At 31.3% G+C, this 55,974-nt stretch overlaps 1 long non-coding RNA gene across 1 annotated transcript; it reads right to left on the bottom strand.

The window, feature by feature from the left end:
* Positions 1-2,519: 2,519 nt before the first annotated feature.
* On the bottom strand, positions 2,520-40,559 carry LOC143059818 (uncharacterized). The gene is made up of 5 exons (XR_012973620.1): positions 40,419-40,559; positions 9,077-10,058; positions 7,459-7,585; positions 4,068-4,160; positions 2,520-2,579 (listed from the first exon to the last, which is right to left on the bottom strand). It is a non-coding gene; the product is annotated as an uncharacterized LOC143059818 (long non-coding RNA).
* Positions 40,560-55,974: the final 15,415 nt, after the last annotated feature.

Below are 55,974 nucleotides of genomic sequence, written 5' to 3' on the forward strand. Positions count from 1 at the left end.
AATGGAATATGGATATTTTTGTCAAGGCAAACATCTTCCAGCAAAATAAAATTGAATTTAAAATGTTCCCTTTTTCTATTCAATCTAATGCATAACACACATACTCTATTGGTATAGTATGTCATTCGTTCTTATCTTGTAAAGAATAAGTAATAAACAAAACAAACTTTATTGTCGGTGATCATTTTATATTTATTAGTTTGGGTTGAATTGTAATTTAAAAAGGTACAGAACATCTATGGTTATTTAATTATTCAAAAACTAACTGAAACTTTTTATCATACTATTAGTGAAGAGAGCTCGATTTAAAGCGTCTCAGAGACCAACATTATTGTTTCATTGTCAAACTGCTATATATCTAATGAAATTATCCATGATTAGTGTGTGGTTCTGATTTGATAAGATTTCGAAGTATTTGTCAACATTTTAAAGTAAATATTTGGTAAAAATTTTATGAAAATTATACCAACCAAATCTATTTTAGAACTTATGTTAGTAATTTCGGAATTTACCTTGATCAGAGTTTTCATCTCCACTACCTGCAAGAAAATAAATGTCGATATTTATTTTTTACATACTAAGGAGCTGATAATCTACAAACGTTAATCCAATTTAACCATCATTAAGTTTGCTATATCAAGTATTTTCAAGAATTTTGCTCTCCTATGAAGGTAAATCGTCAAAATTAAAGGGACACTAGCTACGTGATATATAAAAAATATAATATATCATTTTTTTTGCTCAATCATTAATAAAATACAAATAGTGAAATAAGTATTCGCTTAAAGCAGCCAGTATGTTTCAATTTTGTCAAATAAGCTACAAAACATTGATCTTGAATTATTCACTTGCAAGTGAATAATTCAACCTTATTGAGTCCGTATTTATGTGAACTTCAATTAAACCCCTTAGCTTGAGATGTATTGTATGTGTAAAGTTATTTAAAGGAAAAAATGTCAACATTGAAAGTGAAACAAAGGTAAATAATCTGATTGACTGATTAGATCCACCAAAATATCATTCTTAGACAGATAAAAACGATGATTAATATTTATTTTTCATATATAATATATAATATGAAATTAAATAGACCTAGAATAATCAAACAGCACGAGTTTGCTTAATCTTTTTATATCTACATTTCCCAATCCTAGCCTTTCCTTTTTTAAATGAAACCTTGTGGTACAATGTCAGAGAGATATATACAGTTACACTAAAGTTATTGTCCAGACACTACAAAAAGCTTGTTTTTGGCCCCTTTTTGCCCTTAATTCCTAGACTATTTGCCCCATATCCCTTAAAACAAAGTTCAACCTTCTACTTATGGTACTAAACATTATGGAAAAATTGCAGAGCAATTGAAATACTTATACACAACATATTGTCCTGAAACTAGATAAATGCTCGTTTTTTGTACCCCTTTGGATCCCTAGTTCTCCAACCTTTGGGACCATAACCCCCAAAAATCAATCCTAAGCTTCCTTTAGTGGTAATGCGCATTGTGTTAAAATTTTATTGATTCCTATTCATTATACTAAAGTTAATATCCGGAAACCATCTGTCTTTGGACGACGTTCACGACGACGCCGACGACGACGACGACATGATACCAATATACGACAAAAAAAACCTAAAAAAATCCGGTCGTGTAAAAACAAATATGATTTAACTGAAAATGTTATTAACATGGAAGAAATATTTCAGATCAAATCTAGCTGTATGATTGGAATTGTTTCATACATGTCTTCTTCTGTTAAATTGTTGGACTTTGTTTCAGTGACTATGAAAAATCGGAAAAATCATAATCATAATGACATTTGTCATATGTCTTACTAGCCTGGCCTTTGTAAGTCGTGTATGATTTTTAATTTTTGTTCATTTATATGTTTTTATGGTTTAGTATGACGTCCATTTTAACTGAACTAATACTCAAATTTGTTAAGGGGCCAGCTGACGACCGCCTCCAGATGCGGGATTTTTTCGTTGTGTTGAAGACCATATGGTGGTCTGCGGCTGTTTCTGCTCTTTGGTCGGGTTGTTGTTTCTTTGACACCTTCATCCTTTCTATTCTCAATTTCATCATTACGCTGTCTATGCTATACTAGAGCATGATGCATCATACTTTTGTTTTATTTTTAAGTGCAGTAAAAAGAATAGAGCAGGTTAAAAAAAAAAAACCGAAAATTAAAATGCATAATGTTGCTTGAAAATGGTATTACAATGTTTAATATGTCCTTACGTATGCGTGTACCGAGTCAGGAGTATGACAGTTGCTTTCCATTAAAAGTTGGATGTGTTTAAGTTTTAAATTTGGATTAGGAACATTCCATTTTGAATATTATTAGTTCGGTATTTTTTTAATTTTTTTTATGATAGAATAATTCAATAAGATCATATGCTTTGAAGTTCAAATATACAACCACAAATTCATATAATGATAATGCTAGCATTAAACAAATAATCAATACTACAAAAGGCAAAACATTAAAGCAAAAAGTGCCGTTTTGTATTGAAGTCCTTACCCTGAGATGTTTGGATTGGTGTCGGATTAACTTGCATTTTTAACTCGAAACTGACTTCTGTAAAATGAATAATAAGAACAATTAGATTGTAAAAGCCGATGTGTTATTCGGGAAATAACAGGAAAACATTTGAAATATTAACGATTTGACAACTTCGTACATGTTTGTCTATTTCTTCATTTCGTCTCTAGAAGATGGAATGTCAGAAAAAACATATGCACTGCATTTTGTTTCAAATGCTGATCATATGGCCATAGTCAAAATACAACGCGTTGAACAAGTGTTGCTTAAATAAAGCTACATAAAAAATTGAAAATGTTCTCAAAGGTACCAGACTAATTTTTCATTTTTTCATGGCTTGTGATTCAGCCTTAGCTGTACAACATTTTTGTGAGCGTAAATAATGTGTTCGTGAACCTTAGAATTGCTTTATCCGAAGGAATATATTTGGTGTTGACCACCCCTCCTCAATTATTATAATATGTTACAAATTACTGAATCTTACTGATAATCCTTAATGTAAGACCTTACGGCTTGATACTTTATGGAATTTTCACCTGGTATGTTTGAATTTGGAATTTTATTGAAAACGGCTGTCGTTACTCTGTTATTTAAGGGCGAGGTTTTTGTTGAATATACTAAAACATCAGTGTCATTTTTTTCCTAGACACATACCATGACGAAAGAGTATTATGGGTAGCTACATGCCACGCCTTTCATGCAGCACTTTGACTTGGGGAAAGTTTTAACTGTTGAGGTTTCAATGTACACTGCTAAACTGTACTTTCTATTTAAATACTTCAAATCTAATGGAATTTTAAAAGTTATTAACTGGTATATAAAGAATTGAAATTGACTTTGCACTTCCAAAATGGCACCGAACCATTGAAACGACCAAACTGCGAAAAGCATAAAATTTTGGGTCTAAACTTTATTAATCCTTAAAGTTGTGACCTATAATTCGAAGATGATTTATCCGAATTTGTAATTTTCAAAAAAGAGTTATGTTACCATTGATAACGCCTTTTTGTGATAATCATTACACATGCTTACTTGTACTTGTTTATATTTTCTCTTTTGTGAATTTGAACTTTCTGGCATAGCTTACAATACTCAAATTTACTTTTTCAACAATGTCAGAGTCACCGTTGGTCACACGCTAAATCGAATTAAGATATACCTCGACAAAAACGAGATCTTGCATTAAGATTTATTTTATTTGAAACTCCATTATTTTGCAGATCTGGTAGTTGTTCCTTTTGACTTGTCCACACGCTCGTGTTCAACGGTAATGTAACAAACAACACTTCACAAATCGCTCAGAAGTAGTATGTGAAAGGTATGCTGGAATACGCATGAGATCGAGGCTTTTATGGAAAAAAAGATTTTGTACCGAAACATGATGTTCATTCTGTGTTAGGGTATAGAGAGGTATTTTGTTTTTAAAATATGAACGCACATTGAAGTTTTGTTTTATATCATGATTAATATTGAAATATAATCATTATCATTATTATTATCATTATTAACTTTATGAATATATACCTCGGAAATTGTCCAGATCGCTTTCTGGTGAATTCTCCTCACAAAGACCTATCGCCATATCTCGTAAACTATTTACAATGCTCAGACCAGAACCTTGAAATAAAAAACGAAGACGAATGTGTAAGCAGAATAATAACACACAAGGATACAAAATAACAGTATTTATCTGAAACCTACAATGGCAAATCAAGAAAAAATATTTAATCTTTTTTCAAATTTATGTTCAGGAAAATTCAATTTGATATTACATGGAAACAAAATAATTTTGAAAGAAACATGAATTAGCAAGATAATAATAAGAAAACCGAAATCGACATATGCACCTAAAATTATAATTTATAAAATAATCAAATCTTATTGAAGTAAATGCTTTATTTGAAATTAATTCTGATGGGCATCATCTGTTTGCAAGATCTCAAGTAGGAAAATATCGTAATTTGCATTAAAAAGTGAATGACTAAATATGATTTCTTTTTCAGCTTATCCAGTAATCAAAAACGACGAGAAAGACTCAATACATGTCGAATGTCATCCAAAGACACAAATTATGTTGTCTCACAGAAATTCGTGCTTTAAACAGCTAATGCTTTTGATTAATCCCTTGAATATAAAGAGATAAAATAATTCAAAATTGTTTATGTTTCTTTTACGAATTAATCAACTCAAGAGCGATTAGATCACGGCCGTCACTCGGCAAACCGAGAGATTGGTCGGTTAATCTATATTGAGTATGCGGTTATATGGGCGGTTGGTCTGTTAATCGGGTCGGTTATACGTCTGTTAGGAGTGAAACGTACAATTTAATGTTAAACTCTGTTAGACATACAGATGTTTGTCATATTATAAGAACCAAATCAAAGTGTCTGACATAACGATATCATTCTATAACAGAACATTTTCCATCTGTAAAAAAAATCATAGCTTGCACAGTTTTCAGTAAAACTAAAAGGCGTCGCGGAAGTATGTGGTATTAATGCTTAAACGCATAGAACTGTTTTGGGTAAAAGGCGAACATTTTATTACTTAATTATCATTTGGGGTTCGTGTTGTTTGTGCTTTAGTTTTCTATGTTGTGTCATGTGTACTATTGTTTGTCTTTTTTCATTTTTAGCAATGGCGTTGTCAGTTTATTTTCGATTTATTAGTTTGACTGTCCCACTGGTATCGTTCGTCCCTCTTATAAAAGAGGGACGAAAGATGCCAAAGGGACAGTCAATAATTTATAAAGGACACAAAATAGTACATTGGTTCTGAAAGATAAATTTGCTGCGTAAAGCAACCAACAATCAAACAATCTAAAAGATACATTGACATTAGAAAATAATTCAAAATTGTAATTTAACTTGAGTAATACCACACTTTAGTGAATATTTCGGGAATAAAGTCTGTTAATGGTATGGACCATTTGAATTGTGTCAGTAATTTAGCCACGACAATAGTTTTGCTACCTTTAAAATTTCCCATTGAAAAAGTAAAATATAAGATCTTGTGTAGAAAAACTGACAATACGGTGTAACAGTATCCTCTCGTAAGAGCATTTTTATTTTGACCATTTTTGCATTTTATTGAAGGGTGTGTCACTTCAATATAGAGTGATATGGATTGGCTGCAGGAATATGCATGAATTTATTATTTACGTTATCAATCAGTCTTAATTTTGGTGTCTGTTCAAAGTCTGCAACATCTGTGAATCTATCTCTTGTGTTGCAATGCAGCCAGTTAAATTTCATGCGTTTTCCGATATGCATTGTCTTTTCTACCTAGTCATCATTGTCATCACAAAAAATGCATAATATGAATCTTTTTTTCCAGTAATGATGTATTATCATTGTAAGTTTTTTAGCCGACTAGCAGTGTACAAACGTGTTTATATTTATATCGTATGACCTTGATTTATGTGACCATTTTTTGATAAAATTAACATTACTCTAATAATACACTTTTTGAAACTATTTTTTACCAATTTTCAATTTCCAGTCTAAATTTATGTTTTTAATTGTTCATTTGTTGTTTCCGTATATTTTAGTCTCTCATCTTGAGTCTATTCATTTGTTCCTATAACACTCCCACATAGCAATAAAATTATACTTTTATGGCTATTCATAACTCTTAACAGATATTCCCGTGCTTGCATTTCCTATCATGATTTTCTTGATAGAGGGTTACTGCTCACAAGGAAGCTATTAAACCAAGAGTTCCAAACGGTGAAGTTGAAATCATCCCTTCGTAAAGTTTACGGACGCCATAACGAGTTGTTTGACCGTTATGGAATAACCGTTTCACAAATGATATCGGATATGTTCATTACGTCGTAACCACAATCCCCTTCCCTTTCATGAATTTGACCTACCGAATTAGACTATTTACCGGATTTGTAATCACATAAGCAACACGACGGGTGCTGCATGTGGAGCAGGATCTGCTTACCCTTCCGGAGCACCTGAGATCACCCCTAGATTTTGGTGGGGTTCGTGTTGTTTATTCTTTAGTTTTCTATGTTGTGTCATGTGTACTATTGTTTTTCTGTTTGTCTTTTTCATTTTTAGCCATGGCGTTGTCAGTTTGTTTTAGATTTACGAGTTTGACTGTCCCTTTGGTATCTTTCGTCCTTCTTTTAACAGACCAATTAACAGATCGAGTTTTATACATCCGACCCATTAACAGAAAAAATCTATAAAAAAAAAGAAAAACATAATGCCTATCTTTTTTTCTATGTTCAAAATATTGCATGAAAGTAAATTCAACCAACTTGTCATGTTGTGTACATTTTGTGTGTATAAAATATGTATAAATTTATTGATGAGTAGTTCGCTTTAGTTTTTTAAGTTGTGTCTTGTGTTTGTTATTCTTTTTCTTTTGTAACCGTGGTGTTGTCAGTTTATTTTTGACATTACTTTGAATTTCTCTGTGTTATCTTTTGGATCTCTTTTATCATATATTAGGTCCGGGGAAACAGTTTTCGTAATTTTATTTTTGTTGTCTACTAGTCCTAGTGTGGATAGTGAATAACTTGCAAAATATTTTTCATGCAGCTTTTAAATTTATTTCTTGATATTTTATGCCAAAAAAGTAAAAAAGTGAAATTACATGTAAAATATTGAATTGTTTGGTGAATTAATGGTATTGTCAAGTTTGAAAAGGTATATGTAAAATAAGTATGTCTTAAATTATCAAACTAAAAGACAGACCCCTTTACATAAAATATCCATAAGAGCCAATAAACTTTCCGATAATTTTATTATAATTAGTAATACACTACTCTGTAAATAAACTTTTATGGATAGAGCACAGGCGATGTTTTTAATATGCCTTTTATGTATAAAAATAGTAAAACGAAATAAATGTGTTCTCGGGTCATATGATGCAAATTTATCTGCTTATATATGCTTACAATCACTGTTGTTCATGCTGTTACATTTTGCAATTTGAATGTCTTGGACTAGTGTATAAACCGCTTCGATTTTGTCCTCGATTGAATCCTCTTTACCTTCAATCTTTTTCAAAGTATTAACGGTTACCTGCAATATATAAGTATTAATATTACCTGCAATATATAAGTATAAATATTACCTGCAATATATAAGTATAAATATTACCTGCAATATATAAGTATAAATATTACCTGCAATAAATATTTAAAAAGGATAACTGTCAGAATGCATAAGGTATGTTCAGTAACCTGACATGTTGTTGTGTTGTCGTACATATGTTCAAACATTCTTTTGAATAAATGTTCATTTACAACTAATTGTATATCTGTTATTCATATCTATTTCAGGTTGTACTATATGATCAAATTCAAAATGAACTTGAAATTAATGAAAAGATTCAATGGAACCTATAAAATGTATGATCAAAAATATCTCTGATAGATAAAAAACTAAACCCAAACAAACAAAAGTTGCACATTGGCATTATATGGTATACAATTGAGAATGGAATGGGGAATGTGTCAAAGAGACAAAAAAACCGACCGTAGACAACAAAACAACAGCAGAAGGTCACCAACAGGTCTTCAATGTAGCGAGAAATTCCCGAACCCGGTGGCATCCTACAGCTGGCCCCTAAACAAATATATACTAGTTCAGTGATAATGAAGGCCATTCTAATTTCCAAATTGTACACAAGAAACTAAAATTTAAATAATACAAGACTAACAAAGGCCAGAGGCTCCTGACTTGGTGACGATTCTTTAACATCCATCATACATCAGGGAATTTAAGCGAAAAGGTAAACAAGACAGTGTGGATGAATTGTAATTTGTCAAATTCAAATAATTCAAATTTCTAAAGTAGCCTCCATTGACCATTGCAAATCTATTTCAACTCGACAACAATCAAGATATGAAACAGGTAAAAGAAAATTTTGCGAACGTTTCACTATAGCCGTATTTAATTTCACAAAATTGGAGATATTAGGTAATCACAAATCCGTCCCTTAATCCTTTGGTATACACGTATTAAAAAATTATGAAAATCGTCCGACTTTATACTGGATACCTAAAAAAGATGCTAAGAATATCAAAGTGATAAAAGAGATTTTTAAGTTTCAAACGAAACTTACGTATGTTAACGCATGTAACTTAGGCTTACAATTATACCGACTTATGAAACATAATATAAATTGTGGTTGTCTCCCTTTGCCGGTCTCTAGCATTTCAGATTTCAATAGGATATTTGTTTTAATTCTTAAATAACATTCATGTATCAAATAGTTACCAGGATTTTAATCAAGTACGCCAGACGTGCGTTTCGTCTACATAAGACTCATCAGTGACGCTCATATCAAAATAAATTAAACGTTTATCTCATGATTATATGACTTGAAACACAATAATTGTTAAATAGCTCAAACATAAACATTGAAAGCAAGAATGAGTACAAAAAGACAATTTTCGCAAAATGTATTAATATAAATTATATAAGTATGTACATAATGTTGTTTGAATTAAAATATTAAATTATGATTTACTTTTAATAGATTTTAGATAATAGATCAACTATACATACGTGTTCAGATGTTTTAAGCAAGTTCAATACCACGGTAACAAACAACACTTTATTCGTTGGTCCATCTATTAGTTCTTGTAAATCAATTGTATATTCGTTTTCTTTGTCTAGAGCTTTTGCTATTTCAAGAATGTTGGGTTGTGTTTTATTCCAAATTTCCCAAAACTTATCATTGTTGATGCTGCAGTCTGGATGATGTGCAATTTTGTTTCGATTTTCATAGATATTTTCCAGATATTTTCGAGAAGAACAAAATTGCTTTGTTAACTTTGTAGTCAAATCTGTATCTCGTTGTATCAATGAGGATAGAGTCAAATTACTTTGGATAGTGTACTGACAGGAGCAAAATTGATGATGACACGGTGAACTCCCTTGTTTACATATTATTTCAAATTGTTTTTGGTGAATACACTTGTCTGGAATATCTCGGTCAGCATTACACTTACAACAACAAATCTTATCCACAGATAAGTGATAAACCTTGTGGACATTTTCCACAAGGAAAGCTGAGAAAGACTTGTTGTCATGTTTTAAATGGCAATCCCAAAATACTTGATAACAAAATTGAACAAGAAAAAATCTAATAAGGGTGAAATCTAAATCTTTTAGCTCAACACTTTTATTTGCCTTTAAACAGCAAAGTCCTTCTTTGCTTTGATATTGATGGTTGTCAAGTCGATCAGAGTGGGAGTTTTCAAAAATAGCTAACATTTGTTTTTCGTTAATGACCTTAACAAATTTCCGCTTTGGCGATATAGATTTCGTTTTACATTGACAGCATTTATCATCGCAGAAGAAATGGTATATTTCATGTTGATGATCATTTATAAATTGTTCTAACGTTGTGTTTGTTGAATGAAGAAAACGGTGCAACAGATCACGGTTTACATTCGTCCCAAAGCAATATATTAATGTGATCAGCTTGAAGTAGTTCTCCTGTTCCATAGTGTACGGCATTTCCCCTGTGTTTATAACACTAGATCTGCAAAAGAAAATAAATAACATTTCATCACAGTTTGAAGGCTGCGAGATTGAAGCTGATAGCGACATGCAGTTCAATTATACTACTCTGAAATAATATCAAAAGTGTATTGCTAGACAAAATTGCTTAAAAAATATACAGGGGAGGTAATGACGTTGCTAACGTAAATTGTTATTTTCGCGACGTCAAACTATGTTAAATCGGGAAAAGATTCAGTTTTCGACTGATGTTGATCATACAAACCTATCTTTCTTGAAAACGAGTTCATGGACCCCTCTTTCTTAAAATTCCATTTGGTTTGATTTCGCCAGAAGATTATATGTGCCAATTTAAATGAAAACGTAAATAGCGCATTTTTTTTAATTTGATAAATATACAGCAAAAAATTATGTTTTTTTTACATTCATGAACATCTGATAAATATGATTTATTTTTGAATAAAAAATGTATAAATTTTTAAGATACTTATAAAATACGGAAAGTACAAATTATCTATCAAAAAAAAATTTGTGTTTATCTTTTAAAAAAAATATGTCTTTATTTCGTAAGGAAAATTACGGCCACAAATCCGAATTTTGAGCAAATATGCAAATTTCGACCTCAATTTACTCAAAAGTAGCACATGAAGGTATGTTTTTTTAAGAACATATTTGCTTTAATCAGGGAAACAATAGTCTTTATGGAATTGTTTATCAAAATGTAAATACGGGACCAAAACTGTATCGTATGTCCTTAAAGGCGTAAAGTTGTTCTTTTGAAATTGTTGAGTTTTTTTCTAGTTGTTAAGAAAAAGGGGTATTAAGTTGGACCATGATTGTTGTATGTTTACATTTTGTATTTTCTTAACCTCTGAAGAATTACGACATTAACCAGTGCGATAGTAAATTGCATTTTATGTTAAACTTTTTCCATATATACGTGTCGAAAATATGAATACATTAACTATGTTAGTAGAGTAAGGTTAATATTGACTCACATTTCATTTGATTCTATTGTCATGTCTTAAATTACAAAGTCCTAAGGAGTCAAATTAGCTTCTGCACAATATTTCACCTGTATAAGAATTACAATATAACAAAAAAGTATGTGATAATTCTTCAACTCTGAACCTGAAATTCCTGCTGTATTGCACCTAAAAGAAGAGATAAAACCAAGATATAAGAGTATACATATCTTTGATTAGATGTTATTTTTAATATCACTTTAAAATGTTAGAATGCGGTATTTTGCGTTTTAAACTTTTGAATATAATTAACGTAGAGGTTTTTCAAAAAGTATATTGACTGAAAACGAAGCCCGAGGTCGATATACTTCTTTGGGTCGATATATCCTGTATTGACCTCATACAAAGGCTATATTTGTTATATTATTAATTTCCGACCATATTTGTGACCAAATCGTCATTTGATTTTGTATGAATATAATAGATATCATATTTTCTCCTTGACAATAACAAAATATTAGTTGTTATTTCATGATTTTTTGTTTGTTTATTTGACATCTTATGTATTTGAAGATTTTTTTCGACAAATAATCGGTCACAGATACATGTATCGATGTTTCAATAAGGTTTAACAATATCCTGAAATTCACTACATAGCGGCACAAAATATATCGGTTTTTAGAAATTCTAAAAATAACCATGCATTATGATTTTTGCTGTGCAATATGCTTTTTGCTATCAGCCGTTTCACCTTTACCTTCCAAAATATAGTTTAACATGTGACTATCCCTAAACGAATCAAATTTATTAAAATAAACGAATTAATAATATTGAAAAATATGATATCAACATTCTTGTTCATCGTTTATTTGGTAAATCTGTTAAAATTAAATTCTTTAATTTATTGATGTATCCTTCTTAGTCAAACGTTTTTGTGAACTCTTAAAATGTCGTAAATTTAATTTAAATGGCCAGTCTTTAAATATACATTTTTTTGTACATGATAGTGGCTGTTATCAAGTACATAAAAAGTCTTTACTATATCATATATTTTACATTCACATTGCGATAAGACGTGTCACGGTACTTGTCTATCCCAAATTCATGTATTTGGTTTTGATGTTATATTTGTTATTCTCGTGGTATTTTGTCTGATGCTTGGTCCGTTTTTGTGTGTGTTACATTTTTGTGTTGTGTCGTTATTCTCCTCTTATATTTAATGCGTTTCCCTCGGTACCCGATTATGTTTTTGTCCATGGATTTATGAGTTTTGAACAGTGATATACTACTGTTGCCTTTATTTAGATGCTTACTTGTCAAAATTTGTTGTTTAATTTGCAGATGAAAAAAATAATATTTACGATTCTTTAATTGAACCTTAAACTGAATCATTATCTCTCAAAAAGAAAGTGTTTCAGTTTTATAATGTTGAGGAAATGTTTGAAAAAATATCAATTTTTATCGTGCCCTGCTGGATAATGTACAGTAACATGATTAGGTGGTTAAAGAAACTTTATACATAAGCAGTAATTTTTATGGTTTTCAGTGGATAATTTCGATTTTATTATAAGATTAACTTATCATAGATACCAGGACTAAATTTTGTATAAACGCCAGACGTGCATTTCGTCTACAAACGACTCATCAGTGACGCTCAAATTTAAAAAAAGGTTTAAAAAGCCAAATAAAGTACGAAGTTGAAGAGCCTTGAGGACCACAATTCCTAAAAGTTTTGCCAAATAAAGGTATTATATGCATGAGGTAGAGAAGCCTTTGTATTTCAAGAATACAAATGTTTGTAAACAGTTAATTCATAAATATAACCATATCAATGATGTCAGCAAAAAAATAGAAGAATTTGTACTGCCACTATTGAAAATTCTTCGTTTTCTCTAATGTCCATCGGAATATATCCGTGAGGATTCAGTGGAAAAAGAGTTTAAAAAATTATTGAAACAGTTTCCATCTGTAAAACTGGTAAAAACCTTGAGAAACTAGTCAATACTGATAACGCTACATTGGCCCCAAAATGTATACCAGCTTTTAACAAAAAGAAATATATTTGAATTTATAGCTTGATGACATTAATTGTCGCAAAACCGTTTTACATTGTTAGTTTTTCTATCAATTGACATTTTGTGTATATAATACCAGCAGTCAACAGGTACGAGAGGGCGTTACTATATGTTATCCCATTTTAATTTTCTAGTTTATGATTAAAAGTACTAAAGTTTTGGTGCAGGTTCACTGATTCCTCTACGCAGTTTTTAACAATCAAGCTAGACAAACAATCTTCAATTTCATTCGTAAAAGACGTACCTGGTTAATATATCTGCTATTTCCAAAAATATGTACAAACTTCAAATTCTTTATCCGCCATGTTTGTTGAGTGATTTCAGATTTTTGTACAAACATGGCAGCCCGACTGTAATACAATTACGTTGATGAACTCCTCGTAAATCATTTCTATCTAAACATATCTTTTTATCTTTATAAACTATTATTACCTTTGTTAAGAGTACAATATCAAACAAACATTTCTATACGTCATGACGACTGGTCCCCCGTCGATATATTAGTTAGGTATAACATTGAGAGTCAGAATAATTCATTGATAGAAAAAAATGGCAAAAGTTCCGTAACTCCTGTTGAAAAAAGTCAATAGAAGAATAAAGGTAAAATATGGATAACAACATATGATGGAAACTGAATCAAACCTTAGTAAAGAAAGAATGTTTTCTGTTAAATTATGTCCGAAGTATAAGCAATCAGGACTTGTTATTGAGGTAAAACAAAAGGAAGAAAACAGTCATACAACCTTTAAAATAGCAAATCAAAATGAGGTACAATAAAGTTCAAAAACCAATGATGGCATCTAAGTCGACTAAATAGTGCAGGTTGCTGTCCAACAGACTGAGAGGGTTTACATTATTTAAAACCTGGCCCAATAACTCCCAGAAAAATGTTGATATAAAATACAAGAATAAAATGGTAGAAATACAAATTGGTAGACAATCCTACATATTATGAGAAATTCCTGTAAATGGTTTCAGGGGAGATGCGTTCAATTTTGTGGCACTATAACATTATAATTCAAGTAAAAAGGTAAAATACACATCATGGAAAACACTACGACGAAGTACGAAAACTTTTTGTTATAGTTGTCAGAAGAGATGTTTTCAAAGTCCCATTACAAAAATGGTCAGATCATAATAGCTATTGTCATTTCTTAAATAATAAAGTTTTAAGGGGTAACTGTCTTGAACCAGAACCTGACGTTCAGTATTTTTCTATTGACAATATTGACAAAGATGATATCACTACCATAGTCCATCGTTTATTTAATTTGTTAAATCTGTTAAAATTACATTATTTAATTTATTGATGTATCCTTCTTCGTTCAAACGCTTTTGTGAACTGTTTAATTGTCGTAAAACTGATTTAAATGGCAAGTCTTTAAATATACATTTTTGTACATGACAGCAGCAGTTATCAAGTAAAAATAGTCTTTACTATATCATATCTCTTAGATGCTTACTTTTTGTCCAAATTGTAAAATAGACAGGCTTTCTTTGATTATAGTCTTAAAAATTCACCAGGCGAATTTAGATAACTGCTATTAAAATCCCAAAAAAAAATGCACAAAGCTTCAAACCTTCAACCGCCATTCGTCTTGTGCTGTATCCGGTTTGTTATACAAAACAACTAGACCGTGGAAAACACACGATCAAGTAAATACTTAAAGATTGTGAACTCATTTCGTATCTCATTTCTCTTAAAAAAAATAATATAACTAGTTAGTATTTAAACTGATATCTTTATTTATTTATTTTTCGTTTTGAACCTAGCTAGATTGCAAGGATATCGCAAAAGAATCTCTTCACTGTATAAACGATGTTTTGAATATTGTGTGTCACAATATGTCATTGCCAATCGTTAGTTAAAATCATTTAGTTTAAACATATTTATTTAGAGTGGATTGGGAAACAAGTTTTGCAACTTATATTAATCCCTTTCCACTTTGCGGGTGCGAGTGCTGCCTTGTAGCGGCATTAGCCTACTCTTTTTCGAAATCTACAAGGGTGTCTTTAACGTGCAAGAGATATGGCTCTCTCTTAACACGGGTCAGCCATTTATCGTCCCCTTCCGACGGACTATCATCGTTTCCTCAAGACCATACTTGCAGATGGTGTTAAGGGAGAGCCGAAAATTGAGTTCCTGAAATTTTCATCCCAAACGAGAATCGAACCAGGAACCTTTGTGTTAGTAGTCCGATGCACTAACCACTACACCACGGCTCTCCAAAATCATTTGAAGAAGGTCAAACAAAAGAGACTGTAAAATAGAAGTCAACTAAGGAGAAAGCTTGGATACATGATAGGTATACATTTTTCTGACACGGCTAGGCTGGTTTTTTTTTTATCATCCCTAGTTTTTGGTTGGGTCCGGGTTGTTTTTGTGACATTCTGTTCATGCATCATTGTCAATATAATGAAAATTGAAACGACTGTCGTACAAGTGAGAGGTTTGGCGCTATAAAACCAGGTTCAATCCACAATTTTCTAAAATTGAAAATGCCTGTTCCAAGTCAGAAATATACTATATATCAATTGTTGTCAATTTGTTTGATACGTTTTATCATTTGATTTCATTTAGGACTTTCCGTTTTGAATTTTCATCAGATTTCAGTATTTTTGTGATTTTACATTTTACCACTTGAGAAATAAAAACAACTGAAAGAAACAATAAATATGTTGCGTATTTTGTATTTAAAATCTAAGTAATTCATCAGGGTTCAAATATTTAACCAACTTCCGATTTCAAATAGTCTCTATAGCTGATTTTACCAATATTCTTTGCTAGATGTCCGTGAAGGGTGCATCGTTAATTTTAGAACAGTTAAATGAATGTTGTTGTTTATTTTGCAGATCAAAATAAAACAAAACGTTTTTCGATTCTTTAATTGAATCTTAAACTGAATCATTAATTCTCAAAAAGGAAGTCGTTTAGTTTGATAACGATGACGAAATATTTGAAAAGATATCCAATATTATCGGGTGTTTTTTTTTTTGATAATGTATGGTTACATGATCATGTTGATGATGACAATACAATTTGTTATTGAAATGTTCAAATATATGTAATAATCTTTATGGTTTTAAGTGGATGACTTCGATGATATTATGAGAAGGACTTGTAGTGGAACTATTGGAAATTCTTCGTTTCCCCCAAAGGTCCATCGGAATATATTCTTGAGGATCCAGTAGAAAAAGAGTTTAAGAAATTATTGAAACAGTTTTCTTCTATAAAACTGGTAAAAAGATTTGAGAAAACTTGTCAATACTGATTACGCTACATTGGACTCCAAAATGTAAAGCTAATTATGCTCCTTTTCTATAAATTTAGAACAAAAGAAATTTAAAGATTTGAATTTATAGCTTGACAACATTATTTGTCGCAAAACCGTTTTACATTACAAGTTTTTCTATCAGTTGACATTTTGTGTATATAATACAAGCAGTCAACAGGTACGAGAGGGCGTTACTATATCATATCCAATTTCAATTTACCATTTTATGATTAAAAGTAGTAAAGTTTTGGTGCAGGTTCACTGATTCCTCTACGTAGTTTTTAACAATCGAACTAGACAAACAATCTTCAATTTCAGTCGTTATAGACTTACCTGGTGAATATTGGATATATATCTGCTATTTCAAAAAATATGTACAAACTTCAAATTCTTTATCCGCAATTTTTGTGGAGTGATTACAGATTTTTTAAAAAACATGGCAGCCAGACTGTTATAAAAAATACGTTTATGAATTCTTTTGAGGATATGTTGTTAACTCGTATCTCATTTCTATCTAAACATATATGTTTATCTTTATAAAATAAACTTTATCTATTATATCAAAACAAATCAAATAAACTAGACAGGATTGCTACGTCATGACGAATGGTCTTCAGTCGCTGTATTGGTTAGGTATAACATTGTGAGTCACAATTATTTATTGATAGAAAAAAATTTGCAAAAGTTCCGTAACTCCTGTTGAAAAAAGTCAATAAAAAAAATAAAGGTAAAATATGGATAACAACATACGACGGAAACTGAATCAAACATCAGTAAAGAAAGAAAGTTTTCTGTTAAACTATGTCAAAGTATAAGTATGGACACACCATTCAATCTGGATACAGCTCTGAATTTGGATTGTGATTAAATAGTTGAAACAGCATAGATTTCTGACACAGAATGAATGTTGTCAAATGAATTTGTTTGTTTGGTTTTTTTTTTTTGCTTTTGAGCAACTCACTATCCTGTTGACTATTAACTTACCTAAAAAAAATAGATTTGAACAAATTCTGAAAACTGAAATGAGAAAAATTGTTCCCCTCTATATTCTTATTGAATCACCCCCTTTAATCCTCCCCTTTTCCTGTATTCCAAAAATAATTCGAATTCAAATTTCTAATTGGTTTTTGCAACAATAACTTCTCATTTAAATACAACTTAAAATATTAAGATACATATTTTTTGTTCAAGCAGTGTAAGGGAGGTAATCAAATATAAATATAACAGTATTCTTAAATTGGAATTTGATTACCTCCCATACACTGCTTTTAAATTAACTAAATTGTCCTTTAACCAGAAAAACCTTGTTTCCCCTTTTTTGCCCCTATTTGCTAAATGGTTTGAGCCATAACCCCCCATAACAATCCCTTTGCAGTATGGAAACTTGTGGTACAATTTTAGAAAGATTTATACACTTAAACACAAATTATTGACTGAAAACTATAAAATTGCTTATTTGGGCCCTTTTTTACCCCCAACTTATTGAAACCTCCTTTGGAGCAAGAACCCCAAAACTCCAATCCAGCATTTCCTTTGTGGTAAGAAACCTTGTAGTATAATTTCAGAGAGATCCATACACTTAAACACAAGTTATTGTCTGTAAACTAGAAACATGCTTCTTTTTTGCATTTTTTGGCCCCTTATTTCTACATGTTCAGGGAAATTAACCCCAAACTCAATCCCAGCCTTCCCTTTGTTATATGGAAACTTGTGATTAGAGGGATCAATACAGTTACACACAAGTTATTGTCCTGAAACTAGAAACATAAAATTGAGAATGGAATTGGGGAATGTGTCAAACAGACAACAACCCGACCATAGAGCAGACAACAGCAGAAGGTCACCATCCGCTTCTTCAATGCAGAGAGAAATTCCCGCACCCGGAGGCGTCCTTCAGCTGGCCCCTGAACAAAAATATATACAAGTTCAGTAATAATGACCGCCATACTAAACTCTAAATTGTACACAAAAAACTAAATATAAAAATAATACAAGACTAACAAAGGCCACAGGCTCCTGACTTGGGACAGGCCCAGGATTACGGCGGGGTTAAACATGTTTATGAGGTCTCAACCCTCCCCCTATACCTCTAGCCAATGCAGAAAAGTTAACGCATAACAATACGCACATTAAATTCAATTCAAGCTTGTTTTGGTCCCTTTTGGCCCTTAATTCCTAAACTGTTTGCCCAATTACCCTTTTAATAAATCCCAACCTTCTACTTATTGTATTTAACATTGTGGTACTATTTAAGAGCAATTGAAATACTTATACACAACATATTGTCCTGAAACTAGATAAACGCTTGTTTTGGGCCCATATTCTTAACCTTTGGAACCAGAACCCTCAAAGTCGACCCCAATCTTACTTTTGTGGTTATAAACATTGAGTTAAAATTTAATCAATTTCTATTCACTTATACGGAAGTTATAATCTAGGAACCATCTGTCTTCGGGCAACGCTGACGACGACGCTAACGACGACGACGACGACGATGTGATAACAATATACGTCCATTTTTATTTTTAATTTTTGAGGTCGTTTAAAAACCCATGATGGCATACAAGTCGACTAAATTGTGCGGGTTTGCTATTTATTTTAGGTATTTTTGACATGTAGCTCTTCAACCCCGGTACTTATACATCTTCGGATTTCAAATGTTTGGCTCTGAGCGTTCCTGATGAAGGTAAATCCAGAAAAGCGCTTCGAACGCAAGAACTTATTAAACGTGTTGTTTTCATTTTTTTGCTGTTCAACAGACTTAGAGGGTTTGTTTACATTAAGCGTCGCTAATTACAATATTTCAAACCTGGTTCAATAACTCCCATAAAAGTGTTTATAAAAAATTAAAGTATAAAATGGTAAATAATACAAACCGGGTGACAATTAAACATACTACATGTATTATGAGAACTTCTTGTAAATGGTTTCAGGGGACTTGCGATCAACCTTGTGGAACTATTACAGTAATTCAAGTAAAATAGTCAACTACGTATCATGGAAAACACTACTGCGAAGTATGAAAACTTTTTGTTATTGGTGTCAGATGAGATGTTTTCAAAGTCCCATTACTCCTGTACCAATTGTCAAATCAAACTCACGATACAACACTTGCAACAGAATATGACAAATATTTCTACTAAGTATGAAAGGTTTCCGCTAAACGAACTGCATTATATATATATTTATGTGATTCGGACGAGTCCAGTCAATCTAGCATAAAATTGACCCTTACCTTTGAAGTAATTGCAACAAAAGATTTAAAATTTACAGAAAAAAGTCTAACTTGAGGAAAACTAAAAAAATACGATTTTAAAATTCCTATGGAGATTTTCATCGATAAGGGAGATAACTCTGCAAAAAAGGCAGAAATATCAATTCAAAATTATACAAAATTATAACTTTACTGCTTCTATTTAACAGAATGTATTGATTCTTAATAGTTTAGCCGTCTTTAAGGTATAAAAAAACAACTCTTAATGTGTTTTCATTTCTTATATCAAGCTACAACCTAGATTTCATAATTCATTAGTTGACCAATTATTAGATTGTTCAACATGTCAAGGGAAAGAATCTCAAATTGAATACAGCTATTTAAGCATATGTGGTTAAATGTTCTTTAAGCAAGGTAGATGCTGAACAAATGCAATTTACAGATATAAAAAATACCAAATACTCACATTATTTTTTGAAAATGGTCACAAAGCCATAAATTTGCAATTTCTTTAATACCGTATCGTACAGCGTAATTAGGGGAAAAAACTATTCAAAGATCTGTGTAGACTTTTCTAATCTCTGCTGTCATGTGCCCTGCAGCAGGGATCTTTAGGAATTATAATCAAATATATTTTAGATATTTTCTTAATCCCTGGTCAAAGTTTGAAACCTTCGATTGAATACAAATTGTAGACAACATGCAGTTTTACGCATCGTATTCAACATAAAAAGATCCCAAGTTCCCTCCCTTCAGTCTTGAGTTTTGAAGAAAAAGTACAAACTGTTGATCTTTATTCCCTGATATTCCTATTTCGATCACAATAAATATAAAATGTATGTGTTGCTTCCATGCCATGATGTAAAAAATCAATATATACATCCCTCATCTCATTAAGTTTTTGTCTACGCTGTTTTTTTCATGCGCATAATTTTATGTTTGGTTTGACACAATGAACATCGTATGATGAATTGCATTTATTCTTGATATCTTTCAATTAGAAGCATTCAATTTTTATATTTTTATCAGACATAAACAAGTCGACAAATTTACTAGATACAATATCTTGCTTGTTTGTTTACAGTAGATGATTCGTTTGCACCCAATTTACCTTTAGTGTCGCAGTCTTAACTTAGATAAAATGATGAAATTTAATACAGGTAAACAATTTAAAGGTGTAAAGGTGTTTTTAAAAAAGAAATCTTGTTATAAAGAAAATATTTATGTATTTAGTTGCACCCCTATTGATTTCAATGATCATGTGCCTAAGTTGCTTAACAAAATCATCAAGACATTTTCAACTATATGACATTCGTACAAATGAACTCATACTTTCAAACTTTTATATGAATAAAATTGAGAACGGAAATGGAAAATGTGTCAAAGAGACAACAACCCGACCATAGAGCAGACAACAGCCGAAGGCCACCAATGGTTCTCCAATGTAGCGAGAAACTCCCGCACCCGGGGGTGTCCTTCAGCTGGACCCTTAAGAAATATGTATACTTGTTCAGTGATAATGGACGTCAAACCTACTCAAAATTATACACAAGAAACTAAAATTAAAAATAATACAAGACCAACAAAAGCCAGATGCTCCTTACATGGGACAGGTGCGGAGGGGTTAAACATGTTTTTGAGATCTCAACCCTCCCCTATACATTGTACCTCTAGCCAATGTAGAAAAAACAAATGCACAGCACTACGCACAGTAAAACTCAGTTTAAGGGACTTTTTATAGCATGAATAAAAACTACGGTAACCTTTCAATGTGACGTAAGCCGAGGAGACAATGGTGGTCCAGAAACTACATCAGAAGATCAATCCTGTCAGCTTTCGTTTAATTTCCGATTTCATTTTTAAATTTTTAAAGTTATCTGTATTACTCTGTCATAGTATAGACTTTAATCGAATACCATAACATTTTGCGTTTGTCAATCATTGAAGACATTTCTGATAAAAGTTTAAGACCTTGCAAAAAAATCAGATACCTCTACGCTGTCATTTCTTTTGATTCATCACCTCTGTTTATAAAGTAAAACAAGTGCATGATCTTGTTGATAAGCTCGTCTTTATTTTGCATTTTCGTTAAATTGCTTCATACCATAGATTTAGATTTACAGATTAAACCGTACAAAACAAATATCATGAGCTAAAGAATTGATCCACTTTAAACCCAAAGTACTCAAAAGTTTTATTGCCTGCTTTTCACATATCGTTGGTGTGAATCCTCTTCTATATGCACGTGTCGGAAAAAATATGTAAATCAACTTGGTTAGTACAGTAAGGGGAATGAATCACATTTAATTTGCTGCTACTGTCAAAACTTAAATTTCATCATTTGCCTTGGTTATTGTTTTGAATCAGTATTTTTCTATTGACATCATTTATTTTTTCCACATTTCAATTGGTAAATTAAGATAACATTCATAAAATTTATTGAAATCAATATCGGATCATTAGACACAAAAAAGTAATACTGTTTTGTTGGTTTTGATCAATTTGCAACGAAATAAATGTAAATGGTTTAAAATAATAACTTGTTTTGAATATCCTTCCTTTGTTTATCTTGATATGTTAAACGTTTTTGAGAACTGTTGAATGGTCGTAAAACCGATGTAAACGGCAAAAGTCTCTCAATAGACATTTCATGTACATAATAGTAGCAGTTATCAATTTCAAAAAATATAGCCTGTACTATATCATAACACCTAGCTGCTTATATTTTGTCTTCTTCAACACTTAAACTGGACAGATCATTCTTTAATTTTCATCTTTAAAGACTCACCAGGCGAATGTTTGATAACAACTCTGTTCAAATCCCCCCAAAAATTGTACTAAGCTTTAAATCCTTCATTCGCTATTTTTTGTTGCATGGTTTACACAGACAAAACAACTAGACCGTGGTAAAAATATGATTAAATCAATACATAAGGTTGTGGTCTTACTTCGTATCTCATTTCTATCTAAATAGTTATATAACTATTTAAACTTATATTTTCATATATTCATTTTATAGCTTTAAATCAAGCGAGATTGCGAAAAAATCCATTCGCTGTAAAAACGATGTATAAGATAATGTGTCAAAAAATGTCATAACCAAACGATAGTTAAAAACTCCTTTTACATATAATTTTAACAAAAGAGTAGAAGTGTCAGCACATTTGTCTACCCTGAAACATTCTTTATGTGCATAACAAAAGACAGGGATTTGGAGTTCACTAGTTGTTTTGGTTTAAAAGTCTGTCACATTTGTGTTTTCGTAAATTGTTTTTTTTATATATTGTCTCATAAGTTTTCTCAATTGAATTGTTTTACATTTTTCATGTCGGGGCCTTGCATAGTTGACTTTATGGCAGGTTTTTTTTCTCATTTTTGAAGGCCGTACGGTTGCCTATAACTGCTTCCATCCACTAATTATAAACTTATGCGTATATTTGTCTCATTTGCAATCATACGACATCTAATGTTTAAAGAGTGTTTTGATCTGGGTTGATAAAGTGTCAGATGGTTAACAATTGAAAAAAATTATATATAGTCGTAGTCTATATTGGATGTGAATTCACAATGTATTATTGTAACAATACTTTAATTAAATAGTCAATGTCCAATAACTCTCGTACAAATCGTAGGATCGCAATGACGGAATGATATGATCCACTACATATAATAGCCAACAATTCTTCTAATAATAATAACTATCTGTAAATAAGTCTCGTATTATCTAATATATGCAAACAAACTAAATAATTATTTAAAGATTGATACCTTGTATGACATATTGCATTCAATTTATTGAATGTCATTTTGATAGTTGTTTTCATTCCTAATATTTTTTAACATTTTATCAGTTACCACGATTTCATTTGATAAGATAAAAAAAAACTTTTTACATAATCAATAAAAAAAATTGTGGAAATGAATTGACCGATATAAAATTAAAAAATAGTTACGTAATTGCTTACACCGGATTTTTTTTTTTTAAATATTACTTTACAATAGAGGTAAAAAGCAAAATGGTCGCTAAGGTATTCTTTGGAAATCGGTGTATCACTGGTTTTTAAAAAAGGCATTTAGATAAATCACTCTTGTTGTATCAGGTTTTATTCTATCTTAATAATTCAGACTTTTAAATTACTACAAGAAAGGTTCTCTATAAATTCAACGTTTTAGATAATTGTTTGACTTTAAAACCCGATTTTCTTCCCATAGTGGAAGATATTAGCAAGCAAAATCGAGAGAATTGTGCAAATGATGATACAAGCATGAAAATTAGCACGAAGCATCATTATTATATATTTTTAAAGAAAAAAATGCTGGCAAGAAAAAAATACCATATATTCTGTTAATAAAATGTCTTAATTGACAATTTGGATGATTATAGCTCATTATGGAATACATTGGATGATTAAATCAAGTTTAAACCCAGCAAATATAAAGAGTATAAAGTGTTTACTTGTGACCAACGGGAGATGTTAAGTTCAAATATTTATATTCACAATCTATATCTTCCTGTTATGATGAGTCAACATTCAAGTTATAATGTTGTCACGTAGTACATGTAGTACTTATACTGCAGTCGGACAACCGGAAGTCCCTTTTAGGGCAAAATGTGATCCGTCTCTAATCAGTGACCTTCCGCCGTTTGAGATCTATTTCGTGCACTTTGTAAGAAAAAGAAGGTAGCCGCGAAAAGTAACCTGTTATCTTTTTGTTACGACTGGAGGCTACTCATGTCGTTATTTGCAGAGAAAATTAAAATGACCAATATTTATATTCTCAATAATCTCCTCGTTGCACAAAAGCATAAACAAAATAAAATAAATTATTTTCCAGAGCATTTTTTTTGCCGAGGACATGAAATAAAAATGTGACTATAGGCGGTTCCATGTTCAATGCGCGAAATAGGTACAAAAAAATGTTATCTCATGAAACTCTATGACAATACACATATAGAAACTACAGAATCTGGGCGATAATTTAAGATATGTTTCTATGTGTCTCTCGAATGAACAAAAAAGTGTACCTGTTTTTTATTGGGGGTGAAATATGTGTTGACATTTTACGCAGATGACTCGCATCTTTTCCGATTTTATTTCCTTCGTTATTTTCTTATTTGAAAACTTTTTGTTGTGAATTTTTAATGCCTATTAAATCTTGATTTACAGATTGGGACTTTATAAAGTTTTATGAAAATATTTTGAAAAAATATAACAAAAAAACATATTTTCTGAAGACGATGACCATCAGCCATTGCGTTCTTTTCTTCCGGGGCGGGCTCAGCGTACAGACGTACATCCCATTTCTGCAGTGAAATCAAGAAAATTTGAAGGAAATATAAGTTTAAATAGTACAGAATTGTATAAACATTGAATAACTTGTCACATTTTCCAATATCTTCTACTTTTTAGGGCTATTTTGTCGATTATTTCCCCGGGTATTAAATTTTGATCGAAGAAGATTCCAGAAAAATATAACTGCTTGAGTGCTTCTTTATAAATAATTCATAATGTCAGTGTTCAAGTATGAAGAAGAATTTCCACTGCTATCAAGCCCAAGGGGGGGCCTTGAAATAAAACAGTTGTTGAGTAGGCCGTCGCTTCAACAACATCTACAAATTTCAGGTTCGAAAAAGCCATCTGACATGTCTGAGCAAGTGAGGAGTAGTGAGGCCTCTCAAGTGTCTGTTCATTGCAGACCCCTGGATAAAACATACAAGGACAAAAGTTCACACAAAAAGGATTCCGCACCTCTTACAAGCCCCTTGGTACATAATGGTAGCATCTTCTGCAAGAAATCAGTGTATACAGGCAAACAAGTCTCAAATAACATGGCACACCTCAGTACAAACATGTTTTCAGTATTGGCTAACTTGGACAAGACATCTTGTAGAAAAAAACACAATAAAAAGCAAGACACAGCTATGCCATCAAACAAGGGTTTACAAGAAGAATGCATAAGTAAACAATGTAAAAATGATGAGATTTTACCACTCCTAAAAGTTCATATACATGTTTTTGGTAAGTCATTTACTTTTATTTCTAAAACAGTGCAGGTTAAAGTAAAAGAACTAAAACAGTTTATTGAAAAGGTTTCAGGTATTAAACAGAATATGCAGTATTTACAGACCAGAGCTGGAACATGTTTGTCAACCAATGATGTGATAGAATGTACAGATAATGATATCCTGAAATTGTACCAACCAGGCCTAGGAGGTGTAAGAGAAAGCCCAGTTCATCCTGGTGATTATTGTGGACCATGTTCTCTCTGCAAAAAGGACAGTAATTATGGTTACTTACACCTAGGTTCTAAATCTTATCAATTAGAATTTGTTGACTTTGTTAAATCTAAACACAAAATAAGTGAAAAAGACTGCATATGCAAGTCATGTATGTTAAAACTTAATAGGAATTTTTCACATAAAGCTCTGGCAGAGGAAAGCTTACAGACTGCCAAAAAACCAAAACTGGAATGTGCACTTGCTCTGTGCAACTCCTGTACAAATACATTTGTAACAAGAAATTCACCATTAGATACTGATGAATTAAACACTTGCTTTTCAGTCAGTCTTCAGGAAGCTCAAATTGAATCCATATTTCTTTGTGATGGCCATTACTTAAAAGCATACAATTATTATAAAAGTTGTAAAGCTAAATGTAAAATGTGCAATTTATCATTATTCAAGAAATATTATGCTAATTTTGACCAAATTTATTTGCAGCAATATATGTATCAACAAGGCACAACTGACAAAATATTGACAAGAGGTGATGTAATATGCAAAAAATGTCATTCAATTCTTTACAGATATACAGGCCAACAGCAACATGATAAAAAGGTAGAATGTGTTAGTCCTAGAGAGTATGTATCATTAATTTTGAAGCAAGCAGTAAGTGGTACTTTAGATATTGATATACCAGCTATCAATAAACTTGCTTTAAATGAACTTATCAAATTTGTGTGTACTGAATTAATGCAGGACAAAGCTTTGCTTCTTTCAGAAATTGTTGACAAGTTTCAAGAGTTTGGAGGTTGTTTTTCATCAAATCTGAGACAAAACCAGACCAGATTTATACTTGACAAACTACAGTTAATTTTCAGTTCAAACATTGACACAGACAAAATCGATAAAATTGGTACTATGGTGAAACTGCATGGAGTTGAGGACCGCAGATGCTTAGTCTTGGCACTTCAAGGACACCAAAAAGAGAAGTTATGTAATGCAAAGTCAGAAGTTGTCAGTTGTCAGTCTAAACAGGGAAATGATAATACACTTGAAAAAGCCTGTGTAATTCTTAAACAAATGATTAAAGACTGCATAAAACATTTAAATTTTGACTTTACAACTGTAGATGATGCTAAATTGGTTGACATTGTGAAAAATAGTTGTCCTCCTGATCTTTGGGAATTTATTACATCTCTAACATCATCTAATAAATTTAAATCTGCTGCAGAAGTAGATAAAACTTTTGAAAATATTGATTTTAAACTAATTAACATATTGTTTTCATTACTGTTCAAGTTTGATACAAAATGCAATACTTTCCAATTAATCATTTCAGATATAATTGATAAGTTCACCACATCTTCCAGTGATTGCATTAATATTCTTAACAAATTTGGTATCTGTGTTTCAAAACAAACTTTGGAACGCAATCAAACAATGGTAGTTGAAAATAAGGTAAATAAGCCTGTTGACAAAATACCATCAACACTTACAATTGCTTCAATTGATAATGTCAATAAAAGATCTAGTTATGCTGCAGTAAAGTCTACTGATGTGCACCGTGGATTTGATGGGACATCAGTTCAGCTAGTAGAGCCGAAACCACAAAGTATTTCCTTAAATCTAGACGAAAGACTTGTTGTCCTACCAGGTGAGACTTTTACTTATGGTAATACTGACTATACATGTATAAACCATAAAACATCACAAAAAGTTACATCTTTTTTCCAGTCTTTTGTAATTTCTTCTAACTTAAACTTACTAAACGCTCCTAGGGATACCTCTGGAAAGTGCTGTGATGAGATCAAAGATAGCCTTGAGACTGACTTCACTCAAAATGTAATTCATGAATGTTTTACAGCAGTTTTAAATGACTCACAGTTTCTTGAAGAAAAGAGATTTTCACAAATGACAGACTATAACATTGATGAACATGTCAACCATGAGCTTTACTTATATGATTTAAATCGTGTAGTAAATTACTTAGATATGACTGCTTTGGTTTATGTCACTGGAAGTGCAGTTAATATTTTTGAGGAACATGACAACTCTATAAAACCTATTGTTCAATTTAGAGCAAATCCTGATAGCAACCATTCGATAAATCTGTTAAATAAAAATGGACTTTACTTTCCTCTTATTTCTCGCCAAGATTATTTTGATGGTGTTTTGTTTCAAGAATCAATTGATATAAAGGATACAATAACATTGAGATCTGTTAATAACTTCAACCAAAAGCTTTCTAGCATTGTAGATATATACAGCTCATTAAACAGTGGTCAGGCATCTGTAAAATACCGTAGAAGGACAACAAAATTGCCACACTATGCTATACACAACAGTAAGATTTGTACAGATTTAGTTGATGACATGATAAAAGACAGCACTGCATGTTTGTCAAAGAATGTTGAAATGGTATCTTTTGATTTGATTGATTTTGAAAGCACAGTGCCAGAAAAAAGGGCTGCAGATTCTGTAAGTACAGTATTATTTGAATTCTGTTATAACAATTTACTCAGCTTGAATGGTTCAAACAATTTAGGCAAGACCAATTTGCAAACATTTATAAGCGAAAAAAATAGTAACATACCCGTAGAAACAGCCAATGTGAAATATCACTCTTTACTTAATGAACAAGCTGACAGTAAAGAAACATTGAAAACTATTTTAGATACACTACACCAGGACTTTAAAATTGGTAGAGAATTAAAGCATTTGGTGGTGGTGGGTGATGGGAAGACTTATGATCTTTTGGTTAAATTGAAGCTTGAGTTGAAGGATGATTTAAGTTGGCTTTTACCTTTTCCTGGGGATTGGCATATCCTTAAAAATTATCAACGTATGATAATGAAATTATATTTAGATGCAGGACTAAAGGAACTTATTGAACTCTTTCATCATGGTGCAGTTGGTGCTTCTGTGATGCAGGCAACAAACTTTGACAAAACTCATCACTTTTTGATGCAGGTGTGGGAAGCATTTTATTTACAACAAATTAGTGCTATTCTTAAATATGCAGAAGAAAATGACTTAAATGATCAATCAGAAGAAAATTACATTAAAAAGGTTTCTTTCATTTTACAAAATCAAGAACTAAGTCAGGATGAGAAGATTCAGCAGCATCTTGCTTTAATGTCACATTTTTCATTGCAGTTTAAAAATTTATGTTGCGGTTGAGTGAACAGAATGAAAATTGGAAATTTTGGCATGACTTCATTCACTACCACGGATTCATTTATGTCTCTTACTTTTTATCCATTAGAAGTGGTAACTGGCATTTAAGGAACTACTGTTTAAAACATGTTGCAAAAACCACTCAAATAACAGATTGTAAATTTTATTCAAGACTTCTACCATTTCATATTGCAGATTTAAAATCTTTTCCTAAATCAACAATTGAACATTTTGAGGAAGGTGGATGGGTTGTTAATATTTTGGGAAGAAACATGCATTCTCAGGGCTTAGACGAGGCTCATGAAAGTTGTATTAACAGAGAAGTTAAAAATGCAATGTCTAATTTTTTCACCTTATCTGCTTTGACAAAGTTAGTTCATTACATTCCATTTCGAGCAAAAGTGTTGGGTAACATAAAAGATCAATTAGAATGTAAGCGAAAAGATTTCAATAATTCTGTAAACCGTCCATCTTTTGAAATACAAAATATTACATCATATAGAGAAAGCATTGAATCTGGATTATTTTTTAGATATGAAAATGGACAACTGAAGCATGCATTCAACAGCAAAGTTGTATTGACAGATATTCAGAGATCAGACTTATTAAATCTGCAGAAAATTGCTCAGGAACATCTAGGAAAATATATCAAGATTTGTCAGTCAGATGGTATTTTTAGATATAATAAGACCAGAAAAATAGCAACTTTCTCTACAAAAACACATAGCATATCAAAAGTAAAAAGAGAACTGAAAGATCAAAGGACTGAGAATTCACTTTTAAGAAAACAAATAGCATGGTCTAAAGAACAAAACACACCAATATCAGATTTGCAACAATTTATTTCATTGCCACGTGCAATTGTTGACCATGACGGCTTACCATACAAAGGTGATAAATCAAAAACTTTAGGCATATACCATTCTCGTTACCCTGAGGCATTCGAAAACAAACTACATTTTAAACCAGACTGTGTCATCATAGATGGCATGTTTATTCTGAACTCTAAACCCCTAAAATCTTCAAATCGCTTATTTGCTCATTTCTTAGTTTCATTATTCAATCGCTGGATAATTCCTTACATCCAACTCAACACAAAAGAAATACACATTGTATTTGATGATCAATCACCTCAGTTATCACCGAAAGACATTGAGCGTAAACGAAGAGATGAAAAAGCAGAAACATCAGCTAAAATATTAATTTCAGAGACCACAAAAATACCATCAGATTGGCAAGCATTTTTACATAACAGAGAAAACAAGAAGCAGCTTGTCCAATTAGTCAGTGAAAAATTTTTGCATTTTGCAAAAATAGCTTTGAATTCTGGTCAGAGCTTTGTAATTGGTGGTGGCTTTGAAAATGCTTCCATAACAAAAGTTGTTGAAGAAAATACTGAAAAGATTGCCACAAACTTGCAGACAAATATTTCTGAAGGTGATAGTCGAGTATGGTTTCATGCTTATAATTCACAATGTAAAAATATTTTAATTTATTCTCTAGATAATGATACATACCACATTGGATTACCCATTATGCAAAAATGCAGTGACAAAAATATAGCAGTTCAGTTGTCTTATAAAAATGACTTAATATTTTTTAGCATGAACAGATTTATAAGGTGCCTTGAATCTGATCCAGATCTTCACAGCATTGAAAAAGAAGACCTTCCTCTCATCATACAAAATTTATTTATATTAACTGGTTGCGATTATGTTTCATTTTTCAAAGATCATGGTAAAACATCATTTTTTAAAACATTCTTCAAATACACAGAATTTATTATAAGTTCAGTTGAAAATAATGTGATAGGCAAATTATCTCTCACAAACTCTGATGACATTTCTAGTTTTCTATCATTTATTCGTTTAATTGGATGTGAATACTGGAGGAAGTGTTCTTCAGCTTTTCTAAGAGAAAAATTAGAGACCCCAGAGCAGTTATATAGAACAGTTTATAGTTCTAACCTATCACCTGAAGAGAATCATATTGCTTGGATTTCAAAAATAAGAGAGGCCCTTTATAGTAGAGTTCCATCAGAAGAATTTTATTTGCCATCTTTTGATGCATTATTTCTTCATTGGAAAAGATCTTATTGGGTGAGTAGGGTATGGATCCAAGCATACCGTGAGAATGTTCAGTATCCATCATTGACAGACTTTGGTTGGAAATTAGAAATTGATGGACAGTTGGATGTCATTTGGGATTCTCCGGAAAATTTGCAAAAAGTAATCAATAATATAAAGCTTTGGACTGCAGGCTGCAACTGTTTAAAATCAGACTGTAATAGCAAAATATGTGGTTGTAAGAAAATTAATATGGCATGTGGTCCAGGTTGTAAGTGTGGTAGTTCCTGTAAAAATAAGAATGTTAATTCACAGGTGTGCAATACAGAGGAAACAGAAGAAAATACTGCTGAGGCTGTTGCTTCTACTCAAGTGCTTTACAATTCAGAATCTGATGGGAGTGACTTTGGTGATGATACAATGGATGGTTCGGTTTTCTTTGAGTTGCAAAATGTAGACGATGATGATCTCGAAAATATTATTTTTAATTTTCAGTATCAACAATTAGCATAAATATTTTTCTGATTTCAATTTTTTTTTTGTATTGTTTGAATCAAATGAAACATTTTTATATATTTTATTTTTAAGTATTTCAAATAACAGATATTTTATTTATTTTGCAATTTTGTACTTGTGCTGTAATACTGTTGAAAATTGAAATGGCTCATTTTAGAAAGAAATCCTACAAACAATATCATGATAGGTTGTCCATAGGGTTGGTCATGTGATCTATTATGATATTGGTAGTTTATTAATTTATTTTCAAATTCAAAATTCTTTACTATTAATCTGCACACAGTATCCTGATATGTTGTCCATAGGGTTGGACATTTGACTGTTCATGATATCTGTAGCATCATTTAAGCAACAGACAAGTAATTAATTATTTCAAACACACAAATTTTCAGGCAATTGTTAATTAGAAAGATCAATAAAAAAATAAATTAAAAGTACTATTTTTTAAATATTTGATGTCTCCAGGAAGATTTATAATTTTAAAACTTAATTTACAAAGATAATCTGTTTTGAAATTTATTTTTGTCATTTTTGAAAGTAGTTATATGATCTTTTATGAAATTGAGTTTTTCCTAATTCCTTTAATACTACAAAACACATTTTTGAAAGTAATGTTTAAGAACAAGTTCATGTCTTCAAAACATTTATTGCATATATTATAAGGTTAACCGCATATGAAGATTTTAATATTTTTAATATGTCAACTTTTTGTTAGTTTTTTAACACTTTAAAAAAAAGAACTTTGAACTAATTAAGATTTCAAACAATGTACCTTTTTAAGAGCTAAAATTTCACTTTATATAGGTAATGTGCATGATTTTGTTTCTTAAGTTTAAGTGCTCTTCCTAGTCTGGCTTTTTGGGTAGATTGTACTTTTGAAGCTTGTTTATATTTTTATTTTTAAGCCAGGGGCAAAACTCTGTGAAAGTCCAGTGCACACATTTAAAATGCTTATACAGTGTATGTATATCTCCATGTACAAACAAATACTAAAATAAGATAAATTACCCCTAAATTTATTTGAAAGGGAAAAAAATGTAAATAATTTCATGGCAATGTATGAAAAAATTCATAAGTAACATGTATTTGCCAAATCAGGATATAGCGTAAGGTTGTTGCATGATTTACTCTAAATTATTAAGTAATATATTTTGTAAAAACAAAACATTTAAATGTACTGGTTTAATATTTTAAGAACCAATAAATAAAAAAACTTCCCAATATCCATGCTACATTTCTAAAAAAGAATTTTTGTGAAGAGAAACTTGTTTTCTTCCTCTTTTATTGGGGGGGGGGGGAGGGGGGTCTAACACTGGGTAACACGAGTTCTGCTCAAGAGTCATTACGAGTATGGAAAATAATTACAACAGAGCTTTTGATAAATTGAATATATTTGATCATGAAATTTTAAATTATATGCTCGTGGTGGGTCGCTAGAGGGCGCTGTACATGAATGTTCAGTGAATTCACCAATAAAACCGGTGGACGTGTTTCATTTAAAATCCCAAAAAGAGGGTTTAATGCAGACACATTAACAATAATAGAAGTTATTCAATTTAAAACTTCATAGGTTTTAATTCTAACTCATTAACCACATATAAATCCAAATACTGGTAAAAAATAGCAAAGTAAGATCTTACAAAAATAATTTTTAGGATTTCAAAATAAATAACTGTCATTATGTTATAATTTGCAAGATAGGTTTGCCTATTGATTTAAAAAAAAAATTTTTTAATACATGACTTGAAATTGTAATAAAAAAATATTAGTGACAGCATTTACAAAAGTTTTACTGAAATGCTAATAAACCCTTTATAGGAGTTGTTGCCCTTTAAATGATAAATTATAATAGTTGATGTAAAGGAGAGGTAAAAGACTGAAACCATCTAGCCATAATTATGATGTATTTACTATTCTTCTTCGACCTAAAAATGTAAAAGTGCACAAATCCATTTTACTTCTGTACTGTAGAATTTATTTTCCTTTAAATATTTTTTTCTCTCACAAATTTGGGCATTTTTTTTAGATTAAAGTATTAAAATTGATTGAAATTTTAAGCAGGAAAAAAAATCACCCGAACAATAATTGATGTAAAATATTGTAAAATATTATTATTTCCTCTAAATCAACACAGAAAAACATTTTTCTCAAGATGAGTTTAATATTCAGAATGCTTTTTAGTTCATAAGAAGGACAAACTTTTGGCTTGTACATTTTCAATTTCTTCTCAAAGTAAAGCTTCTGTTTGGAAGATCACAAACTTTATTTTAAAATCAAATTAAGTTGTTTAGATTCAGAAAATCTGACAATATAAAATTTTACGGCCTATAAATAAGTTGTTGGTGTATCAGGGTTCGATTCCCTGCCTAGGCTTAAAATTGTGCGGCTGGTTGCCAAAGTGGGTAAATTGCCTAGTGGCCCCGCACCAACTCTTATTTGTAAGTCAACAGAATTTTTTATCATTAATAAAATTTGTGAAAATCTTCCAATGGATAAAATAAAAAGTAAAATCTTATATTTTAAGGCCTATAAATAAGTTGTTTAATTCTTAAAATTATTTTTTTTAAATTGACAGATATTGATACACTTGACAAAATAAAGATTTATTAATTGTACTGAGCTCAGTCTGTTCTCAGTCCTGAGTCCTACATCTTCAGAAATATATGAATAAATATACTTGTACATATTTGTGTAGTACTAGTTAGAACCCCCAGTGTCCATAGTGCTTGGAGGAACTGGTTAGAGATCCATATGTTATAAAGCACTGTACAACATCCACCATGCAGTTATGTTATAAACTAACTAGCATACTACAGGGGGTGGTTAAGGATCAGAAGGTGCATATACTAAAGAAAAGCATAATAAATATATTGCAGATTAAGGAAAGCAAGCTAATGTGTAAATATCAAAATAGAATGCAGATTTAGGAAAGTAAGTTAATGTGTAAATATCAAAATAGAATGCAGATTTAGGAAAGTAAGTTAATGTGTAAATATCAAAATAGAATGCAGATTTAGGAAAGTAAGTTAATGTGTAAATATCAAAATAGAATGCAGATTTAGGAAAGTAAGTTAATGTGTAAATATCAAAATAGAATGCAGATTTAGGAAAGTAAGTTAATGTGTAAATATCAAAATAGAATGCAGATTTAGGAAAGTAAGTTAATGTGTAAATATCAAAATAGAATGCAGATTTAGGAAAGTAAGTTAATGTGTAAATATCAAAATAGAATGCAGATTTAGGAAAGTAAGTTAATGTGTAAATATCAAAATAGAATGCAGATTTAGGAAAGCAAATAATGTGTAACTATCAGAATAGAATGCAGAATAAGGAAAGTAAGTTAATGTGTATATGTCAAAATAGAATGTAGATTTAGGAAAGCAAGCTATTGTGTGTGTCAAAAATGGAATACAGATTAATGAAAGCAAGCTATTGTGTATATGTCAAAAATTGAATACAGATTTAGGAAAAGCAAGCTTATTAATTATTGCTGCAAAAAAATAAATATATTAAATGCATACATGCATGCTGTATCAGATAAATGCATTATTAAAATGTGCTGGTTAACGTATACAAGTTTAGCAAAACAAATGAGATAAGTACATAATACAAACAATGATTGAAGTTGAGAAATAACAGTCCTGTCAGGATACCTGTTGAATATTTGTTAAAACTTGAAAGATTGGTATTTATCATGTGTTGATTGAAGAGTTGGAAAGGGCAAATCAATAATATTTGTAAGCAGGCATCAACATAGCTTCATTATTGTTATACATGCATGTGCAAATGTATTTTTGATAACAATTTAATTGTTAATGGTTGAAACTTCATGTTTATGGTCATAACTATTATGACTTTATTGGCACTCATACTACATCTTCTTATTTATAAAACTATAAACTAGAATTTTGTCCATATTAAATTTTCAAACTCTACTTAATGCAAAGTTTCGGTAAATTTATTTCAGTTGCATATTTTGAAATGAGTTACAATGAGTCAACCAAGCTATAATGCTCTCCATTTAACATGTTTAAGCAATTATAGGTTACATTACAGCCTTCAACATGGAACATAGTCATATCAGATAGCCAGCTATAAAAGTTCTTAAACCGACTGGTTTAAATTTGAATTTATTATGGAGTTGATGAAAAATGTAAAATGTCTGTTATAAATGAGCTTTTTACTTAAAAAAGACTTCTGACAGATTTATATGGCAACAATCAACAGATTAGGCTAAATGAAAAAATATGTTCTATTTCCCTCATTATAGCTTAGAAATAGCCTACCTTAAGTGTTTTTTTTTTTGTCATTTTTCAATAAGCACTGTTAAAGTCAGAATTTCTTTCTCATAGACTCAATGTAAAAAAAAAAGGTAAAAGAAAAAAGATTTGGCCTTATTCTACACCCATATAACCCTCCTGTTGCAGAGAGTACCACGTCCTGTGCATGTTTAAGATCCCTCTCAACAAGCTTAATTTGAGTGGTCCATATAAAGTGGTCGATTTTTATATTATCATACTACAATGTTGTATTGTTACCCCAATGTCTCGGGCTTGGGTGAAGGTTGGCACCAGTTAAAGCAGCAAACCAACTGCATTTATTACATGTACCTGAGCCTGTTGTTCAGCGGTTGTCATTTGTTGGTTTCTTGCATAGATTTTTCTTGTTTAGCAAATAAATTAGACCGTTGGTTTTCCTGTTTAAATTGTGTATGTTTACAATGGTAATTTTGGGGCCATTTATAGCTTACTGTTCGGTGTGAGCTAATGCTCAGTGTTGAAGGCCGTACTTTTTTATACATTGTGATTTGGATGGAGGGTTTGTCTCATTGACACTCATACCACATCTTCTTATTTATGTGAAGCCAAGTTTTGTTTTGTCAGGAACCCATGACTACTCTTATATGAATGAAGAAGAAGCAGCGAAGAAGAAGTGGCATTTTCTAAATATGTTAGTTCTACATGTCCTAAGTATTTTTAGCATCTTACTTGCTCATGGGTCAATTTATGATGACTTATAAATATCAGTTTATCTGGCTGCTGGTTTCATTTTGTGTAAAAAATTTTGCATTGAAAATCATCAAAGTTTATAACATGCAGGGACCTTACACAGTAACACTTGGTCCTTACTGATAGCGTGATAGTTATATATATATAGTGTTAAGCCAACAATCTGTCAAGTTAGTGCATATATTTGTTTGACCACAGCCACAGGGTTTAAGCTTGTTATTGTTTGCCTTGAAGTTGTTTACTATCGATATGAAGCCCATGGTTTGACAGACGCTATTCATGTATTACAAATCAAATTATGCGAGTAATTAATAGTAACACGTTCGGGTGATACTCTAGTCTACTCTGTTCAGTATCACCGACACGTTCAACATTAATATTTTCTACTAGTGACGAATTTAAGAGTTGAAAACACTTAGTGATGCTATGTAAACTTAAATTGTCCGGTGAAAAAACAAGGGACATAATAAAGGAAACGATGAATTATGTGTAAGCAAAAAATGCTTTCAGGGTAAAAATCCGGGTTCCCGAGCAAAAAACCCAATCTTCAAAATAGGTACAAAAAAATGTTCATTTGCCGATTTTCACAAATGAGGGCACATTTTAAAGCGGAAACTCTCAGTTATAAGAATATAGCAATCGTAAGGTGTCTCTCGGAACTTTCTCGCTTCGATTTTTCACATAAAGGAAAAAATGACAATTTTTGAGCTTGAAAATTTACACTGAAAAAGTTGATTATTGTCGTATTATTCAATCGATCTGCCCTTTTTTATCAAATAAATTAAAGAATAGCAATAACTTGTATTGAATACCATCTGAAAACTTAAATAAATTTGAAATTTATCATTGAAATTTAATGAAAACGGTCTTTCAAAAATAACACCAAAATTGGCGGCCATTGCAACTTGTCTGACGGACACTTATGATTAAGATATTCCTACTCAGAGGCTTCCGGTTGTCCGACTGCTGTGTTTTAATATATATATTTTAAAATTATTATTACTCGAGTTGGTCGGGGTTTTTTAATCTGAATTTCGCATATTATTCAATCATTTTGTTTTCTGGTCAGATATGTGGTGAAATATTATAATTTGTAGATGCACTTTGTTGAGCTGTTTAATACGTAATTCAATTGAATGAATAAATTATCATTATCAACTTTATTACATGCACAAACATCAGTAAAAGTTGTAACCAGTCTATATATAGATATAGGAAGATGTGGTGTGAGTGCCAATGAGACAACTCTGCATCCAAATAACAATTTAAAAATTAAACCATTATAGGTTAAAGTATAGTTTATTCCTATGGTTGTATACTGGTTTTCCGTTAAAGCTCCTGACGTTAGAGTAAAACATGATAAATTATAATGCAACAACGTTTGTAACATTCATTTTGTTTGGATAACGTTACTTATTTTCATGGCATCAATTAAAAATTGGCATCAATTAAAAATTGATGCTATGGACAGACGTGCAAGTGCAGACGGTATATGAAAGATTTTAAATACATTTTTTAACGTTATTTTCTCTCAGTTTCATTAGAATGGAGATACAAATATTGTATTTTAAGCTCTGACGGCATCTATCAAATCTGCCCGAAACTTTAATAAAGACAAAAGAAAAATCGATCTATTATTGTGTTCTTACAGATTTGATGCTCTTATGTCTTATGACCTTTAAAAAATTATTTGTACCCTAAGTTTATAATTGCTAATTATAAATACAACACAATGAAATATTTTGCAATACTTTAAAATATATGATCCTAAAATAATTCTCAGTAGTATGTTACACTGTGATTTCAAAGTGTAGAAACCCCTGACGACGTCGCCAGCAACCATATCCTTGAAGATCTGTTAAATAATGAAACCGGTAGGATACCATGGAGGATATTATAATGAACATTATGAACATTTTGATATAGTAATAGACAAAATGTAAATAATCATATTAAATATAAATATTTGGTGCATTTTCAGCTTTATTTTTTTCTTATTTTGTGCACAGCGTGGACAAAATTTAAAAACTTTTCAATATATGTATATATATTAACTTAATAAAATAAATGTATTGACCTTGTCAATTTCATGCATAACGTTGCATTTTGCATTGTTGTTAATCATAATAAAGGAACAGTTTGACATTGGTCACATATATTACGTAGTATAAACTTTATCTCGTGGGATATCGTTTTGTTTTTTCTCTTTATGTATTTTGATAGAGTCGTATGGTGTCTAGCATCTTTGCTAGTACATCATAATTTCATCTTGTCCCATGACAGGTATGCGACTTAGACAAATGTACATGATCAAAAAAAGATAATAACAACAACATTGATCTGATGACCTATGAACTTTATAACAGATACGAAAAGAAATATAGGATTATGGCATTGAATTGAATGAATTGACAGGAATTATATCCACATTCTACAATATTGCAAATTCAAGTTTGAATATCACTTTTGTATCTTTCGCCTCTAAGTTTGGTAATAGACTTTAATAAGATACAATATATCCCTGTATTAAGTCGATGTTTAAAAGTCACTACATATATACACCCACTTGAGAAATAAAAACAACTTAATGAAACAATGAATATGTTGCGTGTTTTGTATCTATAATCTTAATTATTCATCAGGGTTCAAATATTTAACCAACTTCAGATTTTAAATAATCTCTAGCGCTGATTTTACCAATATTCTTTGCTAGATATCCGTAATTGTGCATCGTTAATTTAAGAACAACAGTGAATATGTTGTGTGTTTTGTATATAAAATTTTAATAATTCATTAGGGTTCAAATATTTAACCAATTTCAGATCTTAAGTAGTCCCTAGAACTGATTTGCTAGATGTCCATAATAGTGCATCGTTGATTTAAGAGCAACAGTTAAATGTATTGTGTTATTTATTTTGCAGATCAAAATAAAACAAAACAGTTTTCGATTCTTTAATTGAATCTTAAACTGAATCATTAATTCTCAAAATGGAAGTGTTTCTGTTTCAGCTTGATAACGTTGAGGAAATATTTAAAAAGATATCAATTATTATCGGGGTTTTTTCTGGATAGTGTACGATAACTTGATCATGTGCATGAAGACAATACATTTTGTTAAGGAAACTTTCATACATAAGCAGTAATCTTTATGGTTTTAATTAAAGGGATGACTTCGTTTTTAATTTGAGCAGAATTTGAAGTGGAATAATTGGTTAATATTTGTTTTCTTCAAAGGTGCATCGGAATATCTCCTTGATGATTCAATAGAAAAAGAGTTTAAGAGGTTCTTGAAACAATTTTCCTCTTCACAGCTGGTTAAAACCTTAAGAAAACTTGTCAATACTGATTGGCTACATTGGACTCCAAAATGTAAACCCGATTTTGCTCCTTTTTTTATAAATTTACAACAAAATAAATATAAAGATTTGAATTTATAGCTTGATAACATTATTTGTCGAAAAGCCGGTTTACATGGCAAGTTTTTCTATCAATAGACATTTTTTCTGTATAAAAAACTAGCATTCAACATGTGTAAGAGGGCGTTACTATATCATATAACATTTTAATTTACTAGTTTATGATTAAAAGTACTACAGTTTTGGTGCAGGTTCATTGATTTCTCTTCGTAGTTTTTAACAATTGAACTAGACAAACAATCTTCAATTTCAGTCGTAAAGACTTACCTGGTGAATATTGAAATTCCTTTTACGCCATTTTTGTTGAGTGATTTCGGATGTTTAAATAAACATGGCTGCCAGACTGTTATAGAAATACGTTTATGAATTCTTTTGAAAATGTGTTGTTAACTCGTATCTCATTTCTATCTAAACATATCATTTTATCTTTATAAATTTATATTTACCTTTATTGAGAGAACAATATAAACCAAACATAATTTCTACGTCATGACGACTGGTCCCCCGTCGCTGTATTAGTTAGGTATAACAATGTGTGTCACAATTATTCAGTGCGGTACGATAGTAAAAATGTGGCAATAGTTCTGTTACCCCTGTTGAAAAAGTCAATAAAAAAAGGTAAAATATGGATAACAACATTATTTCATGATGGAAACTGAATCAAACATGAGTAAAGAAGAAAGCTTTCAGTTAAATCATCAAAACAACATTTGATACAAAAATTTAACAATACTTTTAGATATTTGGATGATATATTGGCTCTCAATAATGACGACTTCAGTATGTATTCTAAAGAAATTTATCCTGTAGAACTTACTTTAAATAAAGCTAATGATAACAATGACCACTGCCCTTTCCTCGATCTTGATATCTATATCATAAACGGGAAGCTTAATACAAAACATTTATGATAAAAGAGATGATTTTTCATTTCCTATGGTTAATTATCCATGTTTAGATGGTGACGTTCCCTTGTCACCATCATATGGTGTTAATATATCTCAACTTGTACGATTCGCTCGTGTATGTAACAACGTATTAGATTTTAGCGAGAGAAATTTATGTATTACTGAAAAATTATTACACCAGGGTTTTCACAAACTGGTCAAAACATTTACTAAATTTTATCACCGGTATAAGGAAATAATTCGTAAATATAACTCAACATGCAGACACCTTATACTTTCAGGTATTTCACATCCAAAATTTTATGGAAATGTTCTTTATAACGCACGAAAATGTCAGTATTCTCCTCAGAAACTAACAAAACCTTTAAATAGACTTATTAAAAGGGGATATAGTTACGATACTGTTGTCAGGTCATTAAAGATTGCATATTTTGGCTTTAACATTGATTCACTGATAGGGTCTTTGCATCGAAACTAAACACATTTATTTCTAAAAAAAAAACAGTGGTTGGCATGACACGGGTTATGTTCTTCTCATATATTTTATGATAGTATGATACTAAACCCCTAACGGGAGGGATTGTACCTGATATTCATATGATGAAGACATAATCTTTCAATCAGTTTAATTGAGGTCTGGAGCTGGCATGTCAGTTAATTGCTAGTAGTCTGTTGTTATTTATGTATTATTGTCATTTTATTTATTTTCTTTTGTTACATCTTTTGTCATCGGACTCGGACTTCTCTAGAACTGAATTTTAATGTGCGTATTGTTATTCTTTTACTTTTCTACATTGGCTAGAGGTATAGGGGAGGGTTGAGATCTCATACACATGTTTAACCCCGCCGTAATTTTGCACCTGTCCCAAGTCAGGAGCCTCTGGCATTTGTTAGTCTTGTATGATTTTAAATTTTAGTTTCTTGTGTATAATTCGGAGTTTAGTATTACGTCCATTATCACTGTACTATTATGCATATTTTAGGGGCCAGCTGAAGGACACCTACGGGTGCGGGAATTCCCGCTACATTCAAGACCCACTGGTTGCCTTCGGCTGTTGTTTGCTCTATGGTCGGGTGGTTGTCGCTTTGACATATTCACCATTTCCTTTCTCAATTTTATGTCGAAATATAAGCAATCAGAACTTGTCATTGTGGTAAAAAAAATAAGAATAAAGTCATAAAACCTTTAAAATTGTCAAATCAAAAAGACGTACCATAAAGTTCAAAAACCCATGATGGCAAGTCGATACAAAATGGTGCAGTTTGTTGTCCAACAGACTTAGTGGGTTTGCGTTCATTATGGGTCAGTAATTACAATATTTAAAACCTGGCCCAATAACTCCCATAAAAGTGTTGATAAAAAAATAAAGTATATAATGGTAAAAAATATAAAACGGTAGACAACTAAACGTATTATGAGAACTTCTTGTAAATGGTTTCAGGGGATCAACTTTGTGGAACTATTACAGTAATTCATGTAAGATAGTCAACTACGCATCATGGAAAACACTACTGCGAAGTATGAAAATGTTTTGTTAGTGGTGTCAGAAGAGATGTTTTCGAAGTCCCATTACTCCCGCAAAAATGATCAGATCATAATAGCGATATATCATGGTCAATTACACACAATGTTAAAGAATAGCATTAAATATGAAAGCGTTATTTCAACTGTTCTAAGAGGATTTGCGTTAACAAGGTTTTATCGTCACAGACCAACGTCAATTAATTCAGTAAATATGTCAATTATTCATGATGGCAAAGAATCCTACGGAGCGTTAGGGTTTCCTATAACACAAACCCCATAGGACCTAAGTATATTAGGTTTCATGTTTAAAATACTCAAAATAAATTGTCAGAGTTAAATTACTCCCGTATAAATTGTCAAATCAAACTCACGATACAACATTTGCAACAGAATATGGCAAACATTCCTACTAAGTATGAAAGGTTTCCGCTAAACAAGCTATCAAACAACACATAACATACAGAGATATAGAACCATTGTTTGGTTGATCATTGTTATTTAATGCCATTTTCAACTTGTTATTTTGTGGCGGTCAGTTTTTATTGGTGTAGGAACCTTGGATAGAATCAACGTCCTCCGGTAGGATAATTGACAGTCTTAGTCATTTAAAATTTAGGTTGAGTACACCTGCCCCGTGCAGGATTCGAACTCACAACCCCAAGGTCCCTGATATAGAACTAACCTAGATATTTATTTATATTTACATGTTTATATATACAGGGTATACGTATTTATCTTCATAAACGTTGGTTTGTACATAGATGATTACAGAAGTCCATTTAGGAAATCATATTAAATGCTTGTGTCGGAAATTAAATTGTTCATTTATTTTACAATGCATGTTACCGTTTTATTTTAAAATTTTATGAAAAAAATATGATCTCTTTGTTAAATCAATTTCACAAACCTATAAACGCTAATATCGTATCGTACAGACGTGTAAATAGGGGGAAAACTAATCAAAGAACTGTGTGGACTAAGATTTTTGTCTAATCTATGTAGTCATGTGCACTGCAGCAGGGATCTTTAGTAGTATTCACTTTCATATTTATCTTTGACATAAACAAGTCGACAAATTTACTAATACAATATCTTGCTTGTTTGTATAAAGTAGATGATTTGTGTGCACCCTATTTACCTTTAATGTCGCAGTCTTAACCTAGATAAAATTATGACATTCATTTTGAATTTCTAATACAAGTAACCGATTGTTGATTTACAGGTGTAATGTCTTTTTTAAATCTTGTTAAAAAGAAAAAAAACAGATGTATTTAGTTGGACCACTATTGTTTTCAATGTGCATGTGCTTAAGTTGCTTTAACAACATCAACAAGACATTTATAAAAACATGACATTCGTCCAAATGAATTTATAGTTTATAAACCAAATTTGTATATGAATGTTGCTCTTTTATAACGGGAATAAAAATTACGGTAATCCTTCCATGTGACGTATCCCGAAGATATCAGATGATCAGACACTGTCAGCTTTCTTCCAGTTTTATATTTGAAACTTTGAAAAATAAATTGTGTTACTCTGTCGTAAGGAAGTAAGGTAGACTTTAATCAAATAGCAGAGTTTTTTGCTTTTCAATATAGGTCGACTTTTTGGATGAAAGTTTTAGACTTGTTGTTTCAAATGAAATATTTGTCAAAGTAAAGAAAATATTTCAGATATTGATAATCCAACATTTCTTTTGATTCATTGCCTCTGTTTATAAAGTGAAATTAGTGATCGCGTTGATAAGCACGTCTTTATGTTGTAGATTACTAGGTTTTACTATAAAGTGTCAAATATCTATGCAATTACTAGCATTACTTTAAAATCATTTCGAACAAAAGAAATATCTACTTTTATTTAATATATTTAACATTAAAGAAGTGATCTATTAAAGAGATACATTAACCATTTCGATAGTGACTTGCATTTTATCATAAGCAGATCTTTGAATGTAACCCACATGATTAATGTTAAAGGGGCATTAGCCACGATAATTTCTTTTGTTCAATTCAGAACGAAAGTGAAAAAGTGAAATAATAATTAGCAGCCAGTTTAGTTCAATTTTGCATTATAGGCTAAGAAATATAGGAGAAGAATTATTCGACCTCATTGAATCCGTATTCATGCGACCTGCAATATAACTCCTTAGCTAGAAATGGGTTACTCATGAATTAGGCGTGTTCAGTTATGTTAAAAGTAAAACAATGTCAACAATGACGGTAAAACCAGGGTAAATCATTTGATTGACCAATTCAATCAAAAAACTCATTCTTATACATGTTATACAGGTAAAAACTATGGTTAACATTTATTTTAGCCTATTATATAAATCAAACAGAGCTAGAACAATTCAATTGCACGAATTCACTATCTATTTATATATGTGTTTATGTTGATATCGGATTATATGATCGTTGACAACTATCGGAGGTCACATCGATGGTTAAAGATATGGTGTCTAGACTAAAATACACACGCATTGCTGGTACATTGTATTGAGCGCATGAATCATTAATTGTTTACTTTATACTTTTTCTTATAACTTGGATATACGTTTCTTCAGCCTGTTATAAAGCAATTATGAGAACTTTGGTCAAATCTGTGTACATGAATTTAACAGATAATGCACTTTAAAGCTTTTTCCATACATACGTGTCGAAAAAAAAATATATAAAATACCTTGGTTAGTAGAGTAGGTGGAAGATTGAAACTCATTTCATTTTCTGGTATTGTCATTATTTAATTAGCCCAGTCTTTTAATTTCACCTTTTGGTATATTGATGATGTACTGTCTCTTAACAATAATATATTCAGTGATCACTTACATTTAATATATCAAAGTGAACTTGAAATTAAAAATACTACCGACACAGATAAATCTGCTTCATACTTAGACCTTTTTCTCGAAATGACTACTAACGGTAGGTTGAGTACCAAATTTTATGACAAACGTGATGGTTTTAATTTTCCTAGTGTCAATTTTCCATTTCTGTGTAGCAACATCCCAGCGACACCAGCATATGGAGTATATGTGTTTCAATTGGTCCGTTACTCTAGAGCTAGCTCAAAGTACGTTGATTTTGTTGAACGAGGAATACTGCTTTTTCAAAAGTTGCTAAGACAGGGCTATGAATCAATCAAATTAAGGTCATCACTCAAGAAGTTTTACGGTCGCCATCTTGAGTTGATGAGATGACAAAAGTGTGTCAGAAATCATATCTGATATTCTTCCTCAGTCATAATAACCTTCCATCATTACCAAACTGAACAAAGAGATAACACGACGGGTGCCGTATACGGTGCAGGAAATGCTTACCCTTCTGTAGCACCTGATTTCACTCCCAGTTTTTAGTGGAGTTCGTGTGGTTCCTTTTTTATTATTTATAACTGTTGATGTAAATGTCCCTTGGTTTTGTGAATCTTTGTTTACTCCTTGGTTTCGATTGTTATTGTCTTTAAGTTTTATAGTCTAACGGGTTTAGGACTTGGTTACTGTCTTAAATCTTTAAGCCCTATCCATCTTAGATTTCAAAGTCTTGATATAGATAGAAGGTTGCAGTTATTTGATTGCTAACAAGGGAAAATATATTGTTCAAATTGTTAACACATTGCTTTACGGTAGAGTTGAAATGTATATGGTCAAGAAAAATGTAAATTCACAAAAATACCGAACGCCGAGGAAAAATGGAAACGGGAAGTCTGTTACAAAGAAACACAAAAAGGTATATAGACAAAGCATATTAGCAAAAATGAAAAAAAAACAATACAAAAATTATCATAGAACAGAAACAAAATGACGGGATGTATGAGTACAGATCCATGTCATATGTAACAAAAAACACACAATGGCATTTAGAAAATACTAGCATATATATGCAAAAATGAAAGACAAGAATACAAAAATTTTCATAGAACAATAACACAATGACGGGATTTATAAAGAAAGAGCCACGTCAATTTAATACCACCAAAAACAGACTAAACAGTGAAAGTAATATTCATAAAGAAAAATACAAGGTATTCTTTTGAATTGTGTGCATCACTGGTTAGAATAAGGGGTGTCACAGAAAGTGAGCACTATATTGCAGAACATTTGTAGCATGTCGCATTTCCCAATACTTTTTTGATATACCACAAATAGGTATTCTTAATGAATTCAAGTTACATGTAAATATAATTGCTGGCCTTCTGTAGCACCTGATTTCACTCCCAGTTTTTAGTGGAGTTCGTGTGGTTCCTTTTTTATTATTTATAACTGTTGATGTAAATGTCCCTTGGTTTTGTGAATCTTTGTTTACTCCTTGGTTTCGATTGTTATTGTCTTTAAGTTTTATAGTCTAACGGGTTTAGGACTTGGTTACTGTCTTAAATCTTTAAGCCCTATCCATCTTAGATTTCAAAGTCTTGATATAGATAGAAGGTTGCAGTTATTTGATTGCTAACAAGGGAAAATATATTGTTCAAATTGTTAACACATTGCTTTACGGTAGAGTTGAAATGTATATGGTCAAGAAAAATGTAAATTCACAAAAATACCGAACGCCGACGAAAATTGTAAACGGGAAGTCTGTTACAAAGAAACACAAAAAGGTATATAGACAAAGCATATTAGCAAAAATGAAAAAAAAACAATACAAAAATTATCATAGAACAGAAACACAATGACGGGATGTATGAGTACAGATCCATGTCATATGTAACAAAAAACACACAATGGCATTTAGAAAATACTAGCATATATATGCAAAAATGAAAGACAAGAATACAAAAATTTTCATAGAACAATAACACAATGACGGGATTTATAAAGAAAGAGCCACGTCAATTTAATACCACCAAAAACAGACTAAACAGTGAAAGTAATATTCATAAAGAAAAATACAAGGTATTCTTTTGAATTGTGTGCATCACTGGTTAGAATAAGGGGTGTCACAGAAAGTGAGCACTATATTGCAGAACATTTGTAGCATGTCGCATTTCCCAATACTGTTTTGATATACCACAAATAGGTATTCTTAATGAATTCAAGTTACATGTAAATATAATTGCTGGCCTTTTTAAGTTCAATAAAAACTGCGATTACCTCCAATTTACACATTCCACAGGCATTTCGTATAAGGAGGATACGATTAAAATAAATCTAGAAAAAACCTTGGATCCAACATAACCAATGTTAACTTTTCACCAATCATTTAATAGATTAACCTGTAATCTTCAAAAGGAAATACATTCATTATCTATGATGAATGTATTTTCAATTTACGGTGACGATGATTGAAATTGTGTATTCCAATTTCGAGTTTCATCCACATAAGACTCATCAGTGACGCTCAAATATCAAGGCTAAAACGACCAAATAAAGTACGCAGTTGAGGAAACAGCGATGACACCGTCCTACTAGATAAAGCATGTAATCCAATAAAACCAAAACCACTCAAAAGGAAATATTCATTTGAACGCAGCTGAAAACGGTCACTTAAAATCCTTTATCAACCATTTTTTATGCGTGATCATCTTTCTTTAAACAGACAAACCAACCAGAGCGTGCATATGAAATCTTTTATCTATGATATTTATTGTAAAGTTGTATGCCTCCTTCGTATCGTATTTCCATTTAAATGTGTATTATCAATTCTCTTTTAAAGTTAATATGAAGCGGTATATCGATTTTATATAAAAAGGTTAATATCATACAAAACAAAACAAACCATGTGAACTTAAATTACAGGAAGAGATCAATAAAGGGATATACAACTAATATGATTATATATATAGAGAGAGTATTTATCTTCAAATACATTGGGGGCCTCGGTGGCCGAATGATAAAGAGAAAAAAAAGTAGTCGAACTACTGTATTACTAGTCTGTCAACACTGAGGATGTGCATTCCATTCCACTCTTTATTGACTAGGATTGTAAGTATTCCTACCGAAGGGCGGGGGTTCTTTTTGGCTTCCTCCACCAATGAAAACTGACTGACGCGAAATAGAACAAGTGTTGAAAGTGGCGTTAAAAACTAATCATTCAAACACATTGGTATGTGCAATAATTGATTGATAAAAATAGGTACGTTACTAAATTCGTATTCAAATTCTTGGTCAGAGGTGAAATGGTTCATTTAGTTAAAAGAAAAAAAATAGCATTGCGTATTATCGTGTTTAACCAACATTTGACAACACAAATTTCAACTCAACACAAATTATAAGAGTTCCAACAGCTTTATATAAAAAGGGAGAATCTTGCAAATAGAAAACAAATCAATTAATCTAATATACATATAATCTATGATCATTGCACAATATCTGCTCTCGTGTGGAAGACCCAAAGGATCTCATGGTAAGAGTAAAATAGCTAGTAAATGAATTTTCTTATTAGTTCTTGATCTACGATTTAAACCTTTCGACTCAAATCAAATATTAAACATGTAGATTTATGCATCATATTCATCAACACAAAAAGATCGATACAGCCACTGGACAATTGGCTTGCAGAGTAACAAAATCTCAGAAGCCTTTTTTTCCAGAAAATACCAAACTGCGGATATGAAAGGAGACACACATATTTTGTCAAAAAGGAAGTGTTTCATTTCGTTGACGTTGGGAGAATATTCCAAATGTGTACTATTCTCGTTCCAGTCTCGATATTTACAGTCACATTATCGTGTTTATGATGACAAAACATTTCTTTTTCGGAAATGATCATACTTATTAAGCAGCAAACATTATATTTTTGGGGATGACTGCGATTGTACGATGAGAACAATTTCTTGTGAACCCTTGGGATCGAAATTCTTCTTTTTTTCAAAAAGCAGGTCCCATTGAAATATATTTTGTATAATTTAGAGTAAGAGTTTTTGAAATTATTGAGACTTTTTCGTTCACTGCTCAACTGGTTAATCTTTTCTCAACTGGTAAAGCTTTTCAAATTACATAACATTAATAAAATTTATCGATTGCGCATCATTAGACACAGAACAAGTAACCCTGCTTTGAAGCCGTCCGTGGATTATCCTTATTTGTCAAACGTTGTGTGAATTGTTGAATTGCCATCAAACCGATTTAAATAGCAAAATTTTCAATAGACATTTTCTGTACATAATACTTGCAGTTATCATGTACAAAAATAGGCGTTACTATATCATATTACATATCTATTTAATACGACTAAAAGTAGGTTTAGTGTTGTTTTGCTGCTTCATTTTCGTCGTTTTTAACAATTTAACTAGGCAGACAATCCTTCAGTTTCAATTTTGAAAGACTCACCTGGTGAATTTTAGATATCTGCTATATCCAAAAATATGTACAAAACTTTAAATCCTTTATCAGCCATTTTTGTTGCGTGATCACCGATGTTTAAACATACAAAACAACCAGACCGTGTTAAAAACATAATTATATCAATGTTTTTTTACTTTCAGGTTGTGATCTTATTTCGTATCTCATTTCTATCTAAACTTTAATACAACAATATATTGTTTAAAGTTATATTTTCATATATATTTATTTTACCGTATTAAACCAAACACGATTGCTAGGCCATATCGAAAGGTATCATATTGCTGTATAAATGAGGTATTACAATGTGTTATTGCGAATCGATCGTTAAAATTTGTGAAAATCTATTACTCCTATTGAAAAGTCAAATCAAAATGACGGTGTAATAGAAGTCAACTAAAAAATAGTCTTAGATAAATTATTTGACTTGCTGTCAGGTGCGAAAACTCTCAGAGCTGTACATAGTGTCTTATTTGTTGTGGGGATGTATACTTTTCCTGGCACGTCCGTTCTGTGTTTTTGTTAGTTGTTCAGCTGTTTTCAACTGACTTTTATAGTTTAATCTTGTGTTGTGTTGTTACATCAATGCCCATATTAATGTGGTGGAAGGTTACCGTTAGAAAAAATGTTAAACCCCGCCATATTTTTTATGTGATTGACCCAAGCCAGTAGACTGTAGTTCAGTGGTGGTGTTGATTCATGTGTGTCACTTTTTTTGTAAATTGGTTTGTTAAAAATTATGCCGTTACTTTTTTCAATTGAATTGAGTCACATATTTTTCATGTCGGGCCCTTTTATAGCCGACTACTAGTATAAGGTATGTTTTTTTTCTCATTGCTGAAGGCCGAACGGCTGCCTATAATTTCTTACATTCATTTCATTTGATCTTCGGTAGATAGTTGTCTAATTGGCAATCATACCACATCTACGTATTGTTCAGCATAAAACAGTAACCAACACATGATGTCAAACAATCCGACCTAGTATGAGAGCTCTATGGAAATTGATGAGATGCGTTCACAAGGTATTACTGTTGCAATGCTTCAAGTAAATAGTCAAAGACCCATAACTCCTGTAAAAATGGTCCGATCACAGCTACGATATAATATCTAGTCCATTACACATAATGGCTAAACATTCTAATAGTATTGATGACTATATGTGAATCGGTCTCGAATATCTAATTAATGCGCAAAAAGATGTTGTTTTAAAGATAGATACCCTGTTTGATATATTGAATATCTTTTTGGGGAATTGCAGTTATTCCTAATAATCTTTTAACAATTTGTCACTTACATTCACTGATTCCATTTAATTACACAGGTAAAATATCTACGGACGTTTCACGTAGCTATTTTACCTGTGTAGATATACATTTTTGACAAAATCAATATTGATTCTTTTTACATATTTATGTTAAGTTATGATTGGTTTAAGCACTATTTGTCTTAAATGTCGTAGTCTTCATCGAGATAGAGGTTGAAGTTATTTAATTGCTCACAAGGAAAAATATAATTGTTTAACTTGTTTACACATTACTTTACGGTGGATTTTAAAGGTATAAAAGTCACGAAGGTATTCTTTTGGATTTTGTGTTTCACTGGTTATAAAAGTGATGTTAAAGTGTATCACTATATTGCAGAACATTGTAACATGTCGCATTAATCTCTCAATACTTTTTTGAAATACCACAAGAAGGTATGCCTTAATAAATTCAAGTTACATGTCAAGATAATTATTGGCCTTTTTACCTCGCCAAAAACTATGATCACCTTCCATTTACACATTGAAAAGGCACGATTTTTACAAAACTAGAAAACACCTTGGAACTAATATGTATATTGTTAACTTTTCACCCATCATTTAAATTAAGCTGCAAACATAAATCATCAATATGAAATAAACTCATCGTAGATACCAGGATTGAATTGTTGTATCATGCATATGACATACTTGCGTTTCGTCTACAAAAGACTCACCAGTGACGCTCGAATCAAAGGTTAAAAATACCAAATAAAGTATGAAGTTGAAGAGTATTAAAGACCCAGCGATCATGACATCGTCCTACTCGATATACATGTAGCTTGTAAACCACAGAAACTAAAACCAGTGAGAAGGAAAATATTAATTTGAAAAAAAATGGAAAATACATAAAATATAGGATTTTTTTTTTTAAACTTTCGTAACAACATTCATAAACATCAGAGACAGAAATGCTGACTCTTTGTGAAAGACCTTTAAAACAGCCATAGATTAGATACATGTAGTTCCATTATAACTAACCCTATCCATGGATTTATGCAACTACTAGAAGGCAAATTAAATCAAAAGATAAAAAGCAGACAAAAAACTAAAAGAAAAAAGAATAGGATAGTAAGAATATGAAACAAGAAGTACAATGGGAAATCATGCAAGAGGTACATTGAAAAGTTCAGCTTTGATTATAAAGACAATGCAACGAAATTTTTGTTATACATCAAGAGCAAAGACCTAAAAAGGACAGCAGTTTCACCGTTAAAAAGATAAATGAAGTTTCCTAAAAGTAACATCAAGAGCAAAGATGACATTCTCAATGATCAATGCCAGTCAATTTTTACCACAGCAAAACTTAATAAACTTTTTTTCATATTTAATTTGCTGTTATAAAATTTCGAAATCATTTTTGATTAGGGAATGTATCTCCCTTATACATAGCTCTGTCCAGGTTTGGTTTTACTTTGATTCCTTTTGGTTTTATAAGCTAATCACATTGTATTAGGTTTTGAATTTTCAAATACATTGACCTCGACCATCACTGCATTTACCCAGTGTCGAAATGCTAATCTGGTGCAGTACATTTGATACCGTTAATGTCATTGAGCACAACTTTATGTGAAAAGCTGTAAAATTATCTCGCGACTCTGAATAAACGTTTTATGGTCTTGGATCAGAACAAGTAAGTAATGTTCTATCTGTGGACAAATCATTTCCTATTATTCGACACTTCCACGTAATATAATCGATCGGACATTTTCATTTTAGGATAACAATATCTCCATACACCCTTCGTAGATTAATTTTTCCAGTTTCCCTGTAAATCGAAGAACAACTTCAAGGTTGTCTTTAATAATCAAACAAAACAGAATTTCCTTAAATTTCAATATTTTACGACTTACCTGGTGAAAAATGGATATCTGCTATATACAAAGATGTACAGTTGAAAACGGTCACTTACAATCCTTCGTCAACCATTTTGTTATGCGTGATCATCGTTTTTAAACAGACAACACAAACAGAGCGTGCATATCAAATCTTTATATCAATGATATTTATTCTAAAGTTCTTTCGTATCGTATTTCCATTTAAATAAATATTATCAGTTCTCTTTTAAAATTATATTGATCCGATATTTCGATTAAATTTACAACGTTAAATATCATACCAAACAAAACAAAACATGTGAACTTAAATTACAGGAAGAGGTCAATAAAGAGATATACAACTTATATAGAGTATTCATCTTCAAATACATTGAGAGACCTCGGTGGCCGAATGATAAAGAGAAAAAAAGTAGTCGAACTAATGTATCACTAGTCTGTCAATACTGAGGATGTGCATTCGACTCCACTCTTTATTGACTAGGATCATTAGTTTTCCTACCGACGGTCAGTGGTTCTCTCCGGCTTCCTCTGTCAAAAAACTGACCGCTACAAAATAGTATAATAGTGTTGAAATTCGCGTTCAACACAAATCAACCAATCAATCAAATACATTGGTGTGTGCAATAATTATTTGACAACAATAGATGCGTTTTCTTAAGTAATATTCAAATTCTTCCCTGGAGATTAAATATTTCATTTAGTTTAAAGAAAAAAATGCCTTGCGAATTATCGTGTTAAAAGGACATTTGACAACACAAATTTGAACTCAACGTAAATAAAGAAGTCCAACAGCTTAGTACGAAAAGAAAACATCTTGCAAATAGAAATGAATCAATTAATTCAATATACATATATAATCTATGATATTTGCTAAATATCTGCTCCCATGTAGAAGATACTAGGAATCTCAGGGTAGGAATGGAATACTTAGTAAATGGAGTTTCTTGTAAATTCTTGGTCTATGATTTGAACTCTTTAACTCATCATTTAAATATTGAACGACATGTAAATGTATGCATCATATGCAATACAAAAAGATCGATATAGCCACTGGACCATTGATTTGCATAGTGATAATATATCAGAATCCTTTTGTTCTAGATAATAACAAATGTACATATGAAGAGTAAAACCTCATGTTATAAGTCAACAGATTACATTTTTGAGGTTGTTTTCTGTAACTGTAAACACTCAATCGATAACAGCATGCTTTTCCTATACTTTAAAGCACTTAGCTTACATCATTATGGGAATTTTCTGTTGATAGATACTTGATGATCCTGTTAAATCAAAATACAACTTTTTATACGCCCGTCAAAATTTTGACGGGACGTATTATGGTATATAAATGTCCGGTGTCGGTCCGTCTGTCCGTCGTAAACATGTCGCACCGTAACTTGATAACTACTTCTCCAAATTTCATGAAACTTAATATAGTTGTTTCTTATGATGGTCAAATGATCTGTATACTTTTTGGTGAAAATAAAATTTAAACTTTTTGAGTTACGGCACTTTATAACTAAAACAGGGGTGTGTTTTTTCACATGTCGCACTGTATCTCAAAAACGATTCTTGAGTATGACTTAAAACTTTAAACACTTCTTAGTTATATTAATCTCAATATCTGTATTCTTTTTGGTGATGATTCAAAATTTCATTTTTGAGTTATTGAGTATTTTGTAAAAAAGGGGGAGGTTTTTTTTTACACTATAGCGCCATATCTCAAAAACTATTTATGATTATTGCTTAAAACTTTACACATCTCTTTGTTATATTAATCTAAAGATCTGTATACTTTTTTGTGATGATTCAAAATTTCATTTTTGAGTTATTAGTATTTTGTAAAAAAGGGGGATGGTTTTTTTTTACATTTTGTGCCGTATCTCAAAAACAATTTATGATTATTGCTTAAAACTTTACACACTTCTTTGTTCTATTAATCTAAAGATCTGTATACTTTTTGGTGATTATTCAAAATTTTATTTTTGAGTTATTGAGTATTTTGTAAAACAGGGGAGAGTTTTTTACATGTCGCGCCGTTTCTCAAAAATAATTTATGATTATTGCTTAAAACTTTACACACTTCTTTGTTATATTAATCTAAAGATCTGTATACTTTTTGGTCTTGATTCAAAATTTTATTTTGGTAATATTTAGTTTTTTTGAAAAAAAACAGGGTGTGGGGTTTCACATGTTCCACCGTGTCTCTTAAACAATATATGGTTATTGCTTAAAACTTTCTCAGAAACTATTTATGATTATTGCATAAGACTTCCACATAAGACGTCGGGCGTATCATGCGCTCATGGCGCAGCTGTTTATTATTACTAAGGAAAAATAAGAGCTTGATATATTTTATAAACAGATGAAACAGTTATCCAATGTTGGAGACAATATGTTGACCTCTAGACTTTATTTATGTAATTGGGTTGTTGTCTTATTGATGTAAGCCCTACACTACAAGTCATAACATGCATAAACGCTTCAGACAAAGCTCTCAATCATTTATATAGGGGCTAAAATATACAGATTCTATTACAATCTATTGATACCTTTATTTTGGCAGCCGCATGGGACAAAGTCACATTTTTTTTACTGTTTATGACCTCTGAAGACTAAATCCATTGACAATGAATGTTAACTGATTGATATTTTAGTCTAATTAGATACATGATTTTTTTATTAGCCATTATCGGCGAACTAGCTGTCAGTAACTGCAAGTACTTTAAGATCTGAACTTAAGGTCTTATTATGTTATGAGAGAATTACATGTTTGCATTTTCCATCACTTCTGGTCTGTGCTTTTGTTATGTTTTTCTGCTTTGTACCAATCTGATGAGTTCATCAGTTTTCAACTGATTTTTGTTGTTTGCTCTTTATGTTGTAATGGTACATCAATGTACCAGGTAAGGGGAGGGTGAGCACCTTCAAACATGTTCATGCCAAATTCTGTATGTGCCTCTCCCAATCAGGAACCTGTATTATCAGTGGTTGTTGTTGGTTCATGTCCGCCATATTTGTTTAAGGAAGTTTTCTGCTCAGTTTAAAAATAAATAGCTTTCCATACGCTAGTATATATTGATAGGGGATTAATAGAGGAATCAAAAAAGCAAAAGAAATATAGGGGTCAATGTGCTTGTTCTTGAGATATTAGCC

This window comes from Mytilus galloprovincialis, chromosome 14, assembly GCF_965363235.1.
Source record: "Mytilus galloprovincialis chromosome 14, xbMytGall1.hap1.1, whole genome shotgun sequence".
NCBI lineage: Eukaryota > Metazoa > Mollusca > Bivalvia > Mytilida > Mytilidae > Mytilus > Mytilus galloprovincialis.